The 70,916-nt window shown below is 48.1% G+C and overlaps 1 protein-coding gene across 4 annotated transcripts; it reads right to left on the bottom strand.

The window, feature by feature from the left end:
- Nucleotides 1-22,032: 22,032 nt before the first annotated feature.
- Nucleotides 22,033-59,552, bottom strand: RFT1 (RFT1 homolog). Of its 4 annotated transcripts, none has more exons than XM_032161286.2 (13): nt 59,447-59,552; nt 55,290-55,375; nt 53,109-53,225; nt 51,754-51,943; nt 51,081-51,182; nt 49,268-49,405; nt 41,327-41,405; nt 36,327-36,377; nt 35,192-35,322; nt 33,474-33,618; nt 28,912-29,017; nt 25,946-26,195; nt 22,033-25,624 (listed from the first exon to the last, which is right to left on the bottom strand). In XM_032161286.2, the coding sequence occupies exons 1-13, from the start codon at nt 59,507-59,509 to the stop codon at nt 25,457-25,459; spliced, it is 1,626 nt and encodes a 541-aa protein (XP_032017177.1). In that variant the 5' UTR covers nt 59,510-59,552; the 3' UTR covers nt 22,033-25,456. The 4 variants fall into 4 exon arrangements, with proteins under 4 accessions (XP_032017177.1, XP_058298961.1, XP_032017178.1 ...); XM_058442978.1 differs by lacking the exon at nt 59,447-59,552 and adding an exon at nt 59,157-59,169 and having other exon boundaries at nt 23,973-25,624; XM_032161287.2 differs by lacking the exon at nt 36,327-36,377 and having other exon boundaries at nt 23,973-25,624.
- Nucleotides 59,553-70,916: the final 11,364 nt, after the last annotated feature.

The raw sequence follows: 70,916 nt of genomic DNA, 5'->3' as shown, positions 1-70,916 counted from the left end.
TGGGCTCTTTAAGGAAACTGAGGGTCTGGGGCAGAGAAACCTCAAAAGAAGAGGAGCAACTGGAATGCTCATCCATTGCCGTTGGCAGTTTCTTATGACATCATACGCTCTTACCTTCTGAGGCAGCTACTCCATTCTGAAGATTTACTCAAGAGAAATAAAAACATATTCTCACACAAATGTGCACAGGACTATTCATAGCAGCTTTGTTCATAGTAGCCAAAAACTGGAAACAACCCGAATATCCATCAATAGGAGAATAAATAAACCAGTGTGGCCTATCCATCCATACAATGGAGACGACTACTCAATGATAAAAAAGAAAGAACAACTGTTACACAGGGCAGCATGGAGGAATCTGGAAAACATTATATTGGCTGGGCGCAGTGGCTCACGCCTGTAATCCCAGCACTTTGGGAGGCTGAGGCGGGCGGAGCGCTTGAGCCTAGGAGTTAGAGACCAGCCTGGGTAACATAGTGAAACCCTGTCTCTAAAAACAAACAAACAAAAAAAATAGAAAAAATCAGCCAGGCATGGTGGAGCATGTCTGTAGTCCCAGCTACAACTTGGGAGGCTGAGGTGGGAGAATCACTTGAGCCTGGGAGTTGGAGGCTGCAGTGAGCCGTGATGGCGCCACTGCACTACGGAAGGAGAACAGAGCAAGACTCTGTCTCAAAAAATATACAAAAATAAAAAACATTATATTGAGGAAACGAGGCCACACACAGAAGAAAACACATGTATGATGACATTTGGGTGAAATTCTAGGACAGCAAAACTGATCTCTGATGATGGAGGTCAGAACACTGGTTACTTCTGGGCTAGGGGACACTGGCGGGGAAGGGAATTTCCTAGGGTGAGGAAGTTTGCTCGGGGTCATGGTTACACGGGTGTCCATCTATGTAAAAGTCATTGAGCTGTATTATACATTCATGATTGGTGTAGTGTACCGAATGTAAGTTACTCCTCAGTAAGAAAATAAGCCTCCAGGGTACGCTCGATACGAGGAGTCTCTTGGGAGGGAGCAGCTGCAAGGAGGAGCAGGCAGTGGCCCTGGGCCTGCATATTAGTGCTTCCTTTTTTCAACTCACCCTGCAGGCCCCTGGCTGAGAATTGAGCCTCCTGGACAGTGACAATGAGAATATCTAGCTGACTGGCTGGGGAATCAGGTCATAGACATGTAAATGGCAGTTTATAGCAGGGCGATTTTGGAGGCTTTTATTACCAGTACATCAGTGCCTTTTATGGCAACTCATAAATATACCTCCTATTAGTTTCAGCAGATTACAGCCAAGGCCAAGTCATGCCTTCAAGTGGGCCGGACCACATGTCACCTCCAAAGGGCTTTTCTGAGGCCCAGGACTGCCTGGCAGGAGTGGGACCAGAGGGTCAGCTGTAGCCAGCTTGGCTGGAGGAAGTCAGCCCAACACTTTCCTTTGGGGATCCTGATGCGGGAGGGGACAGGGCTTGACCTTAGTAGACCCTCACAACTGCACCCAATATGAGCCAACCCTGCGGTGTCTTCTCCCTAAGCTCAGCCCATCCACTTCTCCCTTTCTCCAAGCACCAGCCCTGTCTCAGACTGTCCCCCATCCATGCTAAACTTCTGAGCACTGGCTCTGCAGGAGAGACCCCCCCCACCAAGGGAACCACATACACTCACTGGGCACAGAGACCACAGTCATCGTTTATCGGACACCTACTTGACACGGTGCCTCCTGCCCAGCAGTTGTCCACCTCACATGTATGTGGCACTCATCAGATGACCTGTCCATGGGTGGGTTCCTTTAATCCTCACCACAACCCTGCATGGTAGGCAGTATTCTGCCCACTTTACAGGTGACAGAACAGAGGCTTTCGGAAAAGTCACCTGGCCATGGTCTCTCCACCTAGCCAGGGTTAGACATTTTCCAACATAACATCCAAGAGCTGCAGCCAGGCAGAAAGCCTGGTCCCGGCCCTGTCCCCTGCACTCCCTCTAGAGTCAACCTCTCCACGTGGGGCAAAGGGAAGCGAGAAAATACAACAAAGGATTTAAATCCAGAATATACAGATGGTCCCTGACTTACATGGCTCAACTTGGGATTTTTTTTTTTACTTTACAATGGTGCAAAAGTCTTATACATTTAGTAAAAATCATACTTCAAGTATCCATATGACCATTCTGGTTTTCACTTTGAGCACAATATTTGAACATTACATGAGATATTCAACACTTTATTATAAAACAGGCTTTGTGTTAGGTGACTTTGTTTTTTTGTTGTTTGTTTTTGTTTTTGAGATGGAGTTTCACTTTTGTTGCCCAGGCTGGAGTGCAATGGCACAATCTCAGCTCATTGCAACCTACGCCTCCCAGGTTCATGCGATTCTCCTGCCTCAGCTTCCTGAGTAGCTGGGACTACAGGCATGTGCCACCACGCCTGGCTAATTTTTGTATTTTTAGTAGAAACAGGGTTTCACCATGTTGGCGAGGCTGGTCTTGAACTTCTGACCTCAAGTGCTCCGCCCTCCTCAGCCTCCCAAAGTGCTGGGATTATAGGTGTGAGCCACTGTGCCCAGACTGTGTTAGGTGACTTTGACCAACTGTAGGCTAATGTCAGTGTTGTGGGCATGTTTAAGGCAGGCTGGGCTAAGCTATGATGTTCAGTAGGTTAGGCATATTAAATACATTTTCATTTTACAGTATTTTTAACTTGTAAAGGGTTTATTGGGATGAAACTCCATAGCGGGTTGAAGAGCATCTGTATAAAGATCTATAAGTGAATAAGGAAAAGATAAAAACCATAGTGGAAAAATGGGGAAAGGATATAAGCAGATTCTTCATGGAAAAAGGAAATAAATAAAATTCGGAGAGGTGAGGGGGAAAAAGAAAAAAAGGAAATAAAAATGATCACTCAGTAAGAAAAGATAAGCAAACTCATAAGTAATGAGATTAATTCCCATTGAAGAGAGAGGCTTTAGCAAAGTGTTAGTACAACAAGTGCCTATGCTGGGGGTGGGCACAGGCTTTTTGGAGGGTGACTTAGCCCCTGCCCCCCAGCTCAGCAATTCCACTTCCCAGCGCCTCCCCGTAGAGAGCCTGGCAGAGACCTGCACTGTGGCGGCCACTGCAGTGAGCTGTAACAGCACTGCTGAAAACAGCCTGGATGTTCAGCAATAGGGGATGAGGTAAACCCTGTGGGTTTCCCATATATGCACAGCCTAGTGGCAATTACAAGGACTGAGGAGGGAAATGTTTGGCTTTGGGATGCTGTGTGTCTATGGAGACAGACTACTCCCCACTGTCCCCTGCAGCAGAGCAGGCCCTCCGGGAAGCACCCTAGCTGTGGATTCGGGAAGATGGGGCTGGCTAGATGTTTCCTGCCCTGCTTGGAGGTTGGCTTCCCCCATCTCCCACCTGCCCCCATCCCAACCCAAACCTAACTGCAGTGGTTGGGGATAAAGGAGAAAAATAAGTCTGGGTGTGATAGCTCATGCCTGAAAATCTAAAACTCTGGGAAGCAGAAGCAGGAGGATAGCTTGAGCCCAGAAGTTCAAGACCAGTGTGGGCAACATAGTGAGACCTCATCTCTTGAAAAAAATCAAAACAGGCTGGGCACGGTGGCTGACGCCTGTAATCCCAGCACTTTGGGAGGCCAAGGTGGGAGGATTGCCTGAGCCCAGAAGTATGCTGGGATTATAAATATGAGCCACCATGACCAGCCCTGTATTATGGTTTTTTTTTTGTTTTTTTTTTGAGACGGAGTCTCACTCTGTCGCCCATGCTGGAGTGCAGTGGCACGATCTTGGCTTATCGCAACCTCCGCCTCCTGAGTTCAAGCAATTCTCCTGCCTCAGCCTCCTGAGTAGCTGGGATTACAGGCGCCTGCCACCAAGCCTAGCTAATTTTTGTATTTTTAGTAGAGACAAGGTTCTACCATGTTGACCAGGCTGGTCTCGAATTCCTGACCTCAGGTGATCCACCTGCCTCAGCCTCCCAAAGTGCTGGGTGTATTATGGTTTTAAAGTAAAAATGTATTCATGTATTTCTTATATAATAAGCCACTAAATAATTTTAAAAGTTTTTTTTTTTGGCCAGGTATGGTGGCTCACACCTGTAATCCCAGCACTTTGGGAGGCTGAGGTGGGCAGATCACCTGAGGTTAGGAATTCAAGACCAGCCTGGCTCAGCCTTCCAAGGAGCTGGGATTACAGGCACATGCCACCACGCCTGGCTAATTTGTATTTTTAGTAGAGACAGGGTTTCACCATGTTGGCCAGGCTGGTCTAGAACTCCTGATTCAGATAATCCGCCCACTTTGGCCTCCCAAAGTGCTAGGATTACAGGCATGAGCCCACGCCTGCCAAAATGTTTAAATTAGTAAAAAAAAGAAAATTCTGGTATTTTTTATAGAGGTGGGGTCTCACTAAGTTGCCCAGGCTGGTCTCAAACCCCTAGGCTCAAGCAATCCACCCAAAGTGCTGGGATTACAGGCAGGAGTCACTACACCCAGCCTAAAAAATTTTTTTGAAAGCTTAAAACAAGGAAGGAAAAGGGAAAACAGAAGCTAAGGAGACCAGTGAAGAAGCTGTTGGCAAAGGGTGGTAAGACCTGAGCCTGGGTGTCCTCATCTGTGAAATGGGTACACCGATCCCTATGGTCACTGAAGCTGTTGAGAGGACCCCTGCGCTAATGAGAGTGAACTCTGCAGTCTGTGAGGTTGGTGCCCCAGATACTTAGCTGGAGGACAGGACTCTGCCCAAGTCCCTTTTATGGGCCTACCTATGGGGCCACCCTACCCGCTATGCCTGATCCTCACAGGTTTCAGCACACTGGCCCCAGGTCACAGGGGCCGACCTGGGACATAGAGAAAGATCCGGCCATGGGGCTACCTCCGAGAGCAGACACCAGCCCTTGATGGGCCCAGCAGCCACGTTGGGTCTCCATGCAATTTAGTCTTATGAGCCACAGCTCAGCTTAGACTCAGGCTCCAGGAATAGGTCCCCAAGACACTCTCATTCCCCAGTGGTTCCCAGCAGTATTGGGACAACCAAAATCAGCCTCAAACTGCTCAGGCCTTCCCCAGGGATATGACACTTAGCAGCTCCTGGGGCTGCCCAGGCTGAGAACTACCTATCCCCAGCCCCAGGCAGAGAGCCCCAAGCCTGGCTGAAAGAACAAGGTGAAGCCAAAGATTCAAAAGCAGGTCCTTGCCTCCTGTGACTGCAGGCACAGCCCAGTGAGGAGCAGCAGGGCTGCCAATGGTACCCTGAATTGGCACCCACTTCCTGGGTTTAGCACCACTGTGGCCTCAAAAGGCCCTAAAGGAGGGTTGTCATGGCATGGACCATGGGTTCCTCGCATAGTTCCTCTGGCCCAGGGGAACACGTGTCCTAGAGGCAGCTGCTCCTGGCATCACTGTTGGTAGGTCCAGATGAAGGACAGGCCTCTGCCTGGGAGTGTCAGGATGCAGAGAGGCCACCTCATTCCTATTGCGGCAACCAGGGTCCCCACACACTCACACTCATGTCAGCGAGGTCACAGGAGCTCGTCTCTACATGAGGCTGTGATAAGGCTACATGGGAGCCTGCATGCAGGCTCAGCATCATCCTGCCTGGGCGGGAACCCTGGTTCACCCTTGCTGTGGCACTTCAGTCAAATGACAGCCTCTCTGACCTTCAGTTTCCTCAACTGCAAAAGTAGCACCCGACGACGTGCACTGACCCCCCAGGGCTGCCGTGTGTGCTTGGCTAATGGTTTACTCTCAGAAGTATCTGTCCCTACCCACCTCATAGGTGCCATCAGGTGAGTTCTTCTCTACCTGTGTTTCCTCATCGCACCTGGAAGAAGCTGGAGGACCTGCTCTCCTAATTGCTCCTCTACCACTGGTGTTCTAAGAAGGGGACACTGACTTGTCACTCTGCCAATGTAGGAGCCAGGCACTGTCCCTGTTGGCTCAGGGCTGGGCTCCCAGGAAGTAAAAGCCTAAAGGCTCAGGGAGGTCATTTAAGGTCTAGGGTCCAGTGGACTTTTGGACGCATCGCAGCCTCTGCTGAGCCCTTCTTGCGGGCTTGTGGTGACTGCACCCTGGGGCGGCTGCTCTATTGTCTCCTGTCAGTCCCGCTCATCTGCTCAACAACCCTTTGGAGGAAACACACAAGAGGGTCCTGCCCTCTAGTGGCCGCCGGCGGCCAGGCCTCTCCTCACAGGGCTCCGCCCGCGACCTCAGAGGAGCCCACTGCCCTCTCTGCCTGCTCTAGTGCCTGCCGCATAGCAACAAGCAGGCATTTCCTGGGGGTGAAGCCGAGGCTGGCCCCATGAGCTGGCACCCAGCAATCTTCATCTCCGAGCACCTTTGAGTCCTGAGGGGCCCTGCTTCCAGATGTGAGCCCCCAGTCCATGGGGCTGGGTGGTCCTGGGCTGTGCCACGAGGTTTCAGTCCACTGCGAAGGAGGCCTGACGGTGTCCAGGTCAAGGGCACCTGTGGGCAATGATTGACATTAACACTGCAGAGAGAGAGCCCGGTGGGGCACCGTCCTCTGCCCAGGCTGGGGTCCGGGGCCTTCCCCCATGTGCGCACATGCCATGCTTCCCCCATTACAGCCTCTGCCGTCAGACTGCCCACCGGCATCTGTGGGTGGGGAGAGAACCTGGGCTGGGGCTTGACACAAAAGGGGCTTTGCCTCTGGACAGCCCCACCTCTGCCCCAAGTGGAGGGGGCAGGGAACACAGGGAGGAGGGAAACTAATGGGAAGTCCCACCTCTCTAGAAGCGCCTCTGCACCCTTTGTCCCCCAAGGGAAGCACAGGTGTGTGGCCAGTCAGATAAAGCAGGCCTTTCCTTGCCTTTATGGAGCCACGGGCTGAGGCTGGGACCAAGGGTCAGTGAGGGGTTCAGGAGGCCCCCTCTGTGCCTCTTCCCCGGGTCCTGAGCCCATCATCCCTTTGTTCTTAGAGTGAAACTGTGAAGAGCGGCAGCTCTGTGCCAGGTGAGGAGGATTTGGCAGTGAAAAGGGTGAGCTTGCCCTGCCCTGGGGGCAACTGGCACCTGGGGTAAGAGGTGGCCGGTGAGAGCCTGAGCCCTCTGGAGACCAGAGGCCCCGTTGTGCACAGAACCAGTACACCCAATGCTCGGGGGAGCTCCCAACAACCCCCGCCAGCCCTGTGGGAGACCACAAAGCTCTAGGGAAGAGCCTGTCCCAGGAAGCACAGGGCCTCGAAGTTCTGACAAGGACATCGGAGTTCCAGGCCCACTCCACACACGCACACACTTCCTGCTTCCAATTAGCACTAATTGGATGACTGGGAAAACCCACAGACCATGAAGCAGAGGCAGTTAGGTCCGTAGGGCCCCGGTGAGGCAGGCCCTGTGAAGGCCCAGGTGAGCCGGGCTCTGGGGGATGGGCCCTGGGGTCTCTGTCTCTCTGAGAGGGGATCAAGCGATAGGGCCACATCTGCCAGGGTCCCTAGTGGCCCCTCTGGAAGATGGGAGTTGTCCCAGGGACAGGGCAGAAGCAGGGTGTGGGGGAGCCTGAAAAATACCCCCCTCTCAGCCTGGCATTTAAGGCTCCCCTAAACCTGGCCCTACCATCATCCCCCCCTCCCAACCTGGTCTCTTTCATTTCTTCTGCTCCTAGTTCTCACTGCCTAAGTCACCCACTGATTAATTCTTTATTTCACTCCATTTATTCATGTATTACGTGTCCAGGAGCCCTCCTGTGGCCAGATCCTGGGACCACAGAGATGGATGTGCCAGGCTTGGCTGGTCAGGTGGGCCTTGGAGCCAGGACCTTTTCCAGGGTCCCCAGAGCACTAGATGGTCAGAATCAAAACAGGGCTAAGGCAGGTCCGGGGGCAGGGGAGGGTCCCGATGCTCATCTCCTTCCTACTTGAGCAGCCCTCTCTCCTGCCACCTATCCAGCCAGGCCTGGCCCAGGTTGGCAGAGACCACATTGCAGGGCAACCCCTCTGCTGGCTCCACTTCATTCTTGATGGGAAGGAGGAGGCCAGGCTGAGCACTGCGTGCTTATGAATAGAAGTATCAGCTTTGCTTGGCACTCTCTGGGTGAGGCTATGGGTCCCTTGATCCTTCAGACCGCAGTCAGGGTATGTGGCAGGCTGTGTCCACATCTATGGCCAAGCTCAAGACAGAAGCTCTGCCAGGAACAGCTAGGACAAGGGGGCAAGAAGAGAAGCAGGCATCAAATCTGAGCTGCTCTGGGGTGGGTCAAGCCTGTGGGGAGAAGCAGGGACTGGCCCTTAGCAAGAGGCTGGCTCTGGCACTTGCATGCTTGAGTAGTCTGGGCCCCAGCCCCACAGTGAGGGCCCCGAGTCAACCCTTTATATAACACTGCATGGCTCAGGCCCTCAGCCCTGAGCAGGGGTACTGAGAACCAGGCCCCTCGCCCCACAGGTGTGTGTCCGGCCTGACCCTTGGGCCCCATTCTCCAGAACATCGCCACCACAGAGACAGAGGCTCAGCTCCACTCCCTTCCCTTCCCCTGCTTAGAGACCAACCTGGTCCTGGGCAATTTGGTGTTGCCATGACAACCACATACTTTCTTCTTCCCTGTTTAGCCGATTGAATCTGAGTTGCAGATGAAATCCTGGTGAGTTGTGTGTTTAGAAAGCATGTGGCCATTTGGAGTGCTCCATGCATCTTTCATTTCCCAGGCACCTCTGACACCCATCCCTTGTCTCTTGATGGCTGAGGGAGAGGATATGCACCCTGTACCCTCTCCCTATGCGTGGGGTAGTCCTGGCCCAATGGCACAGCCTCCTTGAGGTACAGCCTCTGCCATACAGGAACACATGGACGACATTCTCATGGGCAGCCTCTGTGGTGAGTGGGCCCTGTGAGCTGGATGGCAGTCACGAGGAGCCTCCGACAATGCATATCCTCTCCATTGTGAGGCATGTGGTGTCTGGGCAAGAGCTCTTGACTCAGGAGGCTCTCTCTGTCCCCTTCAGGAATTGTGCTGCCCTTAAGGACTTGGGCCACCAAGACTGGGAGTTGCTGGCCAGGGGCCCCCAGCATCATCTTAACTTTCATGCTTTCCCTAGGGCTGACTTTAGCCTCCTCTGACCAGCAATGAAGAGTCACCTGCAGTGCAAAGCTCACTGGGAGCAGGCTCAGAGCTCAGCCCTGAGATGGGGGAGACGAGACATGGGGAATAAAAGTGGCCCCATCTGTGATGAGCAGGGTGCTGGTGGCCCTGGGAGGCGACTTCAGCTTGGCAGTTGGGTAGGGCTGGTTTAGCAGGTTTAAGGGGAAGTTAACATGGGGTGGTCAGAGAAAAGTGGGGCTGGCTCTTTCTCCGATCTGCCTGGGTGGGGGATGGAAATCAGCATTGGGCATCTTACCAGGAATGGTCACTCAGGATGGACAGGGAGACCTGCCTCTGTCCTCTACACTCAGGACCAGAGGCCCCTGCCCCACACTGCAGATGTTAAACCCACCAAGTGGTCCCATTTGTGTGGCGGCCGCCACACTGGGCTGCAGCATCCTGGGCAGGCGGTTGGCCCTTGAGCATAACTGTACCTCCTTATCTAGGCCTGCATTTCCACCCGGATCTTACGACCTCTCTGAGCCTCAATGTCTTCACTCTGGGGAAGGGAGGCAGGGGCAAACAGATAGGTTGGTAAGAGTGGAATAAGTAGTGAGGGGTTCCTGGAGCAATGTCTCCAGGGAAAGCACACCTGCTGGGTGTATTTGGTCAGATTTTTATGATTTTGTAGGGAAGAACATAAAGTACAAATATAAAAAAGCAAACAAAAAAGAGATAATTATAGCTTGAGGAAAAACAAAGAATTATAGCAGAAAGGAAATAGAATACTACTTGGTTTAGCAGAAAACAATGTTTGCATAGCGTTAAACATGTAAACACTGAATATCAACTTATGCCAAATCATAGCATTGGAAGGATGGGGAGGAAATGTATGGAGAGGTGGCTATCAGCTCATTTTCCATAGTAGGAAGTCAATGTTCTAAGGGTGAAAGAGGCAGGGTGCAGTGGCTCATGCTTGTAATCCCAACAATTTGGGCCAAGGCAGGAGGATCGCTTGAGGCCAGGAGTTCAAGACCAGCCTGGGCAACATAGTGTGACTCCATCTCTACAAATCATTTTAAAATTAGGCGGGCATGGTAGCGCACACCTGTAGTCCCAGCGACTCAGGAGGCTGAAGTGGGAGGATTGCTTGACCCCAGGAGTTTGAGGCTGCAGTGAGCTGTGATTGTGCCACTGCTCTCCAGCTCAGCCTGGGCAACAGAGGGAGACCTCATCTCAAAAAAAAAAAAAAAAAGAGTGAAAGAGTCAAAAGAACTGAAAGCAATGGGTCAAGAAGAGGGGAATTAGTATTTCCAGCCTTGCAGTATTGTTCAACCTTTAAAACTATGTACCATAAACGTATTGTTTTGATCAAAAGAAATTAAATATAAAAGCAGGTAGGATCAATATAAAACCTCTTAAACACTGAGGCTTGAGAGGTTTAGTAAACTGCCCAAGGTCATGCTGTAAAGAACACAGTGGAGCTGGAACCTACACTAGGGTCTGTCTGTGCCAGAGCCCACAGCAGGCATGAGCGTGGAGTGGGCTTGTCAAAACCTTAGAATCCACCCTTGGACCGGGCAGCTCAAAGACCTTCCCCAAGCACCCATGCGGGCTACAAAGATGAGCCTCCAGCATAAGGGGCTGCACCCCATGTCTGTGGGCAGGGAAACAAGGCCCTTGAGCAAACACCTTCCAAAGCCACTAGCCCACAGAGGCCCTGTCACCCACGGAAGGAGCCAGAGCAGTCGGCAGAGCCCCTTCCTCGGCTGTTCCACTTCTATTTACTGGGTGGCTTTTGTTCCCTAGCTTCCCATCCAGCTAGGCTGGTTAATCAGATTCTCTGAGGGAAGGGCTGGGGAATCAGTGACTTTACTGACACCCAGAGGAATTGCTTCTTGGGAAGCAATTACTTGTGACAGGTACACACTTCCAGCGGCTGAGCTTGTCTGTGGCTGAGGATGCTGTGGAGCTTGGGGGGCCAGGTCCTTGTTGCTGGCTTGTGCTCAGTAGGGACACCAAGGTCCACTGCTCCTCCATGGTTTTCTTGGCCTCTGCAGGAGGAAAGACTGTCAGCTGAATGACCAAGTGACAGGATGCCACGATGTCACAATTAATACAGACCATTGACTGGGCGGCTGGCATCGTGCAAAGCCCTTTTCAGATGTGGAACCCAGGCGATCTGAACGGTTTGGCCCACTGACCTACAGGTCCTGAGTCTCAGGCTCCAGGCTGGCTGGTCATCAACTCAATATGACCTGGGCAGGCTCCCTTCCATCCTAGGCTCCCTAGGAACTTCACTGAGAGGCAGTGAAGTTCACTCTCAGGGTTCATCAGCAGGCAAAATGGAGAAGGAGACCAGGCTCTTGGAGGACTCTGTGTCAGGATATTCACTTAACAGTTTACAACATAGAAAGTGCTGGGAATAACCTGCAATGGCATATTATAGTAAAAAAGGACGCCGTGCAGGACAGTGTGAGCAAGGCACAGGTGCATATCACGGGCAAAGTCAGGACTGGCCTCGGGCAGGACATGGGCCCAGTGTTTCTGTGACTATCTGCAGGGCACTGGTTGCTCTCAGGATAATTTGTAATTAAATAGCAAGAAATACATAAAATACATAATATCAGGAGATAAAATCACTTATCAGGAAAAATAACACACGGTATAGAATATTTTAAACTTGGCCAGGCACAGTGGCTCACGCCTGTAATCCCAGTACTTTAGGAGGTCGAGGTGGGAGGATCAAGAGTGTGAGACTAGCCTGGGCAACCTAGTGAGACCCCATCTCTACTAATAATTTTTTAAAAACTAGGCGGGTATGGTGGCTCATGCCTGTGGTCCCAGCTACTCCAGAGGCTGAGGCTAGAGGATCACTTGAGCCCTGGAGATTGAGGCTGCAGTAAGCTACGATTGCATCACTGCACTCCAGCCCAGGCAGCAGCTCCAGATCCTGTTTCAAAAAAAGGAATATTTTAATCTCCACCGTGACCTCTGTGCTGGACTAGCTCCCCTGCAGGACCCAGGCTCCAGCCTTGGTATGCACAGGCCCACTGGCTCCCCAACTCTCCATTCCACCCCAAAGAACTGCTGAACCCCAACTTTTCCTTGGCCCCACAATGGCCCTGGAGCAAGAGTGAGCAGGGATTAGAACCTTCTGCAGATGGAGAAAAGGCAAAGCCACCTGCTAGGATCTCACAAGGAGTAAAAGGCAGGGCTGGGATCGGAATACAGTTCCAGGCTCTCCAGCTCTGTTGATTGTCTGGATCGACAGCAGGTCCTCTGACCCAGTGGGCAGTGAGGATGTGGTAAAACATCCTTTCCAAGCTGCAAAGGCAACCAGGGCCCCCGCAGAATTGAAGGGAATGTCCCACAGAGGCTGATAGAAATGAGGGAGGCCTTTAGCAGTGGGCTGTTGGATCAGAACCAGTTACGCTCAGGTCATGGCTCTTTGACAAGGAGAATGAGGAAGAGGAAGGCCTGATGGATCCCCACTACTCAGATATGACCCACACCCCAAATGTCCATGGCCTCACACCTTCCCCAAGGATCAGCACTGGGCCCAGACACATCTGGTGTCTCCCTGATGTCCACAAGTCTGTAGGCAGAACACACTTCCCTTCCCAGGAAAACTCTACCTTATCAATAGTGTTCAGGACAGCACCCTAGGCTGGGCACGGTGGCTCACACGTGTAATCCCAGCAATTTGGGAGGCCGAGACGAGTGGATCACCCGAGGTCAGGAGTTCAAGACCAGTCTGGCCAACAGGGCAAAACCCTGTCTCTAGTAAAAATAGAAAAATTAGCTGGGCGTGGTGGTGGGCGCCTGTAATCCCAGCTACTTGAGAGGCTGAGGCAGGAGAATCGCAGAGGTTGCAGTGAGCCTAGATCGCACTACTGCACACCAGCCTGGGCAACAGACCAAGACTCCGTCAAAAGAAAAAGACAGCACCCTCTGGGCATCCTACATTCAAAGCTGCTTCTGGCAGGAGAAACCAGTCCATCTTAACCTGGCATCCTACATCCCAGTAAAGTGAAAAAAACAACAAAGCAAATCAGTGTTTGCAACAAAACAAAACTCAGCAAGGTTCTGGATCACTCTGTGATGAGTGGGTTCAAGGTGAGGACATTGGCAATTGGTGGGTGAGGCCATGTGGGGGTGCAGGGGTGTCCTCGTGGGCCACCGTGGCCTGGGCCTTGGAAAGCCGAGACCAGGAGAGCTCATGCCTGTGGCCACCCAACACATGGCAGGGCCCATTCATGCCTTTCCACTTTCTTCAGAAACTACCCACAGCAGCTGTCCCTCCCTGGACAAAGCCACCTTCTCTCCTGACGCCAGGGCCCCATTTTCTTTCTGTCTTAATCTAAGGCTGATGGGAACTCTAAACGACTAGCTGAGGCAATTTCTGAAATTGATGGAAATTATTTAACAAGCTTCTGGAGCATCCCTTCTTGTCCTGGGGAGGTGTGCGGAATGTGCATCTGAGAGCATTTGCTGGCAGCCACGGCGTTTCTTCCCTAGGCCTGGTTGCTGGGGTTTCCAAGGCTAAGGACACCTCAAATCCACATCCAGATGCCTGGCTCTGCACAGTCTCCCTGCCTGACACCCTTACCCCCTAAAGCTCCTGCAGGGCCAGCTGGGTCTAAAAGCAGTTTTCATTTCTTCTTCACCTGCAGCTTCGTCTTTCAGGAGAGGGTAAAGCAATGTTTCCATTGAAATTTTAAAAGATGCTCCAGCACCACATGCACTTCTGTGGACTGGGGTTAGGTGGGAGGAGGAAGCAGTAGTGGGGAAACAAACATTCCCAGGGACCACGGTCCCTCTGTAACCTTGTGTTGGGCAGATTTAAAATTCCACTCGTTGAAGTCCACTAGGCTAGAGCTAGGCATCCCTGTCTAGTGCTTTACCTACATCCTCTCACTTCTTGCTACACCCTATGAGGCAAGTGCTATTGTGCCCATTTTTAGATGAGTAAACTGAGGCACAGGGGGATCAAGCACTTTGCTCAAAGATTTACAGCTTGAAGGGGGTAGGGTAGCAGGGTAGCTGGGCTGGGTCCAGTGACTAGGCCAGGGGAAGCAAAGCCACAGCTGCCTCAAAACCCTCTCTGGACACGTTTCCCTCCCTGCCAAACTCCCAGCCCCACCACACACACCTGCCTTTCTAATTCTCAAGGGAGAAAGAATATAGGGCTGTTGTAAGAAAGGACGAGGAGCCTGATGGGGACAGACCAGCCTGGGGGGTCATAAGAACAGGGCCACCAGGCCTGACACAGGCGAGTGCCTCCCTGGCTGGGGCATGGGGAGAGGTGTGAGGATGAGGCTGGGCAGTGCTGGTTCCAGGGCTCCTGAGGACATCATAAGAATCAGCCCAAATGAAGCCAAGGGAAAGAAACGGTGACCTGGGTTCATCAACGCCATGCATTCTGGGCCAGGTGCCTTCTGCAGGTAATGGGGCTAAAGGAAAAGCCATTAAATCATGAGTATTTATAATGCCCTCGACCTCCCTCCTTTGCTGGCTCAGCCACAGCAGGCCTTTGAGCTGGATCAATAGGGGTGAGGCTGGAGGGGAGCGGGGCCTGGCACAGCCATAGAGGTGAGGTGCAGGGTGTAGGGAGAGAACTACCTCGGCACGGGGACCAGAAGAGGAAAGAAGGGCGGATGTGGGTCAAGTGGACACCTAGGAAGCCTTGCTGTGGCTTGGGGTTTCCAATGCTTTTGGAGCTGAATTTGCCTCCCATTTCTGCTCTCCTTTCATCTTTCCTGGACCACATAAGGTGGGTGACAGATGAGGAAACTGAGGCACAGAGAGGCAAGATCTCCTGCCCATGGTTCCAAAGTGAGGAATTAGACCCAAGAGGCCAAAAGTGAGGTGCCTTCCCACTCCTTGGTGGTGCTGCCCAGGGTCAAGGCCCCAACAGACAGGGACCCTGGGATATACAAAACCTTTTCTTTGTAATGTACCATAATTTTTTTGGGCCAGATTTATTTCTCCCAAATATTTCTTATTATGCCAACGTTTGTGCGAAACAATTACCCTAAATTCCTTAAGATGGGATGAAGACAGAGGCAGGGGAGGAACTGTAGAGAAAAATAAGCCATGGAAGGTCAGGGATGGATTGAAAACAATCAAATCCTGTGGGTTCCAAACTTGCTGGTTTTTTGGTTTTGTTTTGTTTTGTTTTGTTTTTGAAACACAGTCTCACTCTGTCACCCAGGCTGGAGTGCAGCGGTGTGATCATGGCTTACTGCAGCCTCGACTTCCTGGGCTCCAGTGATCTTCCCGCCTCAGCCTCCTGAGTAGCTGGGACCACAGGTGTGAGCCACCGCGCCCAGCTAATTTTTTATTATTTATAGAAACAGAATCTCCCTATGTGGCCCAGGCTAGTCTCAAACTCCTGGGCTCTAATAGAGGGAGGAACTTGGCCGGCCATGGTGGCTCACGCCTGTAATTCCAGCACTTTGGGAGGCCAAAGTGGGTAGGTTGCTTGAGGCCAGGAGTTCAAAACCAGCCTGACCAACATGCAAAACCCCATCTCTACTAAACATACAAAAATTAGTTGGGTGTGGTAGTGCACACCTGTACTACTCAGGAGGCTGAGGCAGGAGAATTGCTTGAACCTGGGAGGTAGAGGTTGCAGTGAGCTGAGATCGTGCCACTGCACTCCAGCCTGGGTGATAGAGCAAGACTGTCTCAAAAAAAGTAAAATGAAATAATAATAATAATAATAATAGAGGGGGAAAATTAGCCCAGAGCTAAAGGGGGCTCTGTAATCAGACAGTCCAGGGGTTGACCCCAGCTGTGCCATATTCTTCCTAGCTGTGTGGCTCAGGGAAAATAGAGTCACTTCTCTGTGCCTCAGTTTCCTCACCTGTAGCCCATAAATAGATGGAGTCTGTTGTGAAGATCTCACAGATAACACCTGTAAAATGTGTCTCCACACAAACGTGGCACGTGCTCAGGGCTCTGTAACTGCTGGAGTGAGGGAGACTTGTTCAAGGCCACCCACGAATTTGAGAAGGGCAGTTGGGTGGGGGTGGGGAAGTATAACAGAAGGCATGGATGCAACATGCTGTGCCATTTAGAAGATGAAATAGCCGGGCACGGTGGCTCATGCCTGTAATCCCAGCACTTTGGGAGGCCGAGGTGGGTGGATCACCTGAGGTCAGGAGTTCCAGACCAGCCTGACCAACATGGAGAAACCCCATCTGTACTAAAAATACAAAATTAGCTGGGCGTGGTGGTGCATGCCTGTAATCCCAGCTACTCGGGAGGCTGAGGCATGAGAATCACTTGAACCCAGGAGGTGGATGTTGCGGTGAGCCAAGATTGCACCATTGCACTCCAGCCTGGGCAACAAGAGCGAAACTCCGTCTCCAAAAAAAAAAAAAAATTAATAAAAAAAAAAAATTAGAAGATGAAATACACATGAAGCAAAACCCTGCTCGTGTACTTCAAAAGACAGACACAGGGCTGGGCATGGTGGCTCATGCCTGTAATCCCAGCACTTTGGGAGGCTAAGGTGGGAGGATCACTTGAAGTCAGGAGTTCAAGACCAGCCTGGCCAAAATGGTGAAACCCCATCTCTAATAAAAATAATTAAAAAAAAATTAGCTGGGTGTGGTGGTGGGCACCTGTAATCCCAACTATTTGGGAGGCTGAGGCAGGAGAGTCACTTGAGCCTGGGAGGCAGAGGTTGCAGTGTCCTGAGATTGCGCCACTGCACCCCAGCCTGGATGACAGAGTGAGACTCCGTCTCAAAAAAAAAAAAAAAAAGACACAGGCTGGGAGCAGTGGCTCATACCTGTAATCCCAGCAATTTGGGAGGCCAAGCTGGGAGGATCACTTGAGCTTAGGAGTGTAAGACCAGTCTGGGCAACATAGTGAGACTCTGTCCCTACTAAAAATTAAAAAAAAAAAAAAAAATTAGGCAGGTACTCAGGAAGCTGAGGAGGGAGGATCACTTGAGCCCAGGAGATTAAGGCTGCAGGGAGCTATGATCATGCCACTGCACTCCAACCTGGGCAACAGAGCAAGACCCTATCTAAAAAAAAAAAAGTAAATAAATAAAAGACATGGTCGCAGGTGGATTTCTCCAGTGATGGTGCAGATGGAAGAAGTGCTGAAGACAGGGCACCCCTGGGGTGCTTCCACCCAGAGCCTGGCGCTTGGCCCTGTGCTTGCAGATTTGTGGCAGGCAGAGCTGAGAGCAGGCAAAGACAAGTCACCACTGTGCTTGGGCATCCTGCCCACCAGCCCCACCGGGCAGCCAGAGCTCCACATGGTTTCCATCATGGTTACAAAAGAAAAAAATTAAAGTCACTCTGTCCCTTCTGTGGCCCCCCACAGCCCGACATCTGCACACCTGCAAGAACATTCTCTTTTCATTAGAGAGACGCCACTTGGGGATCTCAGAAGCCATGCGGGGAAGACAGAAACCTTCAGCTCTAGTTCTGGAACATTAAACGCACTATGCTATCCCAGTTTGTTCATAAAGTTCTTGTGTTAATGTCCTAGGGGAAACAAAAAGGATAGCTATTTTAGCAGCATTCTCTAGTTTGGTTGGGATTCTGTGTGGAGAAGAGCTCTATTTTTCTTCTGGCTGCAATGTCCTGATTCTCCGGGTCTTTGTGGTTCTCCCTGCGCGGCCCTGCCGGGCTCTGGTGAGGGAAGGTAAGAGTGTGCTCCAAGGCCGGCGAGGCTGGGGTTTTCGTCTGCACCTGGTGAAAGGACTGGCTCCTACATCACCAGCTCTCCTCCGAATAGTCTCAGAATTCTCCTGGGAACAGTGGTAGACAACAAAAGCCTCTGAAAGAGGTCCTCTGGCACCCCTTATGCCATTCCCCTGGTGTCACCTTTCGTGATTTTCAATTGAAAGGGCAAAGAAGTGAGGAGTAGATGAGCCGGGAACAAAACCAGCGCTGCCCGCAGAGAGTCATGCTTTCATTTCAGGCTCCCCCTGCTCTCCCACCCCACATGGCCACGTGGAAGCCACACACTATTAGTTCCACATAATTGGAAAGTGTGTCAGGATCTCCCAGACACAAACCAGAAACATGCTGCTCAGTTGTCACCTCCAATGTGACTAATGCAGCCGTGTCTTAATTAGTCACTGCTCACTGACTGCGATGACAGCTCCTGAGCCTGTTCCAAGGCCTCAACCTGTGACGGGGCACTGCAGAGGAGATTAAAGGTGAGAGGCCGCGGGGAAGGAAGGATCAGGAGTTGCCAGTTTTTCAGGTCTCTTTCCCACTGAGCACTGTGAACCCAGGTGGCTTCTGCCAAACCCCTTTGTCAACATTGTGACAGTAGAGTCAATAGGGTCATAACATTGGGACATATTTATTGGAGGGAGAGAAGAAATGTGGCAGGGAAATGGTCTAGAAGATTTCTTCACAAGTCAGCTGTTATGTCACGGGTCCCCATGCAGCTCCCCCGGGAAGGGGCAATGAGGGATGAACCGTGCCACTCTGGCTGGCCTACACCTAGCAAATGCTGCTCAGGCCAGGGTAGCCCATCTCCTGGCTAATGTATGACCTGTGATCTATAGTGGCCGTCTTATAAAGAAAATCTGACCAGTTCCATTTCTCCTGCAGGGGCTTTGCACTCAGAAGCAAAGAGGAGGGAGGGGGCTGGGGGCTGGAAGTAAAAGGTAAGAGACTGCCCCTCAGTGGAAGCGCCTAGGCCTCTACCCTGAGAGCAGTAGCCATGTCTGGGTCCTCCTCCTCTCACTGCCCGCCAGCCTGAGGGCTGGCCTGCTGTCTGGGCCCCAGGAAAAATGAGAATCACCCCAGGGTGAAGCCAGGAGAAGCAGAGAGGGCTGGGAGCTGCCCCAGAGCCTGGCCCCTGCCAGCCTCACAGCAAGGCAGCCTCCAGGCACCACCTCCCTGCTCCTGGAATCCCCTTCCCTCCTTCCTAAGCGCCCAAGGCCCAGTGTTCATTCGGCCTCACAGGTGGAGCACTCAGGGCCCTTTAACTCTTCAGGCCCCTCAGAAATGAGATGAAGACAAAATTTACTGGCTCCAAAATAGAACGTTTCAAAATTGCTTTTTCAATGCTTTTTCAATTGCTACAGAACATACCACCATATCAGTTAGGCAGCCACCACTCTTGTGTCCTTATCCTTATATACGATTGTGTTCAACGTGGGACATGATATACTGCAGTAGGTTCCACAAGCTGGGGGTGGAGTCTCCAGACATGTGTGTGGAGCCTGCAGAGGTAGGGACAGAGTTCCAGGCACGCTTACTTTGCCGAGGATCTATGACTTGCAAGGAAAGACCTAATTCTCTACATCTCACCTGCAGCACTTTCCTTTTAAGCAGCACTTCCCAAGAAGAATGGAGAAGTCAACTGGTGAAGAATCGACTGCACTGGAACAGGGGCTAACAGCAACTGCTGCTAATTCATCTGAAGGATAATTAAGAAGTATTTATAAGTCTTCCTTCATTATGCCCCTAAAGGAGGCTGAACTACATTAAGAGCCCATCTTCCCAATTGTGCTCTGATACACCCAGACAGTTCTGGTTAAAAATGAGTAACACTAAATAATGGGACTGATTATGCCAAGGTAATTGGGGACTGACTGATAATGCAAATCAATGGTCTTCCCTCTCCTCAAATTCTTCAAGTAAAACACCTTTTCTGCTACCTTGAAAGTTAGTTAGCAAATGAAATATTTACAACATTAAGGACCAATTCACTCAGGTAAGTAAATAATAGTGAAGCAAATAATTTTTCATCTGCATCTGATTGTCTCAGAAGTCTCATTTCCAAATTAAATACACAAGTCTCAGTTACTATCTGGACACTCATGGAATATTCAGTAAATAAATTTTGGAGTAGTGATCTTGTTCAGTTGCTTTTTTTTTTCTTTTTTACTTATTTTTTTGGAGACAGAGTCTCGCTCTGTCACCCAGGTTGGAGTGCAGTGGCACGATCTCGGCTCACTGCAACCTCTGCCTCCTGGGTTCAAGTGACCCTCCTGCCTCAGCCTCCTGAGTAGCTGGAATTACAAGCACCTGCCACCATGCCCAGCTAATTTTTGCATTTTTATTAGTAACGGGGTTTCACCACGTTGGCCAGACTGGTCTCAAACTCCTGACCTCAGGTGATCTACCTGCCTCGGCCTCCCAAAGTGCTGGGATTATAGGCATGAGCCACTGCGCACAGCCTTCAATTGCTTTTTCTAGTTTGCTGTGTTTCATTGTCTTTGAGAAATTTCTAGGGGACCCCTGATACTTGAGCCTTAGCTCATCTTCTTTCCAAATCTGGTCCTGACAGGCTCCACAGGCCTCCCGGCTTCCAGTGTGCCTTCCAGAACCCTTCCTTAGGGCCACTGAGAACCTTGTGCAAGCAGTTTCATGAGTCCATGGGTCAGCTCCCAAAGGTGCACAGGATCGAGCTGCTGGTAGAAGCTGTCCTCACTAGCAAGCTCCCTGCACACCCGTCTCACTTGCCATCGGTGCCTGGCCCCCATAAACTGCAGGAGTGTGTAAATATGTGAAGGAGGCCAGGCGCAGTGGCTCACACCTGTAATCCCAGCACTTTGGGAGGTGGAGGCAGGCAGATCACTTGAGGTCAGGAGTTCCAGACCAGCCTGGCCAACATGGTGAAAACCCGTCTCTACTAAAAATACAAAAATTAGCCAGGTGTGGTGGTGCATGCCTGCAGTCCCAGCTACTGGGAGGCTGAGGCACAAGAATTGCTTGCACCTGGGAGGCAGAAGTTGCCGTGAGCTGAGATCGCGCCACTGCACTCCAGCCCGGGCAGCAGAGCGAGACTCTCAAAAAATAAATAAATAAAATATGTGAAGGGTGTCCCCTGTTCGGATTCTTTCTCTTCTTTAGTCCCCACCCCGTTTCTAGCCATGGCTCTTCTAAGACTAGGCCAGGGATCATGCTGCCCCTGATTTCCCACTGGGAACTGAACTCCATCCATCCCAGAGGCCACACAGCAACACTCACAGCTCCCACCTTCCGGGCCTGCCCAGCCTCTCACCTGAGCCCCTTCTCCTTCAGGTTCTGGATGATCCCAGCTCCTGCCTGTCTCTTCCTCAACATCAAAAGCTGCTCAGGAAATAATTCCTTTTTTGGGGGGTGGGCGGGGACAGGGTCTTGCTCTGTCATCCGGGTTGGAGCGCGAACATGCTCACTGCAGCCTCGAAATCCTGGGCTCAAGCAATCCTTTGCACCTCAGCCTCCCGTGTAGGGAATACAGGTGCGTGCCACCACGCCCAGCTAGTTTTTAAATTTTTTTGTAGAGATGGGGTCTCCCTGTGTTGCCCAGGTTGGTCTCAAAATCCTGGGCTCAAGCAATCCTCCTGCTTCAGCCTCCCAAAGTGTTGAGATTATAGGCGCAAGCCACAGTGCCTGGCCCAGCAAAGAATTCTTTTTTCTTTTTTCTTCCCACCAGAGAACAAAAAGGAAATAAATCTTGATGGGGTTATTTTACATCTTAGTGTGAATGAGTCACTGAGTTCTCTGTGGAATCTGAATTTCCAGTATCCTCTCTAATTCTGGAATAACAGCCTTTGAACTAGGTGAAAGGAAATTCTATCACCTGATGGAGGAGGATATGAGAGTGAAGGGGCTGTCCTAGACCCCCTGAAATCACACACTTGCCCTGCTCTGTGCTGAAACTAGTCCTGACTTCTCAAGGAATGGCCGTTTAATAGAAAAACAAAACAAGGACCAGGCCAGACGGAGAAGACAGGAGAGAAGTCCCGCAAACAACAGGAAATACAGCTTAAGGCGGGACGGGGAGAGGAGCAAAGGAGACACCAGGCCTTTCAGTCCCAGACACAGGAGGTTCTGTGGCACAGGCCAGGACACCATCTCTCTTCCAAAGTCAAGAAGTCCAGTCCCAGCTACAACGTCAACGGAGAAACGTTCCAGCTGAGGAACACCAAAGGTTCACATCCTCAAGTTACTTACCTACCCTCCTTATGAAATTAAAGAATTTTTGTCCCTTTTGGAGGCAGGAGGGGTATGAAAGAAGAAAGGTCTTTACAAAAGTGTGAAGAAAATATTTTATTTCTTATTAAACCAGGGGACTAATGTGAAACTAGCAACAGGTATGCATGATTAAAGAAAAAAATGGCCGGTCTGGAATCCCAGCACTTTGGGAGGCTGAGGCAGGAGGATCACTTGAGCCCAGGAGTTCAAGGCAACAGTGAGATCCAGTCTCTACAAAAAAAATTAGAAATTAGCTTGGTAAGGTAGCACACACCTGTGATCCCAGCTACTCAGGAGGCTGAGGTGGGAGGATTGCTTGAGCCCAGGAGTTTGAGGCTGCAATGAGCTATGATGACACCACTGCACTCCAGCCTGGGTGAGAGGACAGAGTGAGACCTTGTCTCTGAAAAGAAAAGAATAGGCCAGGCGTGGTGGCTCATGCTTGTAATCCCAGCACTTTGGGAGGCCGAGGCAGGCGGATCACGAGGTCAGGAGTTCAAGAACAGCCTGGCCAATACAGTGAAACCCCGTCTCTACTAAAAATACAAAAACTAGCCGGGTGTGGTGGCCGGCGCCTGTAGTCCCAGCTACTCAGGAGGCTGAGGCAAGAGAATCGCTTGAACCCAGGAGGCAGAGCTCGCGGTGAGCAGAGATCGTGGCTACTGCACTCCAGCCTGGGTGACAGAGTGAGACTCTGTCTCAAAAAATAAATAAATAAATAAATAAATAAAGACAGGAGGAAGGAGGGGCCCTGCTTCAATCAGATTGGGAAGTGGCTGGGAACAGGGCAGAGTAGCGGTTCCAGAGCCAGGAGTTGCCATCAGGTAAGCATTAAACAGTGCAGCAGCAGCTCCTCACTGAGAGACCTCAAGCCAAGTCTGAAGTGACCAACAGTTACCTGTGGCCAGATGAGCACAGGATGTCAGCAATACTGTTCTTCTCACCAACGAAGGCTCCTTCCTTTCATAAAGGTTGTGCCTCAGAGACTTGTTTCCATGGAGAAGTAGCCTCACTATATTTTAAGTGGTATTGAAAGCCAAAAGTATGATTTCTGCTCCCCAAATCCGCTTGGGTAAAGTGAGGCAGGCTGGCCCACATGTATGCAAGCTCCCCGAGGCACAGGTGTGGCTCTAGGGGGTCCAGCAGGGGAAATGCCAAAGGCCTGGTCAGGTCCAGCTGAGCTTTAGGGAGGCGCCAGAGGCAGAGAACCACAGAGGACCTGCTGCCAAAGTGCTGACAGCCCAGGCGGCAGGTGCTAGTCCTGGGAAAACACGCAGCCACATGCACGACTCTCCCTAGACACAGGGAAGCAGGACACCGGAAGAAGCCCTGGGCTGCCTTCGCAGCTGGCTGTCTTTCAAGAGGAGCTGGCCCTGACAGCAGCACTAGGCGAACAGCAGGGGAGGGATGAGAGAGTGAGCACTGCCTTCAGACATAGAGCTTCTCTCAAGCTGAGAGAGCACAAGCCTGGGGAGTCCTGCTCCCAGGGGCCCCGGAGTCACAAGGCTGCTCGTGGAACAGCAGCTCTGTTCCCGGAGCAGAGAACAGGCACCGTGAGCATGAGCATGATGGTCCTGGGCCTGTCGCAAAGACAATGGGGCGTGCCAACCTTGGTGGCATCAAAGCCACGTGGGCTTGCCAGAAAAGCCAATCTCAGAGCCCTCCTCCTGGGAGACACAGACCCTGAAGGCCTGGAGTGGGTCCTGGGAAGCCATGTTCTGACTTGCAATCCAGGTGATTCCGAGGCAGGTATGTTTGAGTCTGGGGTCAGGTGGGCACGGGATAGGTGCAGGGTTCTGGGAGGGTGATCAGCAGCTGCAGAGAAGTACCTCATGAGGACTGAAGGTCCCTTTCTGTGGATGCCAGGGACAGAAAAAGGACATGGGAGGGAAGGAGGACCGCCTTCTGTGTGTGCTCCACTTGACCCTATGGGACCATCCATTTTTCTGAGCTGGCCTGACCTTGCCCTATGAAGGCATGACTGAGGCCATGCTTTGGAGGTCCTCTAATTGCTCAGGACAACTTGCATTTAGCTGCTTTTCTCCCACTTAGTGCAAAGCATTCTCCCTCTGAGTAGATAAAAACCTGCAGGGTGACTGGGCCCCAGTCTTGGTGTACTGACAGGTCTTGATCCTTAGCTCCTGGGTACTGGCTCTGGGCAAGCAGATTTAAATACATGCATTTTAATGCATGATAGGAGTTGCCCTTACTGACCCTCTCTCTAGGTGTAGACACAGAAGGTTTGGGGCACTGAGTGACAGGATTATTAACATCCAAGTTATAGTTTGTGCATGTAGTTCTGAGGGGGGTTAATATCTAAAAGGAATTAATACATTAACGAAAAAAGAAAAACACTTCACACTCCAGAACACTGCTCATGATCTCACCTGCAGGGCGCAGGCTGCAAGGTGCAGAACACCTGGGCTCACACTGTAGCCTGGAGCACCAGGCCCCCATGCCTGTCACTCTTGTCCTGGGCCTGGAATTTGGTTGTATTGATCTGTGCTGGAATTAATGGGTCAGCGGGAGGGACCTGACTCAGTAATACTTGCCATATAGAGTTCGCCCTGTCTTATTCCGAAGATAAAAAAATACATCTGTTAAACCTTATCTGTCAACAGTCCAATTCCCATGTGAGAAGTTACAGAAAGGTGCAAAGCAGCATTCCCCTCAGGAACAAAGTTGCTCAACTGGATCACAGTTTTCTTCAAAGTCTGCCTCTTGCAGATGGCCAGGCCAGGAGTCTCCAGCCAGCTTTCACCCACCCTTCAATCAACAAATCCTGAGAGCCCACTCTGGGTCAAGTATGTGCTGACCCGGGGTGGCGGGGAACAGTGTGATCATGACAGGCAAGATTCTCCCGAACTCACTCTGGGAAATGTGATCTGAAAACCTTCCTGGTTTCATTTCTTGGATTTCTCACTGAGTAGCATTTTTCCTTCTCTGAAAACTCAGACCACAGTGTTGACACAGAGAAAGCCACAACTTCAGGGCCACACTCTATTTTCATGTGGTACATGAAAGAGAGAGGTTTCTCTCTCTCTTTTACAGAAGAAGTTCAATATCCCTGTGAAGGGTAAAATCACTGCATCTCTTTTTCTGGGCCAGATAATTATCAACAATTAACAATTACGATATAGTTTGTTGGAGCATGTAGCTCCAAAGGCCAATCATACTCAAAAGGAATGAGTACCTTAGTAAAAGAGAAAATGCTGGTTACTATAAAATGATGAAAAAACTATTATTTTTAAAGGGCTTTTTGGTCTTCATTAAAAATGAAACTCCTCCCCCATATTTCAGACTTTGAATGTTCACAGGTGTCTCATGCAGTGGCTCTCCCTGGTGCCTCACCTCCGTGGTTGCTGTCACTCTGCTGCAGAGCCCTCAGTGGGGCTCTTACACAGAATATGTGTTCCGCCCATAGAACTGCCCATAGCTGGTCCAGGTGCCTCAGGTGTCCAGGCTTCCCTGAAGTCACGTCATTTTGTCAGTGCGTCTGGGCACACCTAACTGAGTCCTGAGGAAATGGATCAGCTTGGTCTCTGTGAGGAATGCTGTCCCAAGAGTTGCTCCCAGACAGAAGGCCCCCACAGCAGTGTGTGCCAGTCTGGCTGGCCAGCCCTGCTCACAGCAGAGGAGTACCTGGGGAAAGAAACCATTGTCAGTGCCCGTTCCTCAGTCTATACCTCCTTCCTCTGGGACCAGTCAGGGAAGACAGCTGTGGTTCCAGCTTCTAAGTCAGATAAAAGGCATAACAGCCATACTGCAGGTCTATTCTCTCCCCACTGGCAACATTCTCTTGTCACATCTATCAGAAGACGCTGCCCTAGAGGCCTAGGGAGGGGACAGGAGGAGGCAAACACTTGTCCAGTTGGTTCAGGCAGGGCGGAAAGGGGAGGCCTAGCGGGAGGCACAGCGGGGCAGCTGCAGAAGCATGTGGCATGATGGCTCAGGAAGTCTCACCTCTGAAACAGCAGTAACCCCACCGCTGAGGGCAAATGTCCCGAGCAGGACCGGCGATAGGTGCAGGCCAGCAAGGGGCCTGTGGAGGCTCCTTCGGTAGTAGCGGTGGATGAAGCAAAGGCTCTGTGTGATCCGAATGCCCATGTTAAAGCAGTTGGCCAAGATGAAGCCCACGCTGCCACACCAACGGGTCAAGAGATAGGATAACACCAGGAATGAGGAGGACAGGGCCAGCATCACAAAATTGTACCTGGGGAGGAGACAGGAAAAGGAGGGCAGTGGGGACCTCGCCCCGGACAAGGCTGCTCCCAAAACAGCAGCCATGAACATCAACTCATAGAAAGAACCTGAGTTCCCGGAATCCAGGTTTTCATAACATCGAATGCTACACGGAGAGCATGGGAATGTTCCTGTCCCCTTACCCTGAACAGAAAGGTAAGAAACAACTCAAGAGATGTATGTTTTTTGAAGACAATAATTAGTTAGTTAAGTGACACTTTGTGATCAAAACATAAAAACCCTGTTCAGCCCAAGTCCTCAATGTGAGATACAAGAATGTGACCCGGGTAATAATTAGACATTGGATGCTAACTCTGTGACATGCCCTGTGAGGAGTGCTGGGGACACACTGGTGAATGAACACACATGGGCCTTGCCCTGCAGAGTTTGGATTTATTTCACAGACAAGGGAAGCAGCACAGAGAAGTTGAGTAATTTGCCTCACGAGTGAGGTAACACTCAGCTGGACTTCTGACCCCTAAGCTTCAGTACCTCACACCACGGTCCTTGGGAAATGCAGCACCCAGTAACCTTGGGCAGTAGACCCCATTCAAAGCAAATGACTGGCCTCCAAAATGAAATGGAAACTGAAACCAAAGCCTGGATCACCTTTGCTATGTTCCAGACTCTCACATATCCTCACTCCCACTCTCTGTATCTCTAGAGCTCTTTGGATCCTGGCGCTTCTTGCACTTCTCTGATTTCAAAGTGGCACATCACTTAGTTATCTTCAGTTCTCCAAAAAGAAAACAGATTCTCAGCAAACACAAAATAGCTGCGATAGTCCTCCAAAAGGCTTGTACAGCCAAGAACAAAATCCCCTAGCCTCTGGTTTCCGCCTAGCACCAGGCAGGCACTCTAAGTATATAGCTGTTGAAGGAACCAAACTTTTGACATCCTCAAGCCGTGTCTGCTGGGTTAGAAAACCTCAGAGGCCACCACCCAGGTTGTGCACATGAGGGGTGGTAAGAAAGCAGAATCCCAGTGCTTTGAGAGGCTGAGGTGGTGGGAGGATTGCTTGAGGCCAGGAGTTGGAGATCAGCCTGGACAACATAGCTAGTAGACCCCTGTCTCTACAAAAACCAGTAAAAATTACCCAGGGATGGTGGCACACACCTGCAGTCCTAGCTACTCGGGAGGTTGAAGTGGGAGGATCGCTTGAGCCTAAGAGTTTCAGATCAGCCTGGGCAACATCATGAGACCCTGTCTCTACAAAAAAATTAAAAAATTAGCCGTGATACACACCTGTTGTCCCAGCTACTTGGGAGGCTGAGAGAGGAGGAAGGCTGGAGCACAGGAGTTCAAGGCTATGGTGAGCTATGATCATGCCACCGCACTCCAGCCTCGGCAACCGAGCAACACCCTGTCTCAAAATATAACGATGACTTAAAAATGCATGTGGCTGGCCCTCACCACCAGAGTTCCTGATTCTGCAGGTGTGGGAGGAGGTCCTAGAACTTGGCCAGTACCCTAGAACTATGCTTGTAATCCCAGCACATTGGGAGGTTGAGGCAGGAGAATTGCTTGAGGCCAAGAGTTTGAGACCAGCTTGGACAACATAGTGAGACCATGTCTCTACCAAAAAGAAAAAAGAAGGCAAGCCACTGTATCCCTCAAATGCCCAGGTATGGGTCCTTGGCTGATTCAGGCCAAGGTGCTGTGTGCTGTGGAGATAAGCTTTATCAAAGTGGGTGGTAAAAATACTACACACACACACACACACACACACACACACACACACACACACACACACAAAATACTATACTCCAATAGGAGAGATGTGCTTTCCTCTGGAGTTCCAGAGAGGGAGTTTATTTGCTTTTCAGTCCAGAGAGAGTCTCTTTTAATGAAGTACAAGAGCCTGTACCTCACAGGGGAAGTTTTTTCACTACTAATCAGTGATCAGAAAGATCAACTTCAGAATAAGCCACTCAAATGGGACCCATCATAGATCAGTACTTTGACTTCTTTTCCACAAAGCAGCAGAGATATGTAACCTGTTTTTCAGAAACTACCTCAGAAAGGTCTGCTATACCAATCCTTGGAGTTTAAGTCATAGATTCACAAACTTTTAGCCATCCTTCCCCAACTCCGAGTAAAATAACAATAATGAATAAAACCAATAGTTAATTCATGCTAATTCAAGCAGAGACGCATTCAACAGCACAGCCTCTTTGATATGGCCATCTGAGAGGAGCTGATGATGGGGGTCCATTGTCTGCCACTAGAAGAGGGCTCTGCAGCTGCTGAACTTTCCAGAATTCACAAATCTATAGCCTTAAAGGCATAATCCACTTCAGGAAAAAATGAGAATTTAAAAAATGCAATTAAAATATCACTTTTTTGGCCAGGCATGATGGCTCATGCCTGTAATCCCAGCACTTTGGGAGGCTGAGGCGGGTAGATCGCGAGGTCAAGAGATCGAGACCGTCCTGGCCAACATGTTTCTTCCTCCACAAAGGGGAGGCAAAGAGTAGTTGCTGCCTCCCAGCCCTACAGTGGGGAGCACTTGCTGAACCATGCTGGTGCCACAGAGTTCCCAGGGGAGCACCACACTGGTGGACTAAGTGTTGCCTCTAAAACAGCCATCTGTAAATGCGTGTTCAGAATGAAAAGCAAAAAGCTTGACAAGTTACTTCATTTTGGCTGAAGGCCATGACTAAAGGTGTACTTGTTAGGTTACCCACCTGTCGACCTCCTCTTTGCTCATGGCAGCAAATGTGAAACACTCTGTCACTCCATTGATGGCAAGCAGGAGAACATAGAGGCAGTAGGAACGCAGCAAAACAGGACCTACAAGGAAACAACTCACTGAGACTCCAGAGCCCAATCAGAAGGCCCACATGTACCCTCAGTGCTGCTGAGTACCCAGAGAACCAGAACCAGACTATGAGGTCTGCTGGTATCAGCAATGGGCAGACTGCATGCTAGAGCTCAGGGTCTTAATTATCTAGAAGGATTCCCAGCATTCTATGGCATTGACTAAATAATCAGCAAAAAACAAAAGGACAGGTTGGGCACGGTGGCTCATGCCTGTAATCCTAGCACTTTGGGAGGCCCAAGGCCGGCAGACTGCTAGAGCCCAGAGGTTCGAGAACAGCCTGGGCAACATGATGAAACCCCGTGTCTACCAAAAATACAAAAGTTAGCTGTGTGTGGTGGGCACACCTGTAGTCCCAGCTACTCGGGAGGTTGAGGTAGGAGGATCACCTGAGTCTGGGGAGGTCAGAGCTGCAGTGAGCCATGATAGTGCCACTGAACTCCAGCCTGGGTGACAGAACAAGACCTTATCACATACACAAAAAAGAACAATTATGACTAAATGTACAGATCTCTTGCTGGACAACTAAAAGCTTATCTGGCTAGCAAGCAAGTCTGTTCCCTTTTTTCATCAGCATGAATAGGCCTGCTGGTTTGAACTCAAAGTCACTAGTGACCCTGCATGTTAAGGGAATCTCAGTTGAGCAGGTCCTGAAGAAAAGATCTTTAACAAAAGCCCAGGGCCCAGGACTAGCAGAAAATTACACAAATCCAAAGTGAGAACCAGTGCCCATATGGTATTTTCTTCTAAAACAAAGTAATGCAGTTCTATAGCTAACAAGCTTCGGGAAAATCTTCTAACCAGAGAACAGGAGGCTTACAAATGGGATTGATTCCCCCCTTTTAAGAGGGCCATAATCAAGCACCTAATAAAATAAACATACACCTAACCTACGACCCGGCAATTGCACCCCTAGGTATATATCCAACAGAAATGAACACACATGTTCACAAAAACACTTACACAAAAACATCTGTAGCAGTTTGATTCATAATAGCCAAAACTGACCATCAACAGAAGAAAGAATAGACAAACGTGGGCCACCCACACAAAGGAATATTTAGCAAGAACAGATAACAAAAATCACTGATCCATGCGAAACCATGGAAGAACCTCAAAAACTGTATATTGAAGGAAACATGCCAAATGCAAGAGCGCACGTGCTGCATTTCATTGATATGAAATTATTTTTAAAAGAAATACTGATCCATGGTGATAGAAATCAGATTTCTTCTGATTTCTCTTTGTCTCTGAGATGGAGTGGGGTGGTTGACTAGAAAGGGTCCCAAAAGAACTTTCTGGGGAAATGGAGATATTCTGTGTCTGAATCTGTTTGGTTAGTTACATGGGATTTTTTGTACATATTTGTCAAAACTTAGCAAACTGTACTCTTAAGAGAACAGCATTTTACTTTATGTAAATTATACCTCAACAAAGGAAAAAAAAAACGTAACCACTAAAAGAAAAGCAGCGGGGACTGAAGTTCTGGAGTCTCAGAATCTGGAACTCATTCAGGGTTTATAAAAGCTGTTTAACAGAAAAGATCTCCATGCTGTGGGACCCCTAAACAGTTTTATGGCAGTCACAAAATTATAAAAGGAATACTAACAGGGCAGCCCTGACGCCCAACAAAAAACCGTTTTCCACGGCCCTGTCTCAGATTCCATGTTTATCACCTCACATTGCATTTTGCTTGTCAAGCCGCTCCAGGAAGTAGCCTGGCCCCCACCCTAGCTGACGGTGACTCCAGGAAGGGAGGTGGGGACCAGGCTTTGCACCCGGGAGGCTCAAGGCTATGCTCAAGTGTGCCTCCTGCTTCTCCTCATCCTCCTTTCCCTGGCAGAAGCAGAGAGGAGTGGGGGGCCTCCTTACCTGGTAACTGAACGCTAATGGCACAGGAGGGCCCATCAGTAGGTGAACAGTGGGCTGTTGTGAGGCATGGAGAACAACACAAACTCTGGCACCAAGCAGTGACTCACGTAAAGGGTTTTGTGTCCATTTGGGGAATTCAAGAATGGAACCAATCTTTGATTGTAGACTGAATTGAGGGGTGTTTTAGGTTGAACTGTCCCCCCAAAATAGACATGTTGATGTCCTGACCAGTGGTACCTGAGAATCTGTCCTTATTTGGAAACAGGGTGTTCATGAAGGAAACTGAGTTAAAATGAGGTCATTAGGGCAGGCCCTGATCCAATATGACAGGTGTCCTTATAAAAAGGGGAAACTTGGCCAAGGTGCAGTGGCTCATGCTTGCAATCCCAGCACTTTGGGAGGCCGAAGGGGGGCAGATCACCTGAGGTCAGGAGTTTGAGACCAGCCTGGCCAACATAGTGAAACCCCGTCTCTACTGAATATACAAAAACTTAGTCAGGTGTGGTAGGGTGTGCCTGTAATCCTGGCTACTCGGGAGGCTGAGGCGGGAGTCTCTTGAACCCGGGAGGTGGAGGTTGCAGTGAGTCGAGATCGCGCCACTGCACTCCAGCCTGGGTGACAGAGTGAGACTCCATCTCATGGAAAAAAAAAAAAAAAAAAAGTGGGGGAAATTTGCACACTGAGGCAGACATGCGCAGGGAGATGACGACGTGAAGAGCGCAGGGGGATGACGATGTGAAGACAGAGAGAACACAGCCGTGTGACCACAGTGCTGCAGCTGCAAGTCAAGGAATGCCAGGATGCCAGCAACCACTAGAAACTAGAAGTGGTAGGAAGGGGCCTCTCCTCAAGCCTTCAGAGAGAACACGGCCCTGGCCATAGCTTCATTGTGCACTTCTGGCCTCCACAACTGACGGACAGTATGTTCTGTTGTTTAAAGCCATGCGGTCTGTGGTACTTTGTCATGGCAGCCCTAGTTCATTAAGACAAGGGGATAGAGAAGGAAAAAAGTAAAAGGCAGAGGGGCAAGAGAGAAGCACCTAAGACAGAAATGTGAGAAATCTTGGGGAAATTCTGTGAATGTTTGGGTTTTGCTTAAGGATAGAAAAGCTAGGTGTTGTTCTGTGAGTTACCAAGAAAAAAGAAAAGAAAAGGCAAAGCAAAGCTAGGTGTGAGAAAGATTTCTAAGAAAAGCCCCCAGAACACTTACAAAGACCCTAATTAAATACAGTGCTAATCCCAAACAATGGAAAAGAAGCCACACTCCTACACAAAAGCCTGTCTGTGCTGTGTCCGAGTCCCACACCTGGAGATGGCCAGTACAGCTCACAAGTAAGTAGTCCACTTCCAGGGCGAAGACAAAGACAAGTACACAACTGGGGACAGCAGTGTTGCGAGTTCCACTTTCAAAACTAAGATGATGGGCTGAGTCATGACAATGATGGGACAGCCCCCTCCTTGAGGCAACGCCCTGTGATTGTGTGGCATTAAAGGCTGCTCCTTGGTGATTGCTTTCTAAAGGGGAAGAGCTGCTACAGAATAGTTGAGTTCCCAATCTCTGCCCATAAACTTACTAATGCCTTCCTAATGAGGCCTCCCCGCAGCTGCCTGATGGAAATATACTTCTCACAGCACAAGCCCCAGGGAGCTGCAAACCACTTCATTGGTTTCACAGCAGGTGTTTCTCCAAACTTAATGACCTTTGCTCTAGTACAGAAACCTGGCCCTTCTTCCCCTAACACCAAAAGTTTGGGCCCTATTGTAGTGGAGACTAAAACATGCTAGTGAACTTGTAAAATGGCATTTGACAAAGCCCTTTATATTGAGATGGGGCAGCAGAAAGAAGTCCTCAGGGTTCTTGTCCAGTGACCTGAGAAATTAAAAACATCTTTGCTAAACCCAAGATGAAGTGCTGCAAATGGACTGCCAGCTTACAGCCCAGCACATTTTGAAATTGCTGAAGTCCCCAAGGCCTAACAAGTGCTGTGAGATCCTCAGCGGCCTGGTGTTTCAAAATTAGACACATTCAATACTTTCCTTCTTCAAAAACTGAGAGTCACTGGATTAAATATACCATTTTATTTGCAGAGATCAATTTTATTCTCTGCAAATGGCTTTGGGTTATCCTTCAGAGGCTTTTATGCACCAGGCTGGGAGATTTATGTGGCATTTACTATCTTCAGATGTGTTTAGTACCAAGTGGAGACTCATTACTGCCTGCCCTCTGCCTTCCTCCCTCACCCCAGAGGGAGCACAGAGAAGCGCTTGGCAAAACACATTCTAGGCCCAAGAGGAAAGCCGACAGCAAGGAGAAGTCCTAATAAATTCTCCAAGTGAGGCTGGGGAAGCTGATCGTCCTGGCGCCAACGCCCCTGCCTATACCTTGAGTGTGTGTCTGGAGTTGAATGAGAGGAACAGTCCCACAGCCCCCGCCACCAGACAGTTTTCCCTACACTGACACAGAAAACAACTGTGTGTGCACAAGTTCTTGAATTTCGTGACTCTTCTATTTCTGTTGGGAAATCAGAAAAAATCCAGAAAAACTCTTGTGCGTACCGTATCCTGAGCTAAGCATGGCCCCTCCGTAGATATCCAGAGCCAGCTGAGAATAGGCAAAGCCAAAAACAGTGATGGTCAGGCCGGCTAGCAGGGCCAGCTTGAGCAGGGACTCCAAGACTGCAGCGGCCACAGCAACGTCCTCCTGGGGCCAGGGAAGAGGGAAGGAAGTCGGATGAATCATGAGCTGAAGAAAACCTTCATCCTTCATGTCTGGCCTTCTCCCTTCACTGTTTTACAGTTCACTCTTCCAACAGCGTGATGGATATCGCTATTTTTTTGTAGTGTGTTTGTTTTCACATCAATTAGCAAACGAAGGAAAAAGTGTGTGTCTCCTTAGGTAGTACGGGGGAGGGTTAGTTTTCGATTCACTTGGGATAAATTGTTTCAAATATTGCTTAGGAAATACTCACTTTCCCCTCTGATATTTATTATTCTTTTTTTTTTTTAAATAGAAATAGAGAAGGGATTCTCACTATATTGACCAGGTGAATCTCAAACTCCTGGCCTCAGGCAATCCTCCTGCCTTGGCCTCCCAAAGCGTGAGGCTTACAGGCATGAGCCACTGTACCAGGCCACTAATATTTATTCCTAAATGTGCAGCAAGTTTTCATATACACTAGCCAGCTCTGTGCTTCTCCTGCTAAACATTCCAAAATTATGATGATACTGTGAATGTACTCTTAGGAAAATATTCCTACATCAGACTGAGTACCGGATTAGCTCATTTTGAGATATTGTGCATAAACTGTATTTTACTAAATTTCTTCTAAGACATGCAAGAGGCTGAACTAGCTTGCTAGTTCTAAGAAAAGTCAGACATTTTCAGTGGTTTGGGAAAAAGTGAAGCTCCTACAACAAAATACTCCTAGATTAAAATCTCTTCTTCTGTATTTACCAACCCGAGTATATAGAATCTTACAGTCAGAGTGTAGCTCTGGGCACGTCCCAGTTGTAAGAAGCTTAAACAATTTGTGTGGTGAGTGAAAGCCAACAACCACATCCTCTCCTCCCTATGTCCTCGATTAGCCTGGCTCCAACTTCTGCGTCCTTTGGCTCTTGAGACTCTGAGGATAAAGGAGGCATTCTTATGCCTAAGACTAGTCCATGGCTGGGCATCTGCAGGGCAGTGGGGACAGCTTTAGAGTCCTGAGAGGGCTAGATCAAGAGTAAGGTCACATGGCCGGGTATGGGGGCTCACGCCTGTAATCTTAGCACTTTGGGAGGCTGAGGTGGGCAGATTGCCTGAGGTCAGGAGTTCAAGACCAGCCTGGCCAACATGGCAAAACCCCATCTCTACTAAAAATACAAAAATTAGCTGGGTGTGGTGGCGCATGCCTGTAGTCCCAGCTACTCAGGAGGCTGAGGCAGGAAAATCATTTGAACCTGGGAGGTGGAGGTTGCAGTGAGCCGAGGTCATGTCCCTGCACTCCAGGCTGGGTGTCAGAGCAAGACTCTATCTCAAAAAAAAAAAAAAGAGTAAGGTCACAAAGAATAACAAAGGGGTGAGAAGGAAGGGACAGCCAAGAGCAAAGGGAGAATGCCACCAAAGAAGAGGTGAGCCCTCAGTCCCACTATCATACAGAATGTAATAGAAGAATGACATCTGTAAGAAAATTCCTGATCAAACAGAAGAGAAACAGACTGCTTCACATTCCTGTCTGTCTTGCAATTAAAGGGAGAATTCACTTGAGAGATGACATAAGAACCAACATTACCTGCTTCTGAAGTGTGGCATCCTTTTCCCTCTCCAGTACCTTAGCAAAAAATATATAAAAACTTTCCTCTATGGGCTGGAAAATTAATCTGGCCACAAGGGAGCCAAGATTATTCACTATATCATACACACCTACAAGACAAAAAAGAAGAAACAACAATCATGTTGGTTTTTCTACTTTAATTTTTGTAGCACTATTAAAATTATTTAATATTTTCATTAAAGTTTGTTTATCTTGAGGTAATTATAGATTCACACAGAGTTATAAGAAGTAATAGTGGCCAGGCACGGTGGCTCATGCCTATAATCCCAGCACTTTGGGAGGCCAGGGTGGGTGGACTGCTTGAGCCCGGGAGTTTGAGATGAGCCTGGGAAACATGGAAAAACCCTGTCTCTACAAAAATGGAAAAAATTAGCCAGGCGTGGTGGTGTACATTTGTAGTCCCAGTTATTTGGGAGGCTGAGGTGGGAGGATCACCCAAGCCCAGGAGGTTGAGGCTGCAGTGAGCTGTGATGGTACCACTGCACTCCAGCCTGGGAAAGAAAATGAGACCCTGTCTCAAAAAAAAAAAAAAAGACAAAAAAATAGGAAGTAATAGAGGGATCCCATATATATACCCTTTACCCAGTGGTAACATTTTGTAAAACTATATAGTACAATATCACAACCAGGATACCAACATTGATACAGTCAAGATACAGAATGCTTCCATCAACAGTGCTTTCTTATACAGTTCATTAATGCAAAGTTGATGTTTTTCTATTTGATTTCCATTACTTTGGGATTACATTAAAAGATAAAAATGAAAATACTGAAAGACTATCTAGCCACACAAACATGGGGCAGATTCTTGTGGCTGTGAGTTCCCTTTTCTCCTCTCTTGGCACCTCCCACCCCCCAAAATGAACACCAGAGCTCTCAGGAGGCGAACTAGAGGGCCAGGGTCTCACCAGAACACCTGCCACCAAAGTCACATTGGAGGGCACAGTCAGTACAAAGACCTACAATTTACAATATTCAGGATTTTCTTTAATCTTCAGGTTCATCTTTCATTAAATATATCAGAGAAAAAGATTAGGGAGTATCTATTAATAGTATCCACCTTTAATTAAAACACTACACAATTTCATCTTACCCTGATCACCAAAATTCAATACATTCAAAAATGTCATCACATATCGCTCGCCTATAAACAAAAAAGCAAAATAATTAGCAATGTCAAATGCACATTACTTTATTGTTTCCTTTCTTTTACCAGCTATCAACTTTTCCAGCTGACAAATAAAGGAGAAATATTAGATAATCAGTTAAAGACATGTCCTTGTCCTAATGTTGATTTCAAATAATCTCAAAGTAACAATTTGGAAAGTGCTGAGGACTTTATTGACAGCAAATCTCCAAGCCAGTTAAATTAAAAATAAAAAAAATTAATAAAAGAATTCTAAAAATAAGTTTTTGTCGTTGTTGTTGTTGTTTTTGAGATGAAGTCTCGCTCTGTTACCCAGGCTGGAGTACAGTGGCACGATTTCGGCTCACTGCAAGCTCTGCCTCCTGGGTTCATGCCATTCTCCTGCCTCAGCCTCCTGAGCAGCTGGGACTACAGGCGCCCGCCACCACACCCGGCTAATTTTTTTTGTATCTTTAGTAGAGACGGGGTTTCACTGTGTTAGCCAGGATGGTCTCGATCTCCTGACCTCATGATCCACCCGCCTCAGCCTCCCAAAGTGCTGGGATTACAGGTGTGACCCACTGCGCCCGGCCCTAAAAATAAGTTTTTTTAAAAGTATGTGGAGATTATTAAAATGTTAACAACGAAAATGATGGTCCCAAGTTTTAAGGGGAGGTCAGATAATCTGAGCGTAAATTATCTGTGAAGAGTCCATGATTATATGCACAAGCTTATCCAAAGGTTCCTCGGGGTGGTGACAGCTCCCTGGGGCTGGCAGACCTGAGTTCTGATTCAAATCTAAGACAGTCTAATGCCTTCAAGGTGAAGACACCAGCCAGGGCCCCCATCCCCCTGGCTTTCATGAAGTTTCTCATCTATGAGGAAAAAGAGTTGACCACTATGGAAAAGGAGCACTAAACAGTGCCCATACCCTGAAGGGCAAATTCTCACCTTCTAGTAACTTGCTCAAAAAGGAAAGCATCAAGAGGCTGGAAGCAGTGAGAATCCTCTCTCAAGACTTTCTCCCACCCTGACTCTCCAAGCCCCTGCCACTGTGTTTGTGGTAGGGACCACTGCAGGTCCTCACAGGCCTGTGTCTCTGTGCTGCTTGGATCCACCCTCACTGCTTACAGTTCCAGCTTTTGCAAATACAGTTTTGTTTTGTTGTTGTTGTTGTTGTTATTTTGAGACAGAGTCTTGTTCTGTCGCCCAGGCTGGAGTGCAGTGGTGCGATCTCAGCTCACTGCAACCTCCGCCTCCCAGACATAAGAGATTCTCCTGCCTCAGCCTCCTGAGTAGCTGGGATTACAGGTGCCCACCACCATGCCCAGCACTTTTTTTTTTTTTTGTATTTTTAGTAGATGGGTTTCACCACGTTGGCCAGGCCAGTTTCGAACTCCTGACCTCAAGTGATTCACCTGCCTTGGCCTCCCAAAGTGCTGGGATTACAGGCGTGAGCCACTGTGCCTGGCCTCAAACACAGCTCTTAAATCAGTCTCTGCTTTCGTATCTTTTTTTTTTTTTTCGAAACCTAATCTTGATCCGTCACCCAGACTGGAGTGTAGTGGCGCGATCTCGTTCACTGCAACTTCTGCTTCCTGGGTTCAAGCGATTCTTCTGCCTCAGCCTCCTGAGTAGCTGGGATTACAGGTGCCCGCCACCACGCCCAGCTAATTTTTTTTTTTATTTTTTAGTGGAGACGGGGTTTCGCCATGTTGGCCAGACTGGTCTTGCACTCCTGACCTCCTGCCTCGGCCTCCCAAAGTGCTGGGATTACAGGCGTGAGCCAACGCACCTGGCTTGCTTTCATATCTTTAAATGTTTTTTTTTGTTTGTTTTGGTTTTTTTTGAGACAGAGTTTCGCTCGTCACCCAAGCTGGAGTGCAATGGTGCTATGTGAGCTCACTGCAACCTCTGCCTCCCGAGTAGCTGGGATTACAGGCGCCTGCCACCATGCCCAGCTAATTTTTGTATTTTTAGTAGAGATGGGGTTCCACTATGCTAGCCAGGCTGGTCTTGAACTCCTGACCCCAGGTGATCCGCCCACCTTGGCTTCCCACAGTGCTTGGATTACAGGTGTGAGCCACCGTGCCTGGCCAAAATGACTCTTTAATGTTTGAAAAAGTCCAGGCTCCTTAATTCTGTATTTGTGGGTTTTTATACACTGACCCCAAGCTATCATTTTGGATTGCCTTCATCAACCTCACCCTCATCACCCTGTCATTTTCTGCTGCACCCTACCTCCCAGGTTTTAGCCCTCCAGCTGCTTTGAGTCATGCTGGGCCCACCTTGACTCTTGTCATTCTCACCACCTAGAGCGTCTTTTTTGCAGGGCCCTCCCTGTCTTTTGGCAGAATAGGCCTCTCCTTCCTACATTCTGTAAACTCCCTGAGGGCAGGAGCCCCTCTCAGTCATCTCTATGACCCTGGTTTCCTAGCAAAGCTCTAGGAAATGAGTTTCCAAGTACTACACCCCTCACAGCCCAGTAACAGTTAACCACACAAATGTCTGTGTCTTTGGTGAAAGAATGAAATGCTTGAGGCCATGGCCTATTACTCATTCATCTCAGTATTCTCAGCACCTGGCATAGTGTTCAGGAAATGTGGGGGCAGAAGTAACAGCACATACATTTTTGCTACTACAGAAAGTGATTTCAGGCTGAGCTCAGTGGCTCATGCCTGTAATTCCAGCACTTTGGGAGGCCAAGGCAGGAGGATCGCTTGAGTCCAGGAGTTCAAGACCAGTCTGGGCAACATCACAAGACCCTGTCTCTACAAAAAAATTAAAATATTAGCTAGGTGTAATGGTAGGTGCCTTGCCTGTAGTCCCAGCTACTTGGCAGGCTGAGGTGGGAGGATCACTCGAGCCCTAGAGGTCAAGGCTACAGTGAGCTGTGTTTGCACCACTGCATTCCAGCCTGGGTGACAGAGTGAGACCCTATCTACAAACAAACACACAAACAACAACAAAACAAACAAACAAAAAAAAAAAACACAAGAAAACCACACCAGAGATTTCAACTTTTTTAGAGCTGTAGTTTTAAAAATATATCGAATCTGAGGATCTCAGTCAGGCAACTTCCTTATTTCACAGCCACGGAGATGGAGGCTCCAAGAAGTTCCTAAGGGCACTCTGCCAGTCAGGGAGTCAGGCTAGGGGGGTCCAACCATGGAGCAGGCTCCTGGCACCACATTCAGGTTGAGCTCCGGAGGCTTTAGTTTGCAGTAAACTTAAACCACATGTCTAGAGACATGTGTTGTCTGCAATCCAGAAAACCAATTTAGGGCCATCACTTGGACTGGATCCATTCCTTCAAACTCATTAAAACTGCTCTTAAAACCTTGGAAGGAAAAAAGTGCGTATGAGCAACCGTCCTTTCCAAAACTCCCTCCACCTATTTTCCTGTTCTTACAACAACGTGAACTATCATCATACACCATTTCACAATAGTTACCTTGTTGCTTTTCTTACCCCATTCACAAATACATGCTGAATAGCCCGCCTGTGCCAGGCCACAGGGAGGCAGTGGTGAACGGCACAGTCTCTGCTCTCCAGGAGCTAAGTGCTCAGGCCCTTCACTCAGCTCTTCTGAGGCTTCTGACTCTCCCTTCCCTAAGAAGGCCTCGGAACGGTTTCATTTTTGTAATAGCAAAGTTATCAGGTTAGGCTAGAAACGTGTGCACTCTCAAAGATCAGAGAGCCCTCAGACACTGCCTGGTCCTATCCCTTGTTCACAGATGGGGAAAGCGAGGCATAGGGGGAGTTGCTTTCCTTTGGAGACATAATGAACAAAAATACAGATGGGGGGAAATCAAATAACAAGATAATAACAGTTGTATTAGAATGCTAGTATTTTTTTTTCTATTTTCTTATTTTTTTCTAATGGGACTATATTTTATAATTAAAAGATTTTTGAAAAGATTAAAAATACATTCAGTAATAGGTATATGGATATGAAATATACATGGAGAAACAACTACCTTCAGCAACTTATAGCTGCCTTAAATCTCACTTTTTTAATTAAAGCTGGGTACAAATAAACCAACACATATACATACAAAAACTAAATATGCTTCCAGCCCCTTGCTGGCCCTCCACATTGAGAGCTCTGTCATAGGTAAACTGAAAAGACCAAAGTCTGACCAAACTCTCATACAAGTGCATTTTGTTGTTTAAGAAAATAAATCCAGGATTAGGGAATTGACATAATTTTTAAAAAGAAGAAGAAAATAAAATGATATAAATAAATGATATAAAATGATAAAAAGGCTGGGCGCAGTGGCTCACGCCTGTAATCCCAGCACTCTGAGGCAGGCAGATCACGAGGTCAGGAGATCGAGACCATCCTGGCTAACACGGTGAAACTCCATCTCTACTAAAAATACAAAAATATTAGCCGGGTGTTGTGGCGGGCACCTGTAGTCCCAGCTACTCGGGAGGCTGAGGCAGGAGAATCGCATGAACCTGGGAGGTGGAGCTTGCAGTGAGCTGAGATAGTGCCACTGTACTCCAGCTTGGGCAACCGAGCAAGACTCCATCTCAAAAAAAAAAAAAATGATAAAAATACTTTTATGTAACTGATATAATACTTTTATAATAAATTCATAAAAATCATATAACATGGGGTTTTGGAGTTAGACCTGGATCCCAGTTAAGCTGTTCTTTCTTACTATAAAACCCTGAAGAAGTTCTGCAACCTCACTGACCCTCAGTTTCCTTGTCCATGATGAAGGGGAACAATAGGTTTCTTACAAGGCTGTGGAGAGATTTAAATTAGACCACCTAGGTAAAGCATAAAACTAAACAGACGTTGGTTTCTCTCTCTGTATTAAGCCCCCTCCTCCCATTTCTGAAATTCTTCTGCCCCAGAGGCTCTAGACAGGTGGTCTGGACCCAGGTAATTGGCAGTCCGATGAAATCCCCTTCTACTATGGTCTCCCGACCATTCAGAGTGACCGTCTATTTACCTTCTGTCAAAATCTGTTTCAAGAAAGACTGTTTGAAAAAACTCCAAGTCAGTTTAGCCTCTTTCCAGTTTATAAATGCCTAGAAGAGAAAACAAAACAAAACAAAAACATCACAGGCATTGCAAGTCTAAGAATGCAATGCTACGTGACAGGCAAATGCAATCTGGTCCCTAAATCCCAACTTGGATAGTCTCCACTGAATCCTCATTCAATGCTAGGCACACAGAAGGCATCTCCCAAACACTGGAGAAGAATTTACATCACTAAACACAAAGTCAAAGTCTATAAGGGCCTGCCCAAGACTCATATACTGAGACCCCTAAAGAATTGCTGCTGTCCCTTGGGGGACCACATAGTACACTGACCACAGCTAACACGTACAGCTCATAGTTTGTTCTTTCCTTAAAAACTGTCTAAAGCATGCCAGGCTGCAGAACAAATTCTGCTCCATATACTGCACATTGTAATGCTATGTTCAGCCATCCAGGGCCCTTTTACGCAAAGTATAGGAGCTGCCCTTCTGTATTACAAAAGAAATTTAGCCTTCAAAGGTCAGGTAAACCACTCAGAATGGGTATGACAGAGGAACAGAGAAAATAAAATTTCTGATATGACTCTTCTAAAACTCCAGGCCAGGTGAGGTGGCTCACACCTATGATCACAACACTTTGGGAGGCTGAGGTGGGTGGATCACTTGAGGCCAGGAGCTTGAGACCAGCCTGGCCAACATGGCAAAAACCCCATCTCTACTAAAAATACAAAAATTAGCTGGGCATGGTGGTATGTGGCTGTAATCTCAACTACTTGGGAGGCTGTGGCACAAGAATCACTTGAACCTGGAAGGCGGAGGTTGCAGTCAGCCGAGATGGCACCACTGCACTCCAGCCTGGGTGACAGAGCGAAAATCTGGCTCAAAAATAAATAAATAAATAAATAAATAAAACTCCCAGCAGCACCAAATGACCCATTTCCTAAGGACAAGGAAACACTTAGGTAGGGTAGAGGTCAACCTATTAAGAGACAGGTGGCCTCAAAGCCAGGGAGCTGAGCACAAAATGGAAGAGCAAGGCAGCCAGGGAGCTCAGTATCCTCCGACTCCTGTTTTTCTACCTCCCACAGTTCTCTCTGGAGCCCCCTCCTCTATCTTGTAGGCACCCTGGGATCCTAGAATATTTAGACTAGGTGTTTGGTTTTTTGTTGTTTGTTTTGTTTTAGAAACAGGGTCTCACTCTATCACCCAGTTGGAATGCAGTGGCATGATCACAGCTCACTATAACCTGAAACTCCTGGGCTCAAGCCATCTTCCCCCCTCAGCCTCCAGAATAGCTGGGACTACAGGTGTGTGCCACCATGCCTAGCTCATTTTTAAAATTTTTGTAGAGATGAGGGTCTTGCTGCATTGCCCAGGCTGGTCTCAAACTCCTGGCCTCAAGCAATCCTCCCACCTCGGCTCCCAAAGTACTGGGATTCCAGGCGTGAGCCACCATGCCTGGTTGATACTAGGTTCTTAATCCTAGGGTACTTGCATTTTGAAAAGTTGTGATTATCCAAAGTGATGACTTCTGAATGGTAGGATTTCAGAGGGCTCTTGGGGAGGGGAGGGCTGAATTACAAAGGCTAAGCCCACTCTACCTCTCCAAAAGGTCAGCCACAGCTCTGGAAGTGGGCCCAAGGGCAGGCCTGGAACCTGTCTCAGTCATGTGGGCCCCGGTTTTGGGCAGAAAGCCCATCCGTAAAGAACAATGCTATCCAGTAGAAATGTAATGTTAAATTTTCTAGCAGCCACAGTGCACAGGAAAAAGAAACAAGTGAAATTAATTTTAATATATTTTATTTAACCAAAATATTATCATTTCAACGAGTAATCCCTGTAAAAAATATTTTTTTCATATTAAGACTTTGAAATCCAATATGTATTTTGCATTTATGACTCATCTGAATTCAGACTAGCCATATTCCAGAATGCTCTATAGCCACATGTGGCTGGTGGCTAACATTTAGGACAGGGCAAGCCTAGAGCACCTCTGAAAGCAAGGATCACTTCTAGCCCCCATTATCTTTACTCCTTGGTTTCTGAGACTTTTTTCCAGACACAGGGAGCACAAGTGTGAATCCTCCCAAACAGTGCTGCCCTCAGGGAATCAGAGAACCTAGAGCAGATGCCAGGTTATCTCTTTAGCCCAGGAGTAAATCTTCCCTGATGAGAAGGAAATTGGGCCACAAGATGTTTAAAACAGGCCATCTCCTTTCCCTGGAACAGAGCACCAGACAACTTCCCACCACTAGGGGGCACTGGGGACCACGTCATCTTCAGACTTGGATTCTGACCACAGCCGGCTTAAGCACCTTCTCTCTCTCACACTGCTCCTCACCCCTTGCCATGCTGTGGTGGTCCTCCCGGGGGTCAGCAAAGTAGGACCTGTCCCCTTTTAAAAGGAAACGAAGGCTGCTGCTTGCCATGAGGCTCTGGTGACGCCTGCTTGCCTGCAGGTTGTGAATGGATTTGGGAAGATGGTTGAGCTCTTTAAAGACAAAGTTCTTCGGGAGAATGAAATCATGACGGTGTACCTAATCTGAGAGCTCATACTTGATTTTCCTAACGCCTTTGGTTTAAATGGGCTTGTGGTTCAGAAGGAATGGCGACACCACTTACTAAAGTGCTCATTAAGGACTTTAGTAAGGCAGGAAATCCAATCTGAGATGTGGCTTCTCCAGGCAGGGGCTGAGTGGTGGGAGAGAGGAAGCATGTGGTGGACTTTTACCATTCTATTCAGAATGGAGGTGTCACTTGGGGCAGTCAAAAGAGGCCTATTTCGCAATAGCTGGGTTGGTACTGATGAGCTGATCTAAATAGCCGGGAATTTCCCCGGAATACCCTGACCAACAAGCCATTCCACTGCCTCACTGTACTAATGGAGAAACAGTGGCTGGGGTGGTAAAAGGTGATGGACGGTAACTCCAGGGAAGGTCCGGAATCAGAACTCAGAGGCTCATCACACTTTCACCTGAGTCACTCATCCACTTCCCAAACTCTTCTGACTCAGGATGATCTGATCAGCCACATCCTTACCACAATGACAAGAGTCACTGGGGAGTGTGGGGCTACCATCCTGTCCACTGCCCCCCATCACCTCCTCCACCCTACAGAGCACTCCTTCCTCTCCCTCTTGCTCCACCTATCCCAGTCACTCTGGGGCTATCGACGTTGCCCCAGCTTTATCCGTCCTCCCACTTTCATCCATCCTTCCCCTGTCCTTACTCCTCACCTGGACAATTGCCACAGGCTCCCAATGAGCTTTTTTTGCTTCTTACTCTTTCTCTAGCCTATCCTTCTCATTGCAGGTTCAGGCTTTGGAGTCAAGCTTGGAGACTGGGGCTCGACCTGCAGTTCCTTGAGTTATTAGTGTAAATGTCGCCGTGAACAAGATACTTAACTTTGCTAAGCCTTGGCTTTCTCATCTGCAAAATGGGATAAGAAGTCCTGTCTCATGGAGCCGGTATGAGGGTTGAATGAAAAAAAATAAGACACTGTAACTCTGTAAGAGACGGCAAGCTCCTCAATACAGACAGTTTGATCATGGTGCTGTTCAAAAATTAAACCCAAGCTCCATAGCACTGAGGCCACTGCCACCTGACCCTAGCCTGGCAGCCAGGTTTACTTCCCTTCATAACTTCCTGCCACCTTTTCCTTTCTCTCCCTTCCCCCATTGTTCAGCCAACCTAAGTACCCCAGTCATCTCTATATTCCCAATTCCAACACAATGATGGGCAGATAACAAGCACTGAGCAGATTTTCTTTCCTTCTGTGGTCACGAATGCCCATCTCTACCACACATATACATTTAACCTCTGCCCACCCATGTGTCAAAGTCTGGCACAAAAGAAGCTTCCTCCATGAAGCCTTCCTTGATGTTCCTAGATGGAATTCAGAAGTCCTTCCCCTGTGCTTCTATTTTGATAACGCTAGACACACACTGTCCTATAGCATAGTTGAGTACAGATCCTATCTCTCCATCACCATGCAAGTTCTGAGGGTAGGGGCCTCACTCAGGGCACCTGGTACAGTGCCTAACATATAATAATGTTTAAGACATGCTTGCTGAGTCAAATTCCTCAGCTTTACTTAAATATTAGCATACCTCTCATATTAAATCCCTCAGAAATGTCAATGAATATAAACGGAAGCCATTATTTGAAGTATCATTAATTTATTATAAGGTTAAATAAGTATCTTTAAAGAAGATGGAATCCTACAAGAACGGGAAGGGAAATCTCACAATTAGGTCAAATTGATAGTAAATATAATTATTTGACCAGCTTCCATTAAGGAAGTCCCCAGTGCAGAAAGCTGCTCTGGGGAGTCAAGTCAGGCATGCTGCCCATGGTAAAGTCATACACTGCATTCATGCATTCAGAATCATCTCATTTCTTTTCTTTTCTTTCTTTCTTTTTTTTTTTTTGTTTTGAGACAAGGTTTCGCTCTGTTGCCCAGGCTAAAGTGCAGTAGCATGAACACAGCTTACTGCAGCCTCAGCCTCCAGGGCTCAAGTGCTCCTCCTGCCTCAGCCTCACATGTCCACCATCCCACTAATTTTATATGTTTTGTAGAACGGTTTTTTACTACTTCCAGGCTGGTCTCAATGGTCAGCAAACTTTTTTTTTTTTTTTTTTTTTTGAGACAGAGTCTTGCTCTGTCACCCACGCTGGAATGCAGTGGCACGATCTTGGCTCACTGCAACCTCCACCTCCTGGGTTCAAGCAGTTCTCCTGCCTCAGCCTCCCAGGTAGCCGGGATTACAGGCGCATGCCACCATGCCCAGCTAACTGTTTTGTATTTTTCCTAGAGACAGGGTTTCATCATGTGGGCCAGGCTGGTTTCGAACTCCTGACCTCAAGTGATCTGTCCGCTCAGCCTCCCAAAGTGCTGAGATTACAGGTGTGAGCCACCATGCCCTGCCTTCTTTTTAAAATAATAAACCTGAATTATGAATTGTTCCACCTGGAACTTCCTAATCTCTATGTAAACAATAACTACTATGGGCAATAAGCCAATTTCTTTTGGAAGGCTACATAACATAGGGGTAGGCCACAGCCTAAAGCTAGTCCCCAGCAAAAGGTGGAGAGAAGTGGGTCCAAAATCAGCTATGTGATTTTGGGTTAGTCACTTAACTCCTCTGAACCTCAGTTTTCTTGTCTGTAAAATGGAGCTAACAGTATTTATCTCATACGTTACTATGAGAATTAAATACAAAATCCATGTAAAGTGCTTGGTGTAGTGCATGGCACAAAACATGCAGTCAATGGCAGTTATTGTAAATGGCTCTTTGTCAAGGTTCAAATACTTTCATGGAACTCCTGAAGTCTTCAGAGGAGCCTCACAGGTCATGCAGGCCAACAATCTCACTTTAAAAATGAAGACCCTGAGGTCTGGGGAGTGTCCCGCAGGCTTCAGATCTATATCAGGTGCCTCTCAAGCCCACAGGAACCTCCCTGAGACCCAGGAATCACCTCTCCTACATGTCTGTATCCCTGATGGCACCAAGCATGGTGCCATGTTCTTACTGTATGTCAGCGGGAACAGCATCACTATGTGTGAACAGGTACACACAGCCTTCTCATGATCAGGGCTTGGGTCCTTGCAGTCTGGGCATGGGTACTTTCAGAGCATATTGTCAGATTAAACAGCTGAGCTCCCACACCAATACCATCAGAGCTGCCTAGCTAGGGTGCCCCTGCGGAGCCAGCTCTGCTCTCAGGGCTGCTCGGTGTGATGGTGGTGATATCAGCTGTCACTTAAGGATACCCACTTGTGCCAGGCCACAATGTTAAGACCTTTCATGCCCCAACTCATCAGGCCCTCAAAACAGCCTTAGGAAGGAGGTACTATTATTATTCCCATTTGACAGATAAAGAAACTAAGCTTAGAGTTCTGAGCCCATCACAGGTTTTATTTATTTAGTTATTTATTTGAGACAGGGTCTCACTCTGTTGCCCAGGCTGGAGTGCAGTGGCACAATCATGGCTCACTGCAGCCTTGACCTGTGCTCAAGCGACCCTCCCACCTCAGCCTCCTGAGTAGCTGGGACTACAGGTGCACACCATTATACTGGGCTAATAAAAAAAATTTTTTTTTGTAGAGACAGTTTTGCCATGTTGCTCAGGCTAGCCACCATGGAGTTTAATAAACACTTGGCAGACTCTTTCCTTTACCTCCTCTCTTTGCTTATACTAATGGTTCAAATGTTCCTTCCCAAAATACTGCTGGGGCACAGGGACAGGCCCAGTATGAAAATCTGCCAGGCTTGGTACAGGTGGGCACCAGGGGACACTAAGGGGAAGAAGAACTCTTCTGCACTCTTGGACCTGCTCTGGGGGCAGGTGGCAGAAGCTCTAGGCAAGAGAAGCGATCCTGAGTCCTAACCATCTAAGCCTCATCTAAGACGAGGCACAGGGGTATCCAAAACGTCCTGTTGGTTTAGGTTATAGGTGAAATCTAGCTGAGCAGAATGAAGAACTCTGAGCTCACAAACGAGAACATATCTGGCTTTGACACATAGGATCTAGTTTTTCTTGAAAAGTTGTGTAACAGGATTCTGTAAATTCTGAGACTTGTCTCACATATTTTACTACTTTTTCAAGTATCACAAGAGGAATAAGGACAAATCCAGCATGTACCTTACCACAACCGCGTGTACTACATCTGGTAAGCAAACGAGCATGGAGAGAGGGGAAAGTGCCCAGAATGGAGTAGCTCACGAAATGTCTTAGCAGAGACAACGTGGCAACATCATCACATGTGCAGCTCCAGTGGCATGGGCAGCAGCACTGACCCCAGAAGAGCCAGAAAATGAAAGTCCAATGGCCTGAGTGTGAAGGAATTGAGTAGAAAAGATTATGCTCCACTCCACATGTCAGCTGTAGAATCCACAGTGCTCTAGATGGGAAAGTGTATCACCTGAAAGACTAGCCTGACAATCAGAAGGAGAGCATGTGAGGCCGGGCGTGGTGGCTCATAATCCCAGCACTTTGGGAGGCCGAGGTGGGAGGATTGCTTAAACTCAGGAGTTCAACACTAGCCTGGACAACATAGTGAGACCCTGTCTCTACAAAAAAAAATTTTTTAATTAGCTGGGCATGGTGGCACGTACCTGTAGTCCCACCTACTTGGGAGACTGAGGCAGGAGGATCACTTGAGCCCAGGAGGTCAAGGCTGTAGCGAGCTATGATCACGCCACTCTGGGCAACAGAATGAGACTGTCTCAAGGAGAAAAAAAAAAAAAGACCATTTTGGGTTCATCCCTACTTTCTCAGAACTCTCAGCTATGTGTGCTAGAAGTCAACTGAGGAAGAAAACCAAAACCACAGCAGAATAGAGAGAGTGGAGCACAATGGTGGAGCCTGTGCTCTGCTGGCATGTGAGCCCCTCCAGGCTGCTGTCCTCACTCTGACCCTCACCTAGGACAGGTATTTATTCACTAAGCCTTAGTTTCTCAACCCTAAAATAGAAACAGACAGTGTCAGCCTTTCAAAGTTGTTGTAAGCATTAAATAAGGCAGGTAAAGCATTCAGCATAGGGTCTAGGATAGTGGTTGTCAACTGGGGGCAATTTTATCCCCCAGGGGACATTTGGCAATGTCTGGAGACATTTTGGGGTGCTCCACTGAGGGGTGGTTGCTACTGGCATCTAGTGATTTGAGGTCAGAGATGCTGTTAAACATCCTACAATGCACAGGACAGCCCCTACAACAAAGAATCGAGCAGCCCAAAATGTCCATAGTGCAAAGATTTAGAAACCCTGGCCTGGCACAGAGCAAGCACTCCATAAATATGAGCTATAAAATTCTATTTATGATTATAACAATAAACCAGTTGCAGTTTCTTTCTCTCAAGGATAAGCAGCACCTATGATTAAAATGATAAGAGATAAAATGTATTACTTACTCTATTTCTTGTAATATTGGGTAACAGATCTCTTATTCTAGAGACAGGAAGAGTTTGAAGCTTGGTTGATTCTGGGGAATCCAGTAACTTTGTGAAATAAGTAACATAGCAGAGCACCAGAACTGTGGTATAGAAAAGCTGAGAAAAAAAAAAACTGTTTTAATAAAGGCATAATTAAGATATGCCTATAAATTTGATCTCAAAGGCCAGTCAAGTAATAGAACTCTCTTGATTAACTGCACTTTCTATTCAGCAATGCCTTACCCTCTGGGAAATGGCACTATTCACTTAGACCCAACTCCACTGCAGCATCTACCTGCAAAGTGTTCCCAACACTTCACTTAACTGGGAGAACATAATCGTCTTGGCAGGCAGAATGTAATTTCCCTAACAGATATACACTAGCTCAATTACCACAGCAATGTCCGATACATTCTCAAAAAGTGTGTATTTGGCCAAAGGAATGGCTCTTCCACCTAGCCAGCACACTGCAAAGATACACGTAACCTAACTGTGCTAATATCCAAGGACTTGCCATCATCAAGGACTGTGGGTTTTCCTTAAACCCCGGAAACCTGTGCCATTAATGATTACAAAGCACAATTGAGCTGCTGACTCTCTCTTCTTCGCCAGGGCAAGAGCTACTACAGATGGGGGAAGAAAGGGTAGAGTGATAAAAGGGCCCACCCCTCCCTCCACCCATCCAGGACAAAAGAATGGCTTCTGGCCAGGAGCAGCCAGATGGGTTTTGTCTGCAAATTGAGGAGGAAAGTCCAAACAAGCCCCTGTTCACAAGCTCCCTTCGACCCTCTTTCCCTCCTGAGAACGGCAGTGCACACTGGTTCAAGAAAGACTGGGACCTCTAGACTTGCTTTCAACCTGGCAATATCAAGGCTGCTCCTGTAGTAAAGGCACAGGGCAAGGAAAAAGAAGAGTCTCAGTTTAGTAGGTGTGGGCCCCTCTGCTCTCCACTCCCAACCATGCCTGAGACGGAGCCCATCATCCATCAGCCTTCTTTCCTCATGCTCCAAGCCCTTAAAGCTCCAGCAGCACTGCTGTGAGCCACCCACCTGATGCCAATGTCCTCTGTGAGAAGTACCCTTCACATAAATCATGACTAAGAATCTTAATTTATCTTCCTAAACATTAATGAAAACTACAACTGCTTTGCACTGTAAAATGTTCTGGTAACTATCTGATCTTAAATTTCATTTTTAAAAATAGCACCTGTACTCTAGTTATATTTTTATTAGAACTAGAAATATGAACTAGAACTAGGAAATAATGGGATGGAAATGAAGCCTAAGTTGCTAAAACTGAACATATACCTACTCTGACTTGATTCATGCCCTCTGAATTATGTGAGATTTCAATCTAAGTTTAAAACAGGCTTAGCAGAGTTTCCACCTATTCTGCAAAAAACTGATGGAAATCCAGGGAAAATAATACACATGCAATTTGATTCCCACCCCACCCCCCACTGGTTTTTTTCTCCTTTACGAGACTATCAGACGACCAAAGATCAGTTTGAAACAGGCTTGCCCACTGAATGTCTAAAAGGGGTTTTTGATGTTTGTCAATGAAGTCCAGTGTGTGGCCCTCACCAGGTCCCTAGAAACACCTACGGTCTCAGTGTATGGAACACAATGGACCTGGCAGCCAGAGAAGCGGTACCAAGGTCATCCTTCTGGTGCTTCCACCTCCTGCACAGGCATGGGTACTGCGAATGCAGACCACACGGCGGTGGGAACAAGAAGAAAAACCAGTTGGAGAAACAAAGATCATATAAAAAGTTAAAAGCCATGAGTCTTACCTGGGCCAAAGAGAAAATGTACAATCCCCAGTGAGGCAACCACAGCACGAGAAAAGCTGTCAGAATGCTCTTAAGAATTACCGACAGGCTCTCAGCAATCACCTGCAAACATGTGGTTAAGGTGCAGTTTACAAATATCATCAAAAAGTCAAGATGTAATGGAATGATAGACAGAAAATCTAGGGCAGTGGTTACCCTGGCTGTGGGGGCGGGGCACACAGCTGGACATAAGTATCAGTAATGTTTTACTTCTTGGGTAGGGTAGGTTCATGGATCTTTCAGTATATTATGCTTTAAGATTTACATTATATATATATATTCCTTTGTAATCTATTATAAAAGATGAAGAGAGAAAAGTTAATATTAGTATACAACTAAATATAACCACTAGAAAAATCTGAAAAACCTTTACAGTCCTTCTAAATTCTGACTTGAACTAATAAATTATTAGCAAATCTGTTTTTTATTTATGGTAAAACAGAGGTGAACTTTAGCCTAGCCTATCTGACAAATTTCAAGTGGAAGAACTTAACTGACCTGTTATCTTTTTCTAAATACATTTTTAGGTGCAAATCTGGAAAAATCATTCATTCTCTCCTGTAAAAGCGTTTTAAAAAAACAACGCTTTTTCTTATTCTTCCCATTTCCCATTCACAGCAGAAGGCGCACTGACCTTGAGCTTCACAAACATATGTGCTTGTGCCAAGACCCAAAAGGGCTCTCCTAGAAGCTCCACCACTGCCGAGAGACCAAACAGCACCACTCCAGTTGCATAGTGAGGGACAACATTAGGATCAGGCACTTCAAGCAGCTGCAACCAGATCCAGCCCAGGAATAAGGACCAAAACACACCCAGGGGGACTCTGGAAGAGGAGAAAAAAATAATTCACTAAATTTCAAAATAAATATAAATATATATTAAAATAGTAACACTGAACAGAAAAAAAATAGTTATAATACAAACAGCTACAATTTATTTATTAAGATACTAACTACATGCCAGGCACTACGATTCACGCCCCTTATCTCACTGACACCTCACAATGATCCTCTGTCATTATCTCCATTAAAAAAATGAGGAAACTGAGGCTGACAGGCACTGGGCAATTTGGCCAAGCTCATGAACAGCTAATCAAGAGCAGAAGCAAGACCCAATCCTGCTATAACTCCAAAGCCTAAACTTCTATCCACTGGGTTACACATACTGACTCCATAAGCAAAATTCCCAGAAGGAAGACGCCTGTTGTCAGAATGACTGACAGACTGTATACAGCTGTTCCTTGCATCCCAAATAACCAACAGAGCAGTGCTCAGTATCCTTTCACATGTTGCACATGTGTACCATGGGGCACTTATATATGACTGGGTGGTTAACAGTTGTTCCGCTAATAAAATGAACACCTACCAGCCCTCATGACAGTCACTTCTGTGAGGCAATAAGCAATTATGCAAGGGCAGCACTGGGAAATAACCTCAAACTCCAGCCCTCCCTGCAGGGACCTAGCTGGAGAAAAGCCATTGCAATTTGAAGCTAATGTATTTGATCTTCAAGAATATCCTAAAAGACTCAGAACTGAAGTCACATAACAAAATTGAAGAAAAATGTAATGAAACCCATAAGAGGCTTTCAGGAAATACTAAATCTAAGTGGCTGTTAAAATCTCAAAAGATGTTATAGAGCAAAAAGATTAGGAATAAAAAAGATGGCACAGGCCAAGTGGAGCCCACAGTGGTGATCAGAAACAGCAAGAAACCACCTCCAAAGAGGATGAAACCAGGGCTAGAAACCTGGTCCAGAAACCCCAACCCAGAACCTCTTCCTGGCTCCTGGACATCCAGAGAGAAAATGAGCCAAGGAGTTCCTTTTACACAAACACTCTCCCCTTCTTGTTGTATGCCTGCTCCCAGAAACCCATGGCGAAACTGAATCTGGAGGCAATTTAGCTTTAGGCACGTGTTACTGTTTCATTTCCAATGCTCACTACACCTGCCTTCCTGAAACGTGTCTCCTGCCAAAGCACAACTCACGTTAGCCACAGCAGGTTGAGGGTCTGGCTCCAATCTCGCTGGGTGCCCCCACTGAGACATGCTCTGCGGAAGGCCTCTCTGGCCAGGAAGAGGGTGGTTGAGTAAAGCAGCGTTAATCTGTAAATGAAAGGGAGAAATAAATAAGGTCTCGAGTTTTTTCATAGACAGAACTTCTGGGATTTTTCCGGCAACAGGGAGGAGATAAAGTCTTGGTCATAAACCACTGGTGGTGATGTGGAGGGCAGTGGGCTCTTACAGGACCCCCTACCAGTCTGATCCATGAGAACTAATAAGTTAGGAACCAAACAAAAGACACCTGAGGGTGTGTGCCTACAGTTAAGTGAAGGATAGAAGCTGCTGCAGTGGCCTCAAAAGGCTTCAGACTTCATGGCTACAGGCAGAGGTGTGGCCATGACCACAAGGAGGAGAAGAAGATAAGATTATAACCCCACCCTTCTTGGTCACACTGACCCGAGTGACCAATAGCCCCTGTGAGAAAAGCTGAGCCTCTACTGAGTGGAGGCTCTGGCCAAAAGAATCTCAAGACAGGCAATAAGGCTGGCAACCATTACAGAGGCTGCTGCAACCCAGATCAGCAAGGCTTGCCTGGGTACCTCCCAGGTGGGCAGCACCTGGGTGAGCCTTCCTGCACCTTAGCGAGGAGTAGCTGAGACTTCCCCTCCTCAATAGGCAGCCGTCTGGGTGAAGCCAGAGTGGGGACAGCCCAGGGTTAAGGTCTCTGGGGTTGTCCAAGGATTATCCTGCTACCCAGTACCTCTGTGGGACACTGCAAAAAAGGAGATGGAACCAAACCTTAAGCAGGGGGGCAGGGCAGGCCAGACAAGGGCTGTCAAAGCAGGGACCTGCCAATCTCAGGAAGGCTGCCTGGGGAGAAAAATCTGAGCCCCTAGGAGGATTTGCCCCTCTTCCTTCCTGCTTTTAAAACAATATTTCTTAGGGCCAAGTGCCTATATTTCTCAGGCTCATGCCTATAATCCCAGCACTTTGGGAGACTAAGATGGGAGGACTGCTTGAGCCCAGGAGTTCGAGACCAGCCTGGGCAACACAGTAAGACCTCATCTCTACAAAAAATACAAAAATTATTCAGGTGTGGTGGTGCACACCTGTAGTCCCAGCTGCTCAGGAGGCTGATATGGGAGCATCGCTTAAGCCCAAGAGGTCAAGGCTGCAGTGAGCCATGATGGCGCCACTACACTCCAGCCTGGGTGACAGGACAAAAGCCTGTCTCAAAAGAAGAAGAAGAAGAAGGTGAAGAAGAGGAAAAGAAAACAGTATTTCTCAAAGAATGGTCCCTGTTTCAAAATCACCTAAGGAGCTTATAAAAATTCAGATTCCTGGGCCCTTGTTTAGCACTACATAGTGCAAAACTCCACAGATGATTCCTTTGCTCAAAGCTTGAGTCCTGCCACTAAGCTCTGAGACCAGAGCCAAGAGTATATGTTTGGTAAGTATTAGACATGAAATGCTGTCTGGAACATATTGTCTTATCTATCAGGACATGAAGACACACCTGAGAAGCTGAGCTATTCCGAGCACTCAAATCATTTCATATACTTTATGTCATTTGTGAAGACAAAATATGCGTGGGTGTCCTTGAACAGAAAGGAGGCAAGTAGAAGAAACAAGCTGAGTCTAAAAGACAAAGAAGTCACCTTTCCAAGAGCCTCCAAGAAACTAATGACAAAGACTCAAGCTCGAATTCCAGTTGCCATATCCCAATTATAAAATCACTGAGGAGGGAAGGAAGGTGGCTGCTCCAGCCCCGCAATTATGAAGCGCATCCTCACAAACTGCCGAATTTCTGTTTCCTTTGCTGTCAGCAGGACAAGAACATAGGATTATACCTGAGAGAGAGTTTTTAATGAATTACTCCCACTCTTCTCCTTCCTGACTTCCAAGAGCAGGAAAACCAGAACAGCTGGCAAAGAAATGTGCATTTGGAGGCTGCTAATGGAAAACAATCCACGGGTCCATTAAAAGCAACATCGCCTGCGCGTCCCTCCACTCCTGCACGCTTCTCCTCAGCCCACTGCTAAGACATTCTGCTTCTGGTAAAGGTCCACGCTTCTAGAATCCAAGGATGACACACAGGTACAGGGTTTGAAGAAAGCCTGGCTAGGAAGGTGAACTCTGACGGTGCCAGAGTGTGTCTCCTCCTACCTTACATTTACTACGCCAACGATTTCCTTTGACAGGAAGCGAAGAATAAATGCATTCAAGACAAAGGTGATCAACCGAAACAACACCTATAGAAAAAGAGGAAAAATACGTAAGAATAAATGACGTTAGGAGTGTTTACTTAGCTGAAATGAGAACAATGTGGCTGTTCTTCCTAACGTGATGTAATGACATACAGCAGCTTGGTCACGGAGACTCTCCTTTAAGACGCCCAACCTGTCTGCATTTCTCCTGAAATTTCATCCCTTGGGATCTCTCAGCACTCCCGTGCAGTAGTCAAAGAACCCAGGAAGGCACTTGGAAGGCTCCCTAATTTATTAATAACAAGAAAGAGGCCCCAACAGACTGAGTTTCTTCAGGTTCAAAGTCAAGCTCTTGAGGAAGCAGAAAGATAATTCTAGTTAGTGGTTCACCTTGCCGAGCCCTAGCCACACTCCCCCACCCCAGCCTGTTTAGAAAAAGCATACATTTAGCAAGTGGGAGCCTTAAGGGTATAGCAGACTCACCAGAAATCACGGGGACTAATTTCTCTTTTATTCTCTGCCTCATAATATCTAGGAATTTCAATAATGTCATTTATATCGTTCTGAACTTCAGTTTTCTCAATTAGAACACAGAAAATGTATTTCTTTACTGTATACTTGTCTCTTTCCAGGGAGAAGTTGAAATACCTTTTAAATGATGCTGCAAAAATAAGATAACGTAATGTAACATGGGGGAAGGGAAAGAGAGTCCAGTTATTGCCGCTTGAAAGGGACATATCCTGAGACTTTCCAATCTGTCAATTCAAGAAAACCATCTAAGCAAAAAACTTCTCCCATGAGACAAAGAGAACAAGAAGACTGTAATTAAACAGGGTTGCTAAATGGGGATGCTGGGAAGAGTGCAAACCTCATTCACTAAATGACTCCCTTCTGCATCCCAGCAGCAAATGAAAATCACTTCTGTGTTAAGCACCCTCAGAGTTATCTGTGAAGAGTTGCAATTTGGAAGATTTGATCTAAGCATATCAATGGACTACTGTGGTCTGAAAATCTCTGGGGACAGCTATGACCAAAAAGGGACATTGTGTAACACTGTACCTAAAGTGTCACAGAGCAGCAAGGTCTCCAAAGCCAAGAAATCACCATCTTAACCGTTATGGAGTCAAAGGTGGTCTTTTGAGTCTGATGACAGCTCTGTAGCTGCTCCTTAGAAACATGCAGATGCCTGTAATCCCAACACTTAGCTGGGCGCAGTGGCTCACGCCTGTAATCCCACCACTTTGGGAGGCCGAGGCAGGTGGATCATGAGGTCAGGAGATTGAGACCATCCTGGCTCACACGGTGAAACCCCGTCTCTACTAAAAATACAAAAAATTAGCCGGGCATGGTGGCGGGCACCTGTAGTCCCAGCTACTCGGAAGGCTGAGGCAGGAGAATGGCATGAAGCCTGGGCGACAGAGCTAGACTCCATCTTAAAAAAAAAAAAAAAAACTCAACACTTTGGGAGGCTGAAAGGTAGGAGGATCACTTGAAGCCAGGAATTTGAGACCAGCCTGGGCAACACAGTGAGACCTCATCTCTACAAGAAATATTTTTAAAAGAAATGAGACTGTAGAAGTGAAAGCACTTTTTAAGTGCATACAAATGAAAGGCATTAATACTTTGGGCATAGGTGGCTTAGAATTAAGATAGAACAAGCTCTCAAATTCTTGCAGAATAAAATGTAACCACAAAGCTACCTGAAGTGTCTACAGTGTAATTCGAGAAAGCATACAAGAATGAAAACACTCAAGAAACCATATAAAAATATGGTTATTAAAAAAAAAAAATCCAAGCGCAGTAGCTCACACCTGTAATCCCAGCACTTCGGGAGGCTGAGGCAGGTGGATCACTTGAGGTCAGAAGTTCAAGACCAGCCTGTCCAACATGGTGAAACCCTATCTCTACTAAAAATACAAAAATTAGCCAGGTGTGGTGGCAGGTACCTATAATCCCAGCTACTTGGGAGGCTGAGGCCTGAGAATCACTTGAGCCCGAGAGGCGGATGTCGCAGTGAGCCGAGATAGTGCCACCACACTCCAGCCTGGGCAACAGAGCGAGACTCCATCTCGAAAACAAAAAACAAAACACCATGTGTACACACTTATGTCAACCTCAAAGTTATCACTGTCTAAGAAACTTAATGTTTCAGGCCATATCCATATCTCCTAATTGGTTTGAATAAAGGTTGCAGCTAATGAAACTGAGGCTGCTTATGCCACCCAGTATTTGCTACACACTGTAACCCTTATTAGCAACACAGCCTTCATTTACTTCTGCAAAGGACTTTACAGCTTTTGTTTTAAGACAGGGTCTCACTCTGTTGCTCAGGCTGGAGTGCAGTGGCATAATCACAGCTCACTGCGGCCTCAACCTCCCAGGCTTGAGATCATCCCACCTCAGCCTCCTGAGTAGCTGGGACTACAGGTGCATGCCACCACGCCCATCTAATTTTTGTATTTTTTGTAAAGACAAGGTTTCACCATGTTACCCAGGCTGGTCTTTAACTCCTGAGCTCAAGCAATCTTCCTGCCTTGGCCTCCCAAAGTGCTGGGATGACAGGCATGAGCCACCGTGTCCAGCCAACTTTACAGCTTAAAAAAAAAGGCTCTCTCACATCTGTTAAATTATTTGACACTAAAAACAACCAGGTAAATACACAGGAAGCAAGACTGGGGGTTAAGTGATTTCCTCAATGTCACACGGCAAGCAAACGACACAGCTTGACCTTACAGGTAGGCCACCTGACTCATAGTCCAGTGTGTTTTCCGCTATAATTTGTTTTCGTTTTATGAAGCCTATCTGAGTAGTAAGATATTATCAAAGGCTGAAAAAAACCAACATTGTGGATAAAACAATAAACTCAGTTATTTATGTAGTGAAACAGAAAAAAAAAACCCTAGGTAAACTTAGAATGGCTAACATTTACTAAGCACATATCACATGCAAGGCACTCGTCAACACGCTTTCCACAGGTTATCTCATTTCATTCCTACATTGACTATTTTAAAAATACTTATTACCCTAATAAAAATAGCTACATTTATTAAGTACTTGTATTGTGCCAGGCACTTAAGAGGCATGATTTCATCTAATCTTCCTAATGACCCTGTGAGGTTGCACTATGATTCTCATTTAAGATGAAGAAACTGATACTCACAGAAGTCATGGGATTTATCCCGAAGGCAGGTATCTAGCAAGTGACAAGGCCCAAACTCAAGCCCCATTCTGCTTGGTTCTTTCTTCTGCCCTCCATGTGCCTCTCTAAGATAAGGGGTAGGGTAGATTCAGGACTTGTGTGAAGTAGGGTTGATTGGCTCAAGAGTGAGACAGAGAGATACTGAGCCACTTGACTTAAGAGGTTCAGCTCCTGGGGTTGAAAGAATCTTCAGATACCATTTGGACTAACTGGCATGTATCATATCTGACAGATGACAAAAATTAGGGCCAAGAAGGGAAGTGACTTGTCCAAGATCACATAAACAGAAGATGCAGCCAACATGTATTAAATGCATACTAAGAGCCGGGTACTGTGTTAAGTACGTTTATTTGAATGATCCCAATCAATCCTTGCTTATGAGCTAGGTACGACATATTATTACCCCCATTTTACTAGTGAGGAACTCAGGCTCTGCAGGTGAAGTCACTTGTCCTGGGTCATGGAGCAATCCAAGCCTGTCTAACTCCAGATTTCTGTTCTCAGCTATGCCATATGGTCTCTCGGAACTCAGTGGGGCTCAAAGTTTGAGGAAGGTGTTTGATGAAGGAAATGAACCCCTTGCCTGAAAAATATCAGATTCTCGAGCACGAAATACCAGTCCCTTACCCCTGCCACCTGATCTAATTCACTCCTACTGCCATATGGGAAACAGAATGCTCAGAAGGAAAGCGGCTTGTCTGCAGTCACCCGGCCTAGACTTTAAAGGCAGGCTCCCATCTCCGGGCCAGGGTCCCCCCTCATCAATGCCACCGTCTCCGGTCGACCCCCCACCCCCTCCATTGCGGGGTCCACCTCGGGACTGGGTCGGCCCTGGGGCAGGATCTCAAGGGCCCGAGGGCTGCCATCCAGCGAATCCTGGCTGCAGTACAAGCTGGAACCTGACGGGCAGAGAGTACCTGCAGGAGGAGACCGGAGGAGGCCAGCCGGGCCGCCTGGCCCAGCACCTCCTGGCTGCCCATAGCCTCCGCGCCGGGCTCAGACACCAGGAAATGCCGCCGCCACTCCGCTTAGTCGCGATAAGATGGCGTCACGGAGCGTCTCGCTCTCTAATTGATGGCCTTGAGACAGGGGGGCGGGACACGAGAAGTTCTGGCCCTTTAAGTGGGCCTGGCTCGGGCCGTCTGTTATGGCGCCTGGCTCTTCCTGTTTCGGTAGGTCCTGCGCTGTCTGTCCCTCTCTTCCTCGTATAAACGAAATAGTGTGGCGAGTACTAAGAGATACCGTTAAAGAATCCAAAGTTCCTTCTCTGAGGCTTTCAGCCACCAACCAAGAAGCACTAACTTTCCCGGCCTCATCTGCCAAAAGGGGAACAAACTTCTCACTGGCCTGTTGAGAAGATTCTTACCATTGACTTTTACTTACAGAATCACAGCCACAGCCCCTCTGAATTAGGCTGGACAGGAATTGTCCTCATTTAACAGAGAAAGAACTGAGGACCAGAAAATATAGCACTGTCACGTGTATGGTTTTGTGAAACCCTTCCGAAAGCTCTGATAATTGGCCCCTGTTGTTAGAGATGAGTAAAGCCTTGGAGATGGGAAGTGACTTGTTCGAATCTACACAACTTGTTTCCTGACTAAGTGGGTACCAGGCTCCTGATCCTAAACTTATCACTCTTGCCTGTATGCTAGAAATTATGAGGGCAGAGTGGAAGAAGGACTGGAAGTGCTTTGTAAAATGTAAAACGCCCAACATACACAATCAGCTGTTGCTCTGTCAGTGTTCTTATTATCTACCACGCAGGCTCTAGGAAGCCCAGTCTTTCCCCAATCTCTTTTAGGCCTCACATGATTTGGCCCCAACCTATCTTCTACTACCTTTCACACGATCATTGCCCTTGCCAACACTATCTAGGCCATAGCCATTCCGAGTCCTTACCTGTCCTCAAACAGGCGGTGACTCACTGGCCTTTGCTCCTCCACCCTCTTTGTCCAAAGTGTCTTCCCTGACAGCACCCCTTGCCCTCCTAGACCACACTGTCCTGACTTTCCTGGCCAGCCACAGCTGGTACCTGGTGTGGACTAAATGTTTGTGTCGCCTCAAAATTCATATGTTGAAGCCTAATCCCCAGTGTGATAGTATTAGGAGGTAAGGCCTTTGGGAAGTAATTAGGTCTTGAAAGTGGAGCCCTCGTAATGGGATTCGTGTCCTTATAAAAAGAGATGTCAGAAAAATGATCTCTGTGTCTACCAGTTGAGGATACAGCAAGAATGTAGCTGTCTGCAACCAGGAAGAAGGCTTTGTAAAATGTAAGGCGGCCAACATACACTTAACAGGAACCAGACTGGCTAGCACCTTGATCTTGGGCTTCCAGCCTCCAGAACTGTGAGAGAAATTTCTGTTTTTGACTTACCCAGTCTATGGTATTTTGTTACAGCAGCCCAAGCAAATTAAGACAGTACCCCTAAAATACTCTGTACCCCTTTATAGTTCCTAGTGCAACCTGCATTATAGCAGAAAGACTAGAATATATGTCTCTATATAATCAGCCCATGAGCTCCAAGAGGGCAGAAGTGCAGCCTGCCTGGTTTTGCCTCCTGAAGTAGTGGTACAGAACATTCTTAGGGCTCCCATAAATGTCTCCAATGTCCCCTGACACATGACTGCTGCTACTGCTGCTAGAAGCAGACTGTGGAACTCAAAGCCTATCACTCCCATCTTGCCAGGTGAAATGAGCTCTGTCTTAGTGTGGAGGCCCAGAATGTGAGCTTTTATTTTTCTTTTGTTTTTTTCTTTTTCTTTTTCTTTTTCTTTTTTTTTTTTTTTTGAGACAGGGTCTCACTCTGTCTCCCAGGCTAGGGTGCAGTGGTATAGTCTTGGTTCACTGCAGCTTCCACCTCCTGCGCTCAGGTAATCCTCCCACCTCAGCCTTCCGATTAGCTGGGACTACAGGTGTGCAGCACCAGACCTGGCTAATTTTTTCTGTGATTTTTGTAGAGATGGGTTTTTCCCACGTTGCTCAGGCTGGTCTCCAGCTCCTGGACTCAAGTGATCTGCCCACCTCAGCCTCTCAAAGTGCCGGGATTACAGGCATGAGCCACCGCACCGCACCCGGCCCAAGAATGTGAGCTTTTGTCTGTCAGAGAGAACTGGCCTTGAATCCTCATTCTGCCACTCACTGACTGGGTGACCTCAGTATGCTCAGCTACTAAATAGGGATATTATCTGTCCTGTAAAAATAGTCATAAGGATTATATCAGGCAAGTCTGGCCCTCAGAGAGCTTAAATTCTAGTGAAAGGGAAACTGAAAAAAACTCTAACAAACAAATAAAATTTCACATAGGGCTAAGTGCTACGAAAGAATGAAACCAGGTAAGATCATAGAGGCTTTGGAAGAGAGAGAAGGGTGCTGTTTTAGGATGAGTCGGGCACCCACCTGGGTAGGAGTGTACTTGGAGAATAGAGAAAGTGCTGGAGGGTCCAGGTATTTGGCATAATGGCTGAGATGCTAAAGACCTTGACCTGGGCAGCCTTCCCACCCCCATGGACTGTGGGCCAGCAGGTGAGATGGCCTCCCACTTCCTTTATTCCCAGCCAAGCAGTCTCCTCTCCACAGCTCATCCCCAGAGAAGAACCAGCCAAGAGTTCATAAGGTGCACACACTCCTAAGCCTGGCATCCATGTAAGCTGCTTCGGGAGGGAAGAAGTGATCATTTTGCTAGGAGCAAAGAAGCCAAAGGGGAAATGCTCCAAGCTAAGTCTAAAGGGCGAAGCATTCTAGGACCCCAAGGTATGGACTCTGTGGGGCTCCTGGGTGAGGAACCTAGGGACTTTTTCTCTTATTCTGGAAGTTAACACTTGGCAAGGAGGGACTGAGCAGAGCCCAGAGCCATGCTGGGTTCTGGGGTGGGTGGGGAAAAAGGAACTGTGAGGAGAATCCACAAACATTGACCACTGACTCCATGTCAGGCACCTGTCTGAGCACTGTACATGCGTGTACTCCATCCTCTCAATAACCTATGAGAGAAGGACTGCAGATCAGGAAACTGAAGCACAGGGATGTGAAGTAACTCATCCAAGGTCATTCAGCAAAGGAATGGTCAAGGAGGTATTTGAACTCGGGTCCCTTCTGATTCCAAATGCGTGAACAGTAATGTTCCTCCCCTCAAAAAAAGCTTATGATTGTAAAGGAGACCTAAGAGTCCCTATATGTAAGCCACAGAGAACATATGTGGCATTGAGAGAGTGGAGTCTGGGAGGGCTGCAGTGGTCGAGCTGTGGTAGGCTTGGAGGCATCCCCTCTCCCCAGTGAGGCTCTCCGAAGGTCTTGACCCTGTTGGAGATACTGGCCTGCACGCTCCACTGGGAGTTGCATACTCCATGGTCTTGCCCACAGAGTACTCAGCTTAGGGCTGGCAAGTAATGGCCCACTGGACGTTGCATTTTGTATGGCCTACAAGCTAAGAATAGTTTTTACATTTGTAAATGGTTGGAAAAAAATCAAAAGAATATTTCATGACACATGAAAATGGTATAAAATTCAAATTTCAGTGTCCACCGGGTACAGTGGCTTACGCCTGTAATCCCAGCACTTTGGGAGGCCAAGGTGAGTGGATTGCTTGAGGTCAGGAGCTCAAGACCAGCTTGGGCAACATGGTGAAACCCCATCTCTACAAAAAAATACAAAAATTAGCCAGGCATGGTGATGCGTGCCTGTAGACCCAGCTACTGAGGAGGCTGAGGTGGGAGGATCATTTGAGTTTGGAGAGATCAAGGCTGCAGTGGGCTATGATCGTGCCACTGCACTCCAGCCTAGGCAACAGGGTGAGACCCTTATCTCAAAAAAAAAAAAAAAAAAAAATTCAGTGTCCACAAATAAAGTTTCATTGGAACACAGCACACATACCCACTTGTTTACATATTATCAATAGCTACTTTCTTGCTACAACAGCAGAATAGGTTGGTCCACAAAGCTGAAAATATTTGCTAGCCAGCCCTTTACAGAAACACTTTGCCAATTCCTGGTGATCACCATTGAGCACCTGGGATATAGTAAACATTTCAATATTGAATGAATGAATGCATGTGTAAGTGCATTGGAATAAATGAATGATGAAGGACTAGGAAAGGAAGAAAGACAAGTACACAGGGCTCTTGTACTCTTGTTCCTCTTGGAGAGGAAGTGACCCCTTGAGAATACCAGGCTGTAATTGGTGGTCATTGAAGGAGCCGTTTTCCCCAGTCTTCCTCCCCGCCTCCTGCGTCTGTGCTAGGTAGCCTCCCTGCCAGGGAAATCTGACCCAAGCCACCTATTTTATTACAAAGCTGGAGGGAAGTGCCAGAGCTGGTGCCAAGCCAATTAGGCTCCCAGGGCAGAGGAGCAGGGAGGGAGGCTGCCAGTGGGCCAGGAGACAGGGTGGAACCTCTGGCCAGCTGGGCCATGGATCTCAGCTAGGTGGAGGCAGGAGAACTGGGCATGGTCCCACACACCAGCCACTAGGTGGCAGATGGTCCTGGATGAGGGCACTGCCTGGCCAAGGCTTCTGCGTCCCAGAGCACCTCTATCAGGGCCCCTTCCAGAAGCAGGACCTCAAGGCTCTGCCTCTCTCAAAGTCCCAGAGCATGAGAATGCGGCTGTGATACTAGTCGTCCACATCTGTCTATGTAAGCACTGTGCTGGACACCTCACTTTCATGATCTCATTTAATTCCCATAGCAGCCCTACAGTGTAGGCACCATTATTATCCCCATTTTACAGGCCAAGAAACTGAGGCTTGGCAGTTAAGGGACTTGCCTAAGTACTAGTGAATGGTAGTGCCAAAATTTGAACTGGGCAGTGTGGCTTTCAGTCTCTTAACCAGACCTAACTCAGAGGGTTTATTGTTAATGCTGATTCCTGGGCTCCACCTCAGCAATTCTGGGGTAGGCTCAGGAATCTGCATTTACCAACACTCTGGGGGCTTCTTCTTTTTCTTCGTTTTCTCCTTCTCCTTCTTCCTTTTTCTTTTTTTGAGACAGTTTCGCTCTTGTTGCCCAGGCTGGAGTGCAATGGTGTGATCTTGTGTCCGGAATTGGTGGGTTCTTGGTCTCACTGACTTCAAGAATGAAGCCGCGGACCCTCGCGGTGAGTGTTACAGATCTTAAGGTGGCACGTCTGGAGTTGTTCGTTCCTTCTGATGTTCAGATGTGTTCGGAGTTTCTTCCTTCTGGTGGGTTCGTGATCTTGCTGGCTCAGGAGTGAAGCTGCAGACCTTCGCGGTGAGTGTGACAGCTCATAAAAGCAGTGTGGACCCAAAGAGTGAGCAGTAGCAAGATTTATTGCAAAGAGCAAAAGAACAAACCTTCCACAGTGTGGAAGGGGAACCGAGCGGGTTGCCACTGCTGGCTCGGGCAGCCTGCTTTTATTCTCTTATCTGGCCCCACCCACGTCCTGCTGATTGGTAGAGCTGAGTGGTCTGTTTTGACAGGGTGCTGATTGGTGCGTTTACAATCCCTGAGCTAGACATAAAGGTTCTCCACGTCCCCATCAGATCAGTTAGATACAGAGTATCCACACAAAGGTTCTCCAAGGCCCCACCAGAGCAGCTAGATACAGAGTGTCCATTGGTGCATTCACAAACCCTGAGCTAGACACAGGGTGCTGATTGGTGTGTTTACAAACCTTGAGCTAGATACAGAGTGCCAATTGGTGTATTTACAATCCCTGAGCTAGACTTAAAGGTTCTCCAAGGCCCCACCAGAGTAGCTAGATACAGAGTGTCGATTGGTATATTCACAAACCCTGAGCTAGAGGCAGGGTGCTGACTGGTGTGTTTACAAACCTTGAGCTAGATACAGAGTGCCGATTGGTGTATTTACAATCCCTGAGCTAGACATAAAGGTTCTCCACATCCCCACCAGACTCAGGAGCCCAGCTGGCTTCACCCAGTGGATCCTGCACTGGGGCTGCAGGTGGAGCTGCCTGCCAGTCCTGCACCGTGTGCTCGCACTCTTCAGTCCTTGGGTGGTCGATGGGACTGGGCACCGTGGAGCAGGGGGTGGCGATCGTTGGGGAGGCTGGGGCCGCACAGGAGCCCATGGAGCAGGTGGGAGGCTCAGGCATGGCGGGCTGCAGGTCCTGAGCCCTGCCCCATGGGAAGGCAGCTAAAACCCGGTGAGAAATCGAGCACAGCGCCGGTGGGCTGGCACTGCTGGGGGACCCGGTACACCCTCCACAGCCACTGGCCTGGGTGCTAAGCCCCTCATTGCCCGGGCCGGCAGGGCCAGCCGGCTGCTCTGAGTGCGGGGCCTGCCAAGCCCACGCCCACCCGGAACTCCGCACTGACCCGCAAGCACCGTGCGCAGCCCCGGTTCCCACTCGTGCCTCTCCCTCCACACCTCCCTGCAAGCTGAGGGAGCCAGCTCTGGCCTTGGCCAGCCCAGAAAGGGGCTCCCACAATGCAGCGGTGGGCTGAAGGTCTCCTCAAGTGCCACCAAAGTGGGAGCCCAGGCAGAGGAGGCGCCAAGAGCGAGCGAGGGCTGTGAGGACTGCCAGCATGCTGTCACCTCTCAATCTCGGCTCATTGCAACCTCCGCCTCCCAGGTTCAAGTGATTCTCCTGCCTCAGCCTCCCAAGTAGCTGGGATTACAGGCGCGTGCCACCACTCCCAGCTAATTTTGTATTTTTGGTAGAGACAGGTTTTTACTATGTTGGTCAGGCTGGTCTTGAATTCTGACCCCAAGTGACCCACCTGCCTCGGCCTCCCAAAGTGCTGGGATTACAGGCATGAGCCACTGTGCCTGGCCAGCCACCATGCCCAGCCTTTGGGGGTTCTGATACAATGACCTAGGCTCTGAGAAGCACTGCCTGAGGGCGGATCTTCAGGCACCTTGGAAAAGCTGCCTCCTTCAGTGAACTAGAAAAGTCTCTCTGCCTCAAAAAGCAAAGCAAGTTCTGAGATCTGCCTCCAGGCTGGACAAGCCTTAGCACTGGGCCCAGGGCCAGAAGTTAGAGCAGTAGGGGCTGGAGGCAGTGCGTACGTGAGGGCCTTGGGAGAATTCGGTGCCAGGAAGACTATACAGGGCAGCCCCTGGGACCCAGGGTCTGCCCATGGGTTGCAATGAGCAGTCATGGGGCTTTGGCTTTGCCTGCTCCTCTGGGCATTGATTTGGGCACAGGGAAGAGAGTAACCTGCAAAGCTCACACATCAGTATGTTTCATTCCATTCAGCACTCTGTGCTGCGTGTCGGAAGGGGGCACACGGGCGAGTAAGCCACAGTCACTGCTCTCTCAGGCAGCAGTGCTTTCTCCTTCTGAGAGGAACACAAGAGTGATACCAGGTGCGTTGAGGTGATAAAAACTGGCAAGGGGAACTCAGGAGTCAGGGGGCGGATTTTTTTGGCTGGGGAATCAGGGAAGCTTTCCTGGAGGGGATGTTTTTGAAGTGAATCTTGAAGGGCAAAAGGGCTTAGTCAAAAAGAGGGACATGCCAGGCTGAGAGCACAGTAACGATGAAGGCTCACAGGTGGGAACTTTCCGAGCCTGTTGGAGGACCCAGGAGTTGGCTGTGGCTGCTCCGGAGTGCAGAGGTTCTTCCACTCACTAGTCAGTGGCCAGTGGTGAGCTGGTGGTCCTGAGAGGAGCAGGCTCATGGGTGTGGATGTGTGTATGTGAATGAATACAAATTCAGGTGCATATGTTCACGCGCACGGGGGAAAGTGAGTGTGCATTTGCATGTGTGTACAGGCCCGTTCGCCAGTCTGCTTTCAGATAGACAGTGTCCATGTGTGGGTGCATGTCTACCTGCATATGAATGGACATGCTTGTGAGTTTACCTGCAAGCGTGGATGTGAAAGCAGGAATGCAAGGTCACGTGCAGCACATGTAGTGTGGGGGGTGGGTATGAAGGTGTGCATGGCTGCAAGTACACAAATATGTGTGCTGGTTTAGGGTCAGCCTTCAGGCTGTCTGATTCTGGGTCTGTGGGCCCCATAACGGTAATCGTGGTTGATATCGTAGAGTCTTTTCCCGAGTCAGGCCTCCACCTTCCATGCATCACTCCAATTAATCTCGTTGATCTTATGAGGTGGGATTACAGTAATATACTGTTGGCACTCAGAGGCCCTCTTTACCATTTTCTACAAGCTGCTCCTCAGCAATTGAAAAAGCTCCTGGTGAGGAAGTGCCCCTGGCATACTCAGGGCTGGCCTGGATCAGGGGTTTTCATGCGCTGGGTGGGAACGGACATTCCCTGGGGCCTGGATCTTGGGACCCAGAGCTACACACATAGAAAGGTCACACAGAGGTGAAACGAGGTAGCCCTTATTTATCCAAACACCCAAAGAATTTGGGCCAGAGCCAGCTGAGGCCCCCAGCATGAGCACCTGTTTTGTTTCCTGCCCCTTAAAACAACAGCTCAGCTTGGAGATTTGTCCCAGATTCTCCTGGGCCAGTTTCTCAAAAGCTACTCACAAGCACCTGCTCCTGAAGAGGGCTGGGGTCCCAGCCTGGAGACCTGCATATTGCTGGGAACCAGGATGTCCCTCCCTGAGCCCTGAGCACCTGTCAGATGCAGCGGCACCACCAGCTTTCCTTTTGTATTGAGGATGTGGGTTGCCATGTAAAAAACAAAACAAAACAAAACAAAACAAAAACAACAGCTGGCTGAGTGGCTCATGCCTGTAATCCCAATACTGGGAGGCCAAGGTGGGCAGATCGCTTGAGCTCACGACTTTGAGACCAGCCTGGACAACATGGGGAAACTTCATCTCTATAAAAAAGACAAAAATTAGCCGGGCGTGGTGTTGTGCACCTGTAGTCCCAGCTACTTAGGGGGCTGGGGTGGGAGGATGGCTTGAGCCCGGGAAACAGAGGTTACAGTGAGCCGAGATGGCACCACTGCATTCCAGCCTGGGTGACAGAGCCAGACCTTGTCTCAAAACAACAACAACCACCACTGGGTCACTCAGAACCATTTTCCCTACCATTTGGAGATGGACTAATCTAAGCTCAAATGCCTCTTGGGCAAGTCACTTCACCTCTCTGAGCTTCCACTTCCTCATCTGTAAAAATAAGGATAATAATAATACCACATGGGTTGTGGTGAGAAATGAATGAGATAATGCATGTGGAGGCATCCACACCATTGGGCACATGGAGTGAGTGTGCTTAACAAACAGGATCTGTTAGTGTCATTTTTATAGTATTTGCATCATCAGGGCTGACATCATTTCTCCGCGTGACCTTGGAAAAGCAGTTAATATTTCTGGACCTCCATCTCCATCTCCACAGAGATTCTTTTGACCTTCAGTCCTTCCTTTCTCCCTTATTTCTTCCCTCCTTCCTCCTTCCTTCCTTTTCTTTTTTTTCTTTTCTCTTTCTTTCTCTTTCTTTCCTTCCTTCCTTCCTTCCTTTCTTCTTTCTTTCTTTCTTTCTTTTCTTTCTTCTTTCTTTTGTTCACTTTTTAAAAATAGACAATTTAGTGAGTTTTAGTATATTTACAGAGTTGTATGACTATTACTACTATCTAATTCCAGAACATTTTTCATCACCCCCAAAAGAAACCCCATACTCATTAGGAGTCACTCCCCAAACTCTCTTCTTTCCAACTTCTGGCAACCACTAATCTACTTTGTGTCTATTTGGATTTGCCTATTCTGGACATTTTATATAAAAGGCATCATACAGAATGGGGTTGTCTCTGTCTGGATTCTTTCACTTACCGTGCTTTTCAAGGTTATCTATGTAGAAGCATATATCAGTACTTCATTCCTTTCTTAAGGCTGTATAATATTCCACTGTATGGATATACTATATTTTGTTTTTCCATTCATCAGTTGATGGACATTTGGGTTGACTTTTATGAATAATGCTGCTGTGAACATTTGTATACAGGGTTTTGTGTGGACATGTGTTTTTAATTCTCTAGGAGTGGGATTGCTGGGTCTTGTGGTAACTCTATGTTAAACAGGCTGTTTTCCACAGTGGCTGTACCACTTTACATTCCCACTAGCAGTGTCTACGGGCTCCAATTTCTCCATGTCCTCACCAATACTTATTATTGTCCATCTTTTTGGTTATAGCCATCTTACTGGGTATGGAGTGGTGTCTCATTGTGGTTTTGATTTGCATTTCCCTGATGACTAATGATGTTGAACATCTTTTCATGAGCTTATTGGATGTTTCTATATCTTTTTTGGAGACATGTCTGTTTAAATCCTTAGCCCACTTTTTTATTCTTTTGATTTTAGCTAACATTTACTGAGCATCTCGCGTGTGCCAACATACAGGGGGATAGGAAGGGGCACACAAAGCCAGAGACTCTGCCTGGGGCATGAAGGCCTACCCTCCCCTGCTCTGCCTCCCAGGGTTGTCACATGGGAGCATGTGCATAAAGGAAGGGACGCTTGTCCTTAAGGGGAGGAGGTACGACCTGGGACAAAGGCTTCAGGTTTCAGAGTCTCTGTCTGTGCAATCCACCCTCCCAGAGGCCTGCCCTGCCATACTCAACACCAGTGTGATCAATACCTGGCAGCTAGAAGCTAAACACACATAGCAGCCACCCAGGCCACCAACAGAGCAGGCACCCCCTGGGTGTGCACCCTTGGGAGTCCCAGTTTAAACCCACCACCCAGCCAAGGCCAGCCTCTTAGTCTCTGGTCACCTGCAGGCAACTCTGCAGGGTGAGTACTAGAGACAGTGAGGCTGCTGTGGCCTGAGCGACAGGAAGACAGAAGGACCCTGTTCTGCCCCCACTGCTCTGTGCCTTATGCGTGTCCCTTGACCTCTTTGAGCCTTGGTTTTCTCATTTATGAAGTGAATAGCACAACGCATAAGGTAGTTATGAGGCTGCAATGACATCTTGCATGCAATGGAAATGTTCACTGAATAGAACGCATTATTTTTCTTGTCATGTAAAAACTGAGAGGGACAAGATGATCTATAAAGGCTCTACTCTTTTATAGAAAAGAGCAGCAATAAGGAGCCAGGGGCACCCCCAGGTCAGATGGAAGAAGCAAAGAGGGAGGTCAGACTCCCTGAGACACAGTCACGTTTATGGGGAGCAGCTGCCCTGAACTCCAGAGTTACCCAAAAAGGACTTCAGAGGCAGTGGCCCTGGCTTGGGCTACCAGACCATCTTGGGAAGCCCTGCCGCCTCTGTGGCTTTCTGGCCTCCATCCTGACTTGGCCTCAGCCCTCCCAGCCAGGAGTCTTCTCACTGATCTGCCGAGCTCATGACTGAGAGGAAATATGTTTCCAGATAAGATGAAAATAGATCCTTCTCCAAATATGCTCATCATGGCTAAGAAAAATAAATAGAACCAAGAGGGAAAAGAAAGCAGGGAGCAGCCATCAGAGAAGGCCAGGCCTGGATAGCCTGGAAGGGCAATCTGCCCATGGGTGGGGGTTGAGTTTGTGCAACAGAAGGGGGTACGTGAGTGTGCATG

This window comes from Hylobates moloch, unplaced genomic scaffold, assembly GCF_009828535.3.
Source record: "Hylobates moloch isolate HMO894 unplaced genomic scaffold, HMol_V3 SCAFFOLD_8, whole genome shotgun sequence".
Classification (NCBI taxonomy): Eukaryota; Metazoa; Chordata; class Mammalia; order Primates; family Hylobatidae; genus Hylobates; species Hylobates moloch.
This window is presented reverse-complemented; position numbering and strand designations above follow the sequence as displayed.

Excerpts from the sequence above, each read along its gene's own strand:
- RFT1 (XM_032161286.2), bottom strand. The coding sequence starts at position 59,509 with ATGGGCAGCCAGGAGGTGCTGGGCCAGGCGGCCCGGCTGGCCTCCTCC. Across the intron at positions 35,323-36,326 it reads ATTGAATTTTGGTGATCAGG|GTGTGTATGATATAGTGAAT; the intron begins GTAAGATGAAAT and ends TTTGTCTTGTAG. Across the intron at positions 29,018-33,473 it reads CATGCTTAGCTCAGGATACG|GTCCTGTTTTGCTGCGTTCC; the intron begins GTACGCACAAGA and ends GTTTCCTTGTAG.